The 72,089-nt window shown below is 33.1% G+C and overlaps 1 protein-coding gene across 1 annotated transcript; it reads left to right on the top strand.

Moving 5' to 3' along the window:
• The first annotated feature begins 34,767 nt into the window (after window positions 1-34,767).
• On the top strand, window positions 34,768-50,156 carry LOC149528060 (mechanosensitive ion channel protein 6-like). Its single transcript, XM_089807989.1, has 9 exons — window positions 34,768-35,196; window positions 35,372-35,928; window positions 36,552-36,675; window positions 36,905-37,198; window positions 37,340-37,542; window positions 38,243-38,336; window positions 38,523-38,703; window positions 49,781-49,853; window positions 50,006-50,156. Exons 1-9 carry the CDS (start codon window positions 34,768-34,770, stop codon window positions 50,154-50,156), a joined length of 2,106 nt encoding a protein of 701 aa, XP_089664115.1.
• The last annotated feature ends 21,933 nt before the right edge of the window (window positions 50,157-72,089 follow it).

Genomic DNA, 72,089 nt, shown 5'->3' with positions numbered 1-72,089 from the left:
TCCTAAACATAATTGAACTCAAAATATCATAAAATTGCATGTTACCATTTTATCTATTTTTCAAAACACATACATATAACTAAAATTATGAAAAATCTCATGAGCAAGGATTACTCAATCATTATTTTATTGACAACCTGATTCAAAGGCTCCATTGGGAAAGAACCAAGAAGAAAACCCGGCGTCATTGCAATTACAACAAAGGTTTTAAAATATAATTTACACATGATTTCAATCCCAAAATTTCAACCATCAAATTTAAATTTCCTTCATGGTCCTTAACAAGGGACCTATTTCATTTTCTGTAATACATTGCTGAGGTCGTGGAGGGAACGATAACTAACCAGGTGACAAACAAACATAACAAGGAGACAAAATTAGACATTCATATCCATACTAGGTTTTCACAACAAGATTCAACATTGAATCAAAACTAGGGAAAGGTGGATTTTTCCAATAGGAGATGTCAGACACAATACCAAAATAGGTGTCCAATCAGGGCTATAACTCAAGAACTTTCATTCTTCCATTTTTACATGCCAAAACTCATACGTGGTTTGTGCTGATAGGTAGGGGCCCATAACATCCTACCTTCTCTCCTTCTTCTCGTCCTAAGAAGAGACTCTACACTATTGGAGTCCAACTGAATACCTTTCCCAAAATTGGCCACTTCTGCCCTATCCAAGGGTGAGTGATGCCAAAACACCCATACAAGAAAAATTTTAGATTCAAGCAAAACATGAGAGAAAAGCATTCAAGAAAACATGGTTTCAATCCTTCCCAAGCATACCAATAAACAACACAATAACACAAGCATGAACCGAGCATGAAACAACATAAGCAACATGAACAAAGGATATGAAGAACTCCTACCTTGACAAAGAGGTTATGGTAAAATGAACAATTTGAGAAGAGTTTTTCCTTTCTTGCCTTCAATCTTCCAAGACTTCTCTCTAAAAGTAGAGATTGGGTAACAACCAAAACTACTCAAAAATGCATCCAAACAAGATCCAAACTCAACCACCTAAAAAGGAAATAACTACCCCCACTTGCCTAAAGATCTAGAGGTTTCTAACTTAACTAAACCTAAGGCTAACCTCTAAGTGGAGTTGAGGTTATTCAACCCATGATAGCAACTTTCAATTTTCGCACTAAGGCAAAAATAGACATTTTGAGTGACCATAAAAGTCAACAAAAGGGGCTAGGGGGGTGGAAAACGCCCCTGACCCATACCCATACCCCTTTGGTATTAAGATTTCATGTTTTTAGGCCTTAAGGATTAATTTGGGACCAAAAAAATGCTAGGAATTTTTGGGACTATCTAACAACTCAAAAAAGTAGACTAAGCACCAATCTGGATTAAGGGTAACTAAACTCGATTAAAAATAGATTAGCAAAGAAGGTCACTAACTTAGTCTGACTTAGGTCCATAGGTTACTTAGCTCACCCTAACTAGCATGCTGGAATGCATATACAATCCATGAGTGTCAAGCGACACTATAAAAATACTATTTACAAAACATTAACATTTACTGAATATAGAACAATACATTCATACGTCTCATGATATGAATAAAATATGAACAATTTTCCACAAATGGCACATAGGGTTTAGTTTCATTTCTCCATTAGGTTTTCTTAGCTAAAATACCCTGCACACTCATTGCACACATCAATAGCTCTAGAAAATCACATGCATATATGTATATAGCATATCAGGGAAAACTCATAAATTAAAACATTCATCTTTCAAGTAATTCAACTATTTTATCAGGCTCTACTCATATTATCAATCATTAAAATTTCATAATCGAAGTGTTAATTTTGCATTTACTTACTTTAGTACACATGTTCATAAAGCATTAAATAACTAAACCAAATATCTGAAAGCATAAAACCTTGAACATCGAGGTACCATAATCAACGTCATCATCATTGGGTGAAAACACCTCATATCATCGTTAGTGAAATTGTAAAGTTTTCAATAGTCGAGATAATGTAGTAGCTCTCGAATCACTAGGTATTAAAACATAGATATATCAACTACTCTAAATTTCATTTAGGACATTCACAACAAAAAACATTACTTCATATATGTTCTAATTTTCTACAACAGATTCAACTGATGAATTCATATTTAACAAGTACATACGAGGAGGGATCTTACAATATGTTATATAGCATAACATATTATCTATTTTTTATTTATGTCACACACTTCACCAAATGGAGACTTGTCAAGCAAGCACATATTTTTACTCATTTTTCAATTTAATTTCATTCATATTATAATACAAGATAAATGAATTTTTTTAAAATATTGAGGTTATGTGCAAGTAGACTTCCCATAAATTTATATTTTAGCTATTGGTATAAAATTTATTTTGTTCTACTATTTAGGTGTAGTATGCATGACTTTGTGTGGATTAAAAGATTTTGTGACAAATGTGTGTGTGTGTGTGTGTGCGTGTGTGTGTGTGTGTGTGTGTGTGTGTGTGTGTGTGTGTGTCTAAGACCCTCAGAGCAAGGGACTTAACTTCTTAATAATTGAACAAATGCACTATTTAACTGCCTTTGTGAGTTGTTCTATTGACTTATTAATCAGAAGACCCACCCCAACCCCTTATTATACTTTAGTCACTAGGGGTGGGTGGAGAAGGATGATTGGACCTAGGAGCGGATACCTTTCAACCTCAAGAATGGACTAGGATGAGCTACAGTCAACTTGGCAGGGTAGAACTAGTGGAGAGGAGGGCTACCCCAGTAGAGATCGGGAAACACACACATGTGTGTGTGTTTTATTTTTATAATAAGAATTTTAATCATAACTTTTCCATCACCATAATCATAACCCTAAAAATAATCATAATCATAACAAAGAATACTGGTCATGACCATATATCCAACCCTAACATTGAATTCTAACTGTACCCCAACCTTATTTAAAATTATTGTGGGTGGAAAATGAGTCTTCATAAAATCAATTCAATAGAGTTTCTTTACTCAAATTACACATAAGAAATGAGAGGCAAGAGGCCTCATTTTCTTAGGAGTTTAATTTTATTCAGTGCACAATGTGAAATGTTCCTTTATATGGGGATGTGGCACATGAACTTTATATTCTTTATGTATTCATGAGAAACTAGAATATACCAAACATGCCCATTGATTTAGGGGCATTTTTTACCGTTAGGAGGCATCACTCGTAGTTGAGAAAGAAAAACAAGATGTAGAAAAAAAAAGAAATATGGGTTTCTATAGTTCAAGAGGCCTTTAAATCAAAGCAATATCAAAATTATTACACCAGAAAAAAGGGGTAAGGAGAGTAAAGGCTTAAAATCTATTTTTGTGGTTATAAGAGATTTATGTAATTGAGCTCATTCATATGAAAAACATGATTCAACATATAGAAGCAAAGGGGAAGAGGGAACATACCAAACTAAATGAGAGTATAGAAAATAAATTCTAGAGAACATTAAGAGCTAAATCATTTAAAACAAGAATTTGAACAAGTGAAAGCATTGGGAGGGAGCAAGGAGTGGAGAAGGAAGAGTCCCAATTAGAAATTTCAACCATGAAAATAAGAGAAAATAAATTAAAAGAATATATTGAAGTCAAGTCTTGAGCACAAGCTAAAAATGAATTCCAAGTCAAACAAAAAAATTATAGAAAAATAAATAAAGAGGCAAATAAAAGGAGAAAAATGAAAACAAGGCCATAAACATCATCATCAAATATTAATAGGAATTTGGTAAGAACAAGCTTACATGGAAAGGCTATATTCTTCAAGAAAATAGAATTGGAAAGAAAATATGAGGAAAGAATAGGCATGTAAGATTTGTGCTAAGAAACATGTAAAACAAGATTGCAATCCTAAATATTAGGGGGTCCATCAAATGTACTCATATATAGTTAGATGAAGACTTGATATTTTCCCAACAACAAAGAGAAAAGGGAGTAAGAGAGATTGAAATCATCAAGTGATGCAAGAAAGTGGGTGTGGTTGAACATGGGAAATTTCAATTCGGTTACATGAGAAATAGGATTTTAGGGGCCTATAGAAGTATTTGCACATGATAAGTTGGAATTGTAGAGGTTATCAATGGGGTACTTAGTAGAGGGTGAAGGCATTTATAACTATTGTTATCGAACATGAGTGTGATAGATGCAAAGTACAAAACTTTAAAGGACATGATAGTCTCAATATAGAATGAAGATATTGAAAAAGTAAAGAATGTGGAGGGATCATAATCCTAATGAGAAAAGCATGGAGTGGAATAGTAAAAATAGAAAAAGAAAATCCAAACAAGCAATTTATATGGCCAAAAATAACATTAAAGGAGACAAAATTAGGGTAGATGCTTGTTATTTTTCTCTAAAAAGCTCAAAGTTGTACAAGAAAATAAATCTAGAAAGAAAAGATCCTTAAAATAATTTAAACAAAGTCAATATTTTTTTTATAAACACAAGAGAAAAATTTGTGATTGGTGATTTTAATGCTAGAACAACAAACAACCAATCTATTTAAATGGGCAACAAAGGAGGGATAACAATCCTATATGGCTAGAGAAAAGTGAAGACTTTGAGAAATGAGTTCACATTATGCAAATCAAATGTGTCAAACTATGCGAGGTAACTACTAGGTTTATATAGTTTGTGTGGCATGCTTATTTGTACTGGCATGCCAACTTGAACAAAATCCCCAAAGGTATTTCTTGTAAAACCTACAATGGGAAAAGTACTCACATGACAACTATATAATCTATTCTCGAAGTACTATTTCCAATTTGTCATAGTTCAATATTGGAAGCACACTAGATATAGAATACATAAATGGATAGAAAAAGAAGGGAAAAGAAGCAAAAGAGAAGAATGACGTTAGACCAAGACACACTAACACTAACCATTGACTTAGACACTTCATTGAGAAGGTTTGGTACACACAAGGTGGAGAAACCTTTTGTTCCATTGTTGATTTTAAAACTTCCTTTGATATCATTCCAAGAGTCAAGTAGAATGGACAAGTTTTGGATATCCAACGAGTATAGAGCAACAATTCATTAACTTTATGAGCGGTTATGACTAAATTCAAAATCAAAGAAAGAGGCCATGTTTGAATGCTTTAATAGAAATGTTGGAATGAAACAAGGGTGGTCCTCTTAAACACGGAGATTGGTTAAACAAAGCTATTGGGGAAGGGCTTCGACTAATATATTACGTGGTAAAGTTTATTTTATATGAAAATGATTTGAAGGCTTTAGGGCACTTTTACCAAAAGGTCAAAATCCAAGTGAATATCAACAAGCCAAAAGTCATGATGTTTTCATAGTTTAATTTTATTTTTGAGAAAATATCATTGGAGATAGTAGAGGAATACAAATACCTATGAATTCAGTTCCACAACCAACACAATTGGAATACTAATAGAGCTAAAAGACTACAAATTGGCTAAAGAGTTTGTTCTTACTTCATAATAGGCACAAGAAAGTGGAATCATGGGATGGGATTTAAGTAAACTCTTTTTGATCTGTTGGTTGTTTCGACTGTCCTATATAATTGTGAGGTTATGAAGAGTAGAATGTCAAACTGCAAGTAGAGGCAAGAAGAAGGTATCTAAAAGCATTTAATCACTAGTTGGCTTAAACTCAAATCAATGATACCATATGGGATCTTTTGGCTACAGTGGGAATGTTCCTGATGAAAGCATTACCAATAACTTTTTTGCTAAGTTACTTAAAAGAAAGTTAATAGCATAGATGAACATCGCTGGTCCAAACTGGTTGGTGAAGAGGAATTAAACCATAGGAAAAAGACTTGCAAGAAACAAAACTACTAAGAGGGAAAAAATAAGTTGGAAGTTTCAAAACTTTAGGATTACCATATGTACTAAATAAATTAGCCAAAAATGAAGATAACCACCAAAGAAGAGTGGGACCAAAGAACCTACTTTTACTGCAGGAAAGGGGCACATGAAATAGAATGCTACTTCATCTGAATACTCAGCATATGCAGATATTTGATACAATGGATTCAATGGAGAAAACATTGTAAAGGTGAACAATTTAAATGAGTTACTTGAGGCAGATCAAGATTCACAACACAAGAGTTGACATCAAAAGGAAATTGAAAATATCTCAATTTCTGTATTACTTGGTGATTCACAATATAAGAGTTGACATCAAATGGAAATTGAAAATGTCAATTTCTGTATTACTTATTTGTTCTTTAGTCATTACAATTCTTCAGTTCAATTCTTTGTTGTTCACTGGATGTTTGATTATTTTATTGTTTATGGCAGCTGGAATGGCTGTGTTCTTAAATGTTGTTAATTCTTCTCCTTTGTTGAGATGTTGTCTACCAACAAAGCTGCCAAATGCATTGGCCAAATCCATTATCAAAGCAAGGAAACAACTCTGTTTACTATGAATGTCAAGTAATCAGCTCTGGCTTGATGTAGTAAAGTTGAGCATTGAATCACTCCTAGAACTTGAAAATAAACTCCAAGTTGAGAGATTGTTATAGCAAGTCCACCTCAATTTGAGAGATTGTTATAGAAAGTCCACTCTTTTTTTTAATCAACAATAAGATGAAATGCACAACGCATTGAAAACCAAAACATACAAGATGCACTTTCAAAAGAGTTAGTTCTCTATCACAAAATGTAGTGTTGAATATAGCTTGGAAAACAGATCTAAATTTGTAGTTTCAAATCAAACTGCAATTCTTAAAATATTGAAAAGTTAAAAAAATTAAAAATTCCATCAAATGTACTTTTATAGAATTTTGATTACTGTATGTCCAAAATCCAAATGCATGGTCTTTTATGCTCTTCTTTGAATTCTTCAGAGGAAACTCGTGAAATGACTTCTTTGATACCTGCTCAAATCTTGGAAATAACTCTTGCTGAGCTTGAATTCCAAAACAACTCTTCAAAGGGAGGCACTTTTTCTTGGTCCCATTTGTACAACAACTATAGTTATGACAAAAAGAGGTTCTTTCAGCTTCACATCACAATTGGAAGGATATTGTTGTTGTATATTGCTTCTTTGTGATGTGGATAAAAGAGTGATCTTCCTCTTATAATGTATAGATGGATAGGTTGTAGCCCAAACTACAGAAGAATGAGTTATAGTTCTATTTTGATGAATGTGTAACTGTGTCTCATATTATTGCTATTGCAAAAAAACAAAAAAAAATCACATATAATAGGACCTATCTATTATCTTCTAAAGTGCAACAATCTTGTCCATAGTACTAAGTAGTATTAGCATTTACAAAGAAGTCAATATTCTCTCCCGTATCTAGACTCTTATGATAGTTTTTTTTCTTTTTGTGATGGATAAGGGGTCATGAGTAGATTGAAATCCAAGAACTCTTCAATAAGAAGTGTGTTGTAGTCTCTTGCCTAAGATAGATGTTTCAACATTGGTACTGTCCAGGCTTGAACTAGAGACCTAGAACTCTTATGATAGTTACAATCTGTAACAGTTTCTACATTTTCCCACAAATACATGAACCATGAGCTATGGATTTTCCTGATATTGTCAGGTCCTATTTATGGTGGTAGGTTCATGCTTTTTCTTTGGCACTTTGGCTTTTCCCTTAGCCTTTGCACAAAATGAGCATACAAATTGCTGCATATAATGCTTAGCAAAACCCTATTGATTTTAGATTATCGTTAGATTCCTAAACATATAAATGGGTACATAAAATAATATTTTTACTAGTAGTGAACAAGAGTGCTTTTAGATTTAGGCAAGAGCCTACAATACAAGGGTAAATTGTGAGTTTCTTATATGGAAAGTCTTGAATTAGAATCTACTTAAGATTAATAAAAATAAAAATGAAAATAATTTACACATAATAAAAATTAATCTTGACTTTACCCTTTTACCAATAAAAAAATTTGTCAATAACTATTAGAAATAGTGAAAAACCCATGCCAGTCAAATCCGCATCAGCTTCTATTATAGTCACTATAGATTTTTTTACTAAACGGATATGGATGCTGTCCTCCAAAATAGGTCATACAACTCTATAAAATCCACATCTCCTTGTGGACTAAGTCTTATAGCTCATGCAGCCATCCACTTGTCAAAAGCCTAGAATTTTCCTCTACTGGTTTTGTAGCTCCAATCCTCTATTTATAGAGGCTATGTAATTGGATTTTTGTGTGCAGCTAGATCAATATGAATATTGCAAGTTATATTTTCTTGAGATTTGTTGTCACCATTTTTTATTAATTCTTTGTTTTCAATTTTCTTCATGGTATCAGAGCTAGAGAAAAAATTAAAATTTTTGGACAATGTTAAGGAAAAAAATGATGAATTAGAAGAGAAAATGAAGAAAGTAAAAGAAGAAAATGATTTGTATTTAGTTTTGAATTGGAGGGAAAAAGTTATTTAGGGTGATGAGATTTGCTTTCTGATTCATGGTTATTTGGAGAAATTGGAACAAGTTATAAGTGATTAGTGGGATAGGGAATCCGTATTTCTTCTATTATAGAAGGACTATTTTTTTAATGGCAGAATCATAAATTTTGGGAGCTTGCATTATCGGTTGTACCCGACACTTCAAAAGTTTTTTTTTTCTTGGTTTGACATATTGATGAACCATGTATCTAAAAAGTATTCCTAGAGAACTAGCGAGCACAGTGACTGAGCACCCATGTGACTCGGTAGATGGATTATTTTTCATATGGACTCAATATTAGTGTGTATGGAAAATTCTAGAGTTGGTTTCCCTATCATTAGATCAATGGTTTTGTGAAGTTTGAAGGGTTTGTGTTAATCCAAAACCACTTGTTTGGGTGAAAAGCCCTAAAGAAGGGAAAAATAAAAGTTTCTATGTTGTGAATGGGTACCTCAAAAGGCTTAATGCTGGGACCTATCGTGTTTAAATTTCTTATTATAATTTCTCCCACTCAAAGATTCTTTAGTGGTAGAAATTAAGGGAGGGTGTTAGAAACAGTGAAAAAGCCATGCCAGTCAAATCGACATCAGCTTCTATTATAATCGCTACAGATTTTCTTGCTAAACAGATATGGATGCTGTCCTCTAGAATAGGTCATACAACTCTATAAAATCCACATCTCCTTGTGGACTAAGTCTTATAGCTCATGCAACCATCCACTTGTTAAAAGCCTAGAATTTTCCTCTACTAATTTTGTAGCTGCAATCCTCTATTTATAGAGGCTATGTAATTGGATTTTTGTGTGTAGCCAGATCAATATGAATATTGCAAGTTATATTTTCTTGAGATCTGCTGTCACCATTTTTTGTTAATTCTTTGTTTTCAATTTTTAATAATAACACTGTTCATTAGAAAATCATTGTATGACAAATCTCCCACAGAAGCATCAAAGACCACTTCCAATCTGCTTCACCTGCAGATGATCTCGAAGGAAAGATGATTCTCGAGAAGAAATATAATATGATCATATTCCTCTTCAAGATTATCTGCAAGTGAGGGAGATCTGTTCATATTTGTTCAGTTCATTCTCATAGATTTTTAAAAAAGAAATTGTATCATGACACAGTAAATAAACTATGAGATATTGAATCCACGATACAACAATTTAAATAAGCATTGAAAAACTTTTTCGTATTCCATTCCAGTCCACATTCCGTTGGAATAAAAAACCATTCGCATTCCCCACCATTCCAAAACCCAGATTACGTTCCAATGATAGCGTGAATGCACTCACAAGAAATGAGAACCAGAAAACAATTAATCGTTAATGTGGAATGGTTAGATTGTTGTAATCCAAATTAATAGTTGGATATTATATTAATACTATTTGTTGGTTGGTTAGTAGATAAACTATAACATGTTAATTCACAATTTGATTTAAAGATAGATTCCTCTAATTTTAAGATAGAAACTATTTACAATAGTATTTACAATAGGAGAAAAAATGAAAATGTGTATTAAGGTTAGATTTTAAAGACTACAATATATTATATATAATTAATAGATATATACATTATATAGTATATAATATATGTAGAAAAATTTCAACTTTAATTTTAAAATATGAATGATTTTATAAGAAATTAAAATCTTGATATATTAGAATATATATATATCGAATGTAGTATATAATGTATATATAACTAGTAGCTAAGGATAGGGATAGGATTATTTTATAAGGCTTATTAATCAAGTTGAAATGGTTTGTTCGAGTATGCTCCAGTGCCTAATTAGAAAGGTAATATTTTATGATTAGCATTTAATTTGACATGATGTTTAATTAGCCTTAAGTTTAAAGTTTACTTGAATGTTGTTTGGGTCAAGGTTCATTTTAGTTTAGTGTTCCTATTAGGGTTCCATTTGGTGTAGATTAAGAGTAAATTAAATTTGTTATTAGGGTTTGGTTTTTTCTTTTTTTCTTTTATTGATTAAGTTAGACTCCATGAATTTACATTTAGCATTCAATTTTGTTTAGTCTTAAATTCCAATATTGTTTAAGATGACATTTATTTTTATTTAATGTTGATGTAGGTTTAGTAACAAGGTTAAAATATGTTTAGGGTTACCTTTTAATATGGTTTAGGGTTTACTATTTATTATGTAAAAGTCCAAGGGTTCAATTTGATATAGATATATAATCAAGACTTAATTTTATGCAAGTTTATATATAAACTCTCCTCTGCCCTCTCTGCCTTTCGTGTCCTCCATTTCAAGATCCCATATCTTTATTTCCCTCTCTAGCCCCCTATCAATTTCTCTACATTAACCTCATCATCTCATTATCTTCCCATAAATTTATATCTCTCTCTCGAGTGCACTCATGTCATGTATCTTTGTCTCTCCCTTATTTAGGACCACTATCTCCATCTTCCCCCCTATATGTATTAATATACTTATCTTTTTTTTGTTTCACTATATATTTCACCCTCTCCCTCTCTATACATGTACTTATATGTCCCTACCACTTATTTTATTATCTAAATGGATATGTCTCTTTTCCATCTATTTGAATATTTATATCTCTCTATCTCTCTCTTTCCATATTTATCATTTATCATTTTCTCCATCTCTCTATTTATTCCTTTCTATCGTATATATACACATTTTATGCTTCTCTCTCCCTATACATATCCTCCTTTCTATTTATCTGTTAGTTGCTCTCTCTCTCTCTCTCTCTCTCTATATATATATATATATATATATATATATATATATTTGTGATTTACTATCCATTATTGAAAGGGTTAAGGGATAAATTTTGTGTACTTATATAATTACGGTTTAATTTGATTTAGGTTTATATGCACACATTCTTTTGCACATCTACCTATCTCTCTCCCTTTTTCATCCTTCATTTGCATATCCCATATCATTTTATGAGCCTCACTATTCCCCTACCCATCTTTACATATTAAACTCATTATCTCATTCTCTTCACATATATTTTTGTCTCTGTCAAGTTATCTTTATTCATATATTTGTCTCTTCCTCATTTAACCTCACTCTCTCTATCTAACCTTCTATATATATCTAATATACTTATCTTCATTTATTTCACTATCTTTTTATCCATCTCCATCTATCTTTGTTCCTATGTATACTTATATGTCTCTATCACTCTATCTCTATATCTCTTCCTCTTTGATTTGAATCTTTACATCTCTCTATCTCTATGGATCTCTGTATATTTTTTTCTTTTGATCTTCTTCATCCCTATATTTATTTATCTCTATCATACAAAAAATATACACATTCCATGTTTCTCTCCCTATATATATCCTCCTCTCCTAGATCTACCTATTAGTTATTTCCATCAATTTCTTTATGAGTTTTTTTTCTATTGAAATTATATAAAGTCTCTAGAGCTCTTTTTCCCAAGTGGTAATAATGAAAAAAAACACTAACAACACAGAAGTTATGATTTTCTCTTTAAAAAAGGAAGAAACAATAGTTCAAGAATTCATCTTTATGGAAGCTCATTTGTGATACAAATGACTATGAATTGATTTCCAATAAAAACTTAGTTGGGAGACTTGTATAATTAGGAGAATACAAGATAGATGGAGAGATCCATTCTTGTTTCAGTAAAGGTGTATGAAAGTGGAGCTATGAATTAAAAAATCAAGAAAAATATTTTTGGTTTGATGTTTGTATCGGTTGTCCTCTATGGTTATGAGATTTGGGGTAAGAGAATGAAATACCATGAGTGGAGGAAAGTAGAAATAATTCAAAAACCTTTAATCACTAGTTCTCTTGAAGTCAAACCAATGGTCTCATACAGATCCTTTTTTCTAAGGTGCAAATATTTCCAATGGTAGTATTATCAGTAATTCATTTTCTAAGATACCTAAAGAAAGTGGAAAACATGGATGAGAATCCCTCACCCAAAATGGTTGTTGAAGAAGAATTACACCATGGGAAAATGACTTGAATGAAAAAGAAAAAAGTGGACGAACAAGGGAAAATCAATTTTCATGATTTCCTTAATACTATTAATGAAAACAGGAAAAAGTTAATGTTAGAAAAAACACCATGACTACTATAAGGACTAAATAAAATTTTATATAAAAAAATACAATGTATCAAAGAGTTCAACCTCATGTTATAGCACAATGAAAAAACTTATCTTAGAGTTACAATTTTGAGAAAGGTTAAAATTATATTTACATACTTGAGGATTGAATCTCATCATTTTATATGTGAAATAAGTGGATGGATAATCCCCAATGAAGAGTGGGGAGAAAGAACTTGCACTTTCTGCTATAAAAGGGTGGTTGAAATGGAACACTACTTCATCTTTGAATGCTCAACATATGAAGACGTTCATCCAAAGGTATTTTTATATTGGTTCATTTTAATGAGTTATTTTAGAAGGCAATGATTCATTAAATAGAAAATTTTCTAGTAAAGATTCATAATAGAAGAGTTTGCATCAAGAGGAACATGAATATGTGTCAATTTTTTGATTACTTGATCGCTTAAGTTTCTTGGTCTTGTGGACATCATTAGAACTCCATTCTTTTATTATTCACTAGATTTTTTTTCCATCTAATTTATTATGGCAGCTACAATGGTTATTCTATAAATGTTATTTGTTCTTCTCCTTTATCCAAATATATTGTATACCCAAAAAAGCTACCAAATGAAATTCACAAAAAAAAAAATAGTAGAAAGGAAGAGTAAATATTTTCCAAATCTATTATCAAAGAAGGGGAACAACTCTATTTACTATTAATGTCAAGTTACTCTAGGTTGATGTAGTGGAGTTGTGTTGAGCTACACATTGAACCTCTTTGAGAACTTGGAATTAATTCCAAGTTGAGAGGCTACTCTAACAAATCCATGTGTTTTAACAATAATAAGATGAAATGCATAACATATTTAGAGCTTAAACATTATAGATGCAAATAAATTTTTTAAAATTAATTCTCTGTTGAATTTAATTGTACAGTGTTGAAAGAAGTTAAAGAAACATATCTAATATGGCTTCTATACCAAATTATAGGTTTGAGTAATTTCTTTTAAAATAAAAAAATTCATTAAATGTTGTTTTTCAAATTTTGATTGCATATGTTTCGATGTCCAAAATCCAAATATATAACCTCCTGAGTTCATCATTGGATTCAATTAAACATGAAATGATTTTTTTGATTTCTTCTTAAATCTTGATAATGAAACCTTGTTGGGCTTCAACTCCACCACAACACTTCAAAGGAAGTTAAAAAAACTAATGCTCCCTTTTATATATTAATTTTAAGTTACACACAAAAATAGGGTCATAGAAGGTTTGAGACACTAAAATAGTGCCTAATGAACAAGAATTTATATAGGGGTGTAGTTTGCAATGCTAAACACACTTAGATCATGGTTTTAGTCCATGGAATTAGAAAGTTTACAGTTTCTTGAATTAAGTTTCGCTATATATTAGAGCTTGAAGTAGGAAGAACACAATATTTTTCCAAGTTGTAGAAGTAATGAATTGCTACAAAGGTTCTTAAAGAAAAGTTGTAATGATGTAACTCCATTGAAAAATTATTTGGATTTTCATCTCTTGTTTAGTTCTTTGCATTTTAATTAATGATTTATCACTAAATCATGCACTAGGATGTTTTGAGTTTGTAACATTATTTGATTTATAAGACGTATCATGTTTCTATGATTGTTTTATTTTAATATCACTTTGGTTTTAGATCAAACTTTCTATTTATTATTGGTCTAGTATGATTCTTGAGGAGAGAGCCTGCATAGGTAACACAATCAGATTGAGGTTGTGGGTAGTTTCCCATGGTCTTTGGTTTGAAATTGATTTCAAGTTAAAGAGGTGGGATGACTAATGCATGAAGGATCTTTCCCTAGTCTCACCCTTTCTTGTACATGTTGTAGGCCGCTGGACAAGGTCACATGGATGCCTCATAAAAAAAGATTCTTGAGGAGTGATCTTGAAATAGATTTGAAATATCAATACAAAATACTATAGTGAACTGTTTAGATGCATGATACTATGTCCTCCCTAGTACATTTTCACTCTTTTTTGACAAAAATTGGTCAAATTTATGACTCATGTTGGTCAAATTTTTGACAAACTATTTTGTCACTATTTTTGTCATAAAAAATTCAACCAATTTTTGCTTTGGTCAAAATTTTGACCAAATTGACAATGATTGTTGTATGTTATAGTGATATATCCTCCTTTTCGATCACCAAAAACACTCATTGCCATTACTTATAGTGATATGTCCTCCTTTTTGATAGAAGAGATCACTATATGTTATAGCAATATCTCCTCCTTTTTAGTAGAAGAGATCATTATATCTTATAGTGATATCTCCTCCTTTCCAATCACCAAAAACACTCATTTTCATTACTTATAGTGATATCTCCTCCTTTTGGACAGAAGAGATCACTATATGTTATAGTGATATCTCCTCCTTTTTGATCATCAAAAATACTCATCGCCATGACTTATAGCAATATGTCCTCCTTTTCAATAAAAGAGATCAGTATATGTTATAGCGATATCTCCTCCTTTTCAATCACTAAAAACACTCATCATATGACTTATAGCATTACAACATCTTTATCACTCATTACTATAATGATTATATTTTTTTCCCATTTTTCGATGATTGCTATATGTTATAGCAATAAGCTTCCTTTATCACTCATCCTATATTATTTTTGTAGTTTCTTCGCACATCAATAAAGGGGATCACTATATGTCATAGTGATATGCTTTCCTCATCGATAAAATTTCCTTATTGCTATAATCTATAGCGATCCATCTTATAACCATACTTCTTTATCATTATAACACATAGTGATATACGTCTCTTCATTGCTTATCACTATGTCATGTTTACACTAAATATGATGCACGATCCTTTTGACCTATCACTATAATATATAGTGGCCTATACTACTTTTTCATCAAACCACATAGCAATACACATCACTTCACCGCTTATCACTATGTCATGTTTACTCAAAATGTGACGCACGATCATGTATTTTCTATCATTGATTGCCACAATACAATCTTCCCCTTTTAGATCACCAAAAAAACTTATCACTGAGACATATAATGATATAATATCTCTATTTTTCATTGCCAAGATGACTATATTTCAGTTCTGCTAGTGGATACTTCCTACGTGTTATAGCAATATATCTTCCTTATTGCTCATTGCTATGTCAATTTTATGCTTTCGTTGTATAATGATAGAAGAGATAACTACATGTCATACCAATATAACATCCAAGTTTTCTTATGACCATGACATCATTGCTATAGTGTATATCAATTCATTAAGCTTTATCACTATAGCTATAGCAATATATGAGAAAAGTATAAGGCAATGGTTACGATGACAACTTTTTGAGGCTTGACATGAGATGTATAAAATAGATTAACATATGAGTTTTAGAGAATGCTTATAAAATGACTATTACCTTGAATCCAACTAAGAAAATGTTGCAACAAACATTAACAGACTTGGTTGTAGCCAATATTGGCAAGAAGGCAATGATCATGAAGTTCTATGTATGTCTGAGTGTGTTTTTATGTGGCTTTCCATATTTTATAGTTCCCCTTTGCAATTGCACTATCCTGTGATGGGGAGAGATTATAAGTGGCACTTGCTTATAAAATTTGAAGTGAAATATGGAGGTGATGGAATGAAGTATTTTTCAATGGATGAAATTCAGTGGATTCCATTTCAACATAACAAACATGCGTTAACAGAGTTGCATGCAACCATTCCACTACACAGACTTGACACATTTATCGTAGGGGAATCAAAGCAGGATGATACACAATGTGGTTTCATCCATGTGACTCATAGGGAAAACAACCATGCAAACTACAAGGAAGGCAATGTAAAATTGCATTCTAGGTGAGTAGAGATGCAATTCCTGACAATGATTGCATTATTGATGAAACTAGATCAAGATACTACTTTGTGAAGAGCCAAACTAGGATTCCTTATCATAATTGCCTCAAACATCTACTAGACACTATATTTGTTGTGCACCTAAAAACTATGTTCTACTTATCCTTTTCTTGAAACCTTCATACTTATCCTACAAAATATTATTTAAAATATTAAGGAGGCATGATGATTTAATAACATAGGAACTATTGATTTCTATATTTTAATTGCATCATCATCACCTTCGTATCTTGTCATTCTCAGACAAAATCAAGATCAAATGACTTATTTTCTTTGGAGAAATACATAAAGGGTGCTCTCTTCTTTATTTTGAACTTTCTACAGAATGGTACCCATTTTTTGGCAAAGCTTAAAGTTTCTACAAGAGAGTAGAAAGTGATGGGAGATGCACCATCATCTAAGATATAACAAGAAAATCTTTCTACTGGGTAATCAAGTGCAAGAACAAAAAGAGTTGTATTGGTAGTTATCAATGTGGGCTTCTTGAATGAATCTATTGTAGTGATGAAAACATCCACAATAGGAAGCTTGGAAATAGATTCTCCACTATATCTACAAGATAAAAATGAAAATCTAGGTACATTATATTTTAGAATTCATTGGTTTTTCCAGATTTAGCAAATTTTCATTAAAAAATTTGCAAGAGGTAAATATAGGGTTGCTACAATAGGTTTTATTTTGAGTTCTAGTTTTCTTTTGGAAACTACTTAGACTATCTTAAAGAAGGAAAGCTAGGAAGTTATAGATAGAATTCTAATCCACTTAAGCATTTGGAAAGAGAGTAGTATACCTATAGTCAAGGAAATTTTTTGGATGTTGTAGATATAAAATTAAATGTGGAGTTTGAGAAGGATGAAATGGAATAATTGGTAGGGATAGGGTTGTGGTGCTCCCATCCAGATCTAGTTGCACGACCCAAAATGAGGTAAGTGGTAAAGTTGTTGAAACTTCACTTGGTTTTGAGAATACTTTGATATTCTCTACTTAACAAAGCTAACCACGCAAAGGTGGATGATCATCTAGCCTCACCCCCTCCCCCTAAAATCAATCTAAATTCCCCATTAACATATAATTACTTACTTCATTCATTCATTCATCCATTTATGAGCTATAACATTCAATCAATACAATCACATAACATTCATTAATATGATATAAAATATAGTAATACATAATAATAATCCAAACTTCATTAACAAATAACAAAATTCATTAATATGACATAAAAATCAATATTAATATGTAACATTCATAGATAATTACTTAAAACAACGTTCTTTCATTATCCAATAAAGTTTATCAAACAAGATTTATCAAAGAGTATTTTTTAAAGATCATTTCTTCTTTATGTTTTTCTTAGCTTTCTTAAGGTAAAGGATGATAGGATCATCAATATCTTCCTTATTCTCCTCCTCTCATGGCACATGTAATGTTAAATTTTGATGCCTCCTCCTATTTTGAAGAGCACGAGGCTACTGCACTAAAGGGGCCTCTATTGAAATAACAAGTAAATGGGTTAAATTGGCATACTCTTTTTCTTTTTTTTGTTGTTGCAAATATTTCATTACCTAGTAAAACATAACATGCATTTTTCTTACAATGCCACATCATATAAAATAACATTTTTGATCTGCCACCACCTCAACATGCTGAACACTTTGTACATGCTTCACTCATTCACCATGATGTTCAACATGCTCTAAAATATTCAAAAAAAGGTTACATGTCAAATTGCAATTAAAGATGTTAAATTCTATTCATAATTGCATAATTAATTTCCAATTGTAAATTAATATCTCGACCACTATGATGCACATCATGACCTTCATCATGCACTAGTTCTATGATAGGATTTAAAGGCTATAGTGTTATGTGCATTGTTATATGCAACCAATTTATGTTGGAAACTAACACCAAAAAAGAAATTTCTCAACTATTCAATTTGATTTACTTTTCATTTGACCAATTTAATTTTGTCTCATTTGGTGCACTAGATTCTTTATGGCTTTCAGATTCTTGGCATAGGTGTACAACCATGACTTTATAGCCTTCTTTCAAGGCAATTTTTTTATCTTCATCCATGGGCTCTACGTTGAATTTTGTGCCCTATATTTTTTGTTTAATATCGTCAGTTTTGCATGTATGATTTGATTAAAAAAAAATTTTGCAACATTATGTAAAAAAAAATTATATGAAATTCCATTGTTGCTACTTATAATTTGAGAGTGAAGATTCATATAGCCACCAAAGCTAAGTTTGTGTTGGCCAACCTTTTGTAGTCTCTCTTTTTTAGCTTTTGATGTGTCCTACAATCTATGAAAAGTTTGAAATATGTTAGATTATATATTTACAAATATGACTAATTAGTGCATTATTAGATTCTACTTAATACTATTATGACATACATTCTTTTTCCCTTTTTTGATTCAATTCCTTTACCGTGTAGCCTTTTCTCTTTTGCATCTTCTATTATTTCATTCCACTCCATTGTTGGAACCATAGGAGGATGCTCATACTTTGGGTTGTCCTTCAGATCCCTTCTATATTGGTCTCTCATAGTCTTTATATGTTTGGATGCTCTTTTGAGAAGTAGGGCACTATCAAAAATGCTTTTTCCAAAGAGGTTCTCAAAAGATGTAATGGGATAATTTTTTAATTTAGGACTTTGTTCATTCCACTTTTTTTTAAAAAAATTGTTAGATCAATAAATTTAATATAGTACAATAAATGGAAGGAAAAAAAATATTATAGCAATGATATGAAACTACGTACCTTGACATATGGTGGGTCCAAATAACTTCAATGTCATTTCAAAAAGAAAATCATAGAAAACATCATTTCCTACAAAAAAAACCATTGGATTATAATTCCAAAATGAGTTATGTATAAGTAAACAACTATTACACTGTAAATAATAAAAAATTTAAAGCACCTAGAAGCTTTGGTAATTTTAATGGAAACATATTTTTTTTGTTTAGCAACAATGTCCCTACAAATGAACTAGTACTAGTCATATAGGCTGCTCCAAGAAATGGTCCAACTTCACTAGTAGTGGTCTCTATTGTTCTATCGACTATAGGTGAGTCAATTAGTGCACAAATAGGTCCATGAGTATAAAATCAACCCAAAAATAATAATAATGCATGATTAACACATAACAAAATATAGCAAAACAAGGTTTTACCAGTTGTACTTGTTATACTCAAAGATGCATGCAAGCTGCTTGTTGCCAAAAATGTCATCGACAATATTGGAGTGGTGACTAAAGGAGGTGTCTGTACTTCATCACGAGCTAAAGAATACATTATTAGCAAAGACATTTGCAATGGATAAAGATCAAATGGGATACTAGCTAGAAGCATCTAAAAATCAAAATTAAGTGTTATAATTTTGATGAAATTAAACAATGTTGCACTAGTAGGGTCACAATCTTCTGTTATTGTTCATATTGTTTCACATGTAGCTAGTGAACTTCATGTACTAATTATTCCATTTGGAGCAATATATCCAACTCTCTCATCATATCAATATGGAATGATTGGTTTCTATGAGAGAAATGGATAGCTTCTTTTTATGGTTGCACATACAGATGATATGTATGGAATGATGGCAGTTGCAGTTGTGACTGGTTTCTATGGCTAGAAAGATATTGGGGTTGCATATAAAGATGATGATTAGGGGAGAAATGGAGTAGCTTCTTTGAATTATGTGCTAGAAGATGTTAATTCTAAGATTGTTAACAAATAACCTTTCCTCCTAAAGTCAGTAAAAATGATATTGGAAGTTTTTTGGTGCAATTAGCTTTGATGGCAAAGGGTATTTGTTGTGCATATGAATACAGACATAGGTATTGATCTATTCTCTGAGGTATTGTAGCTTGGAATGTTGAACAATAACTATTTCTAGATAGCCACATATTGGCTCTCTTCCCTTTTGGACTTTGATGGACTTGACTATGAAACCATGAATTCACTCCAAGGAGTCCTTGCTATATGCAGACATATTCCAATTTCACATCAAGATCATCCTTTTAGAGTTTAAGGTGGAACAATATTTACAAAACTAAGATAATTGATTTCCACTTGAATGCATTTGGACTATATGCTTATGATGCAATCTAGACAATTTCCCATTCAATTGACAATTTCTTGAGGAAAGGCTGAAATTTTCATTTTACAAGTTATCCTTAGCTCTCAAATTTAATTGGAAATGAAATAGAAGTAGGAGAGTTAAAGGTGTTTGTAGGAGGATCATAGTTACATAATATATTGCTACAAAAAAATTTCACTAGCTTAACTGGTCCTGTAGAATTTGATAAAACTAAAAAATTTCATGGTTCTACATTTTTCAGAATATCAATATAGTTGGAACACAGTTTCATGAGTTAAGTTATTGAGAAAATCAATCTAGCTTGTTCATTATTCATCCAGAAATCATAGTTGCCAAGTCACACATCCAACAAATTGTGGGTCAAAAAATGATTGATATAGTATGGCTAGGTCAAGAAAAACTAATACCATATGGATGGGTATTTCTTAATAATGGCAAGCATCTTTTGATTGTTGTGCCCAAAAAGGTTGGATTTCAAGAGCTTGAGAATACAATGGAAGGTAACACCAACATGATGAAGGGCTTCATTATTGATGTGTTTGTTGTTGTAGTGGCCTTGTTACTTATGCTCTTTTGTACAAATTTTGACCTTTTGGAAATGGAAAATCAAACCCCAATTATGATGAGCTTGTGCGATAGGTTGCCTCAAAGGTTGGTATGCAGATCTATTCTTATATTTGCTACTATACTTTAAGATAATCATCTACATGTTAGAGATCTCATGTAATTCTCACATTACATTTTTTGGTGTACCAGAGTTAATTTCCATATGCATACTAGGGTTATCTTTGTATAACTACAGTAGTGCAAAAATTTGATGCAGGAACATGGTGTACAACTACTGCATTCTTTCTTCTCATAGGAGTTGTTTTATAGACTTTGGAGCATAATCAAACTGTGATTTTCAAGGATGTCTAAAGGATCAAGCCACATTATTAGCAAAGACATTTGCAGCATTGTTTATTCTTATTTGCAATGGATAAAGATCAAAGTTAAGTGTTATTTAGATGAAGGTTGTGCACTACAACTCTCACTATATTGACCACATGGTCTCATAGGTGTCACAAAATCTTGTAAGAAGAATACATACTATTTTTGATCATGATCCATAAGATACTATAACATATAAACATCTATTGAACTTTTATTATTTTTTAAGATTAATTACTGCTTAGCTTCAAAGAATTGACTCTAAGTATCAATTCTTCTTTTAGTGCCTCTATCTCCTCGTTATGTTTTGGTCGAGGACAAGGTCAAGAATTTCATCACTATATTTTTTTACAAGTTTATGGGCGATGAAGATGGGGTCATCGCTACATGTGATGTCATCTACAAATGACGCCTAAGTTTTAGTTCACATTTGATCTACTGTCATGTTCACTTTTCCCTATCAATAAGTATCAAGTTGTGACATCAATATCAATAAGATTCCATCAAAATAACTCTAAATTCATAAAGAAAAGAACATAATAATATGAAATTTGTTTCTACATAATTTGTACAATTACACTAATTAGGTTTAGTTATGTTGAAGAAGGTGTGTGAGCTGGTACATCCCCACCTATACCTTGTGATGTATCCATGTCACCCTATGAAAAAGATTAGTAATTATTAGCAATCAATAACGTAATGAAAGTAATTGACTTACCCAAAAAATACATTAGTAAATCATGATTGCATCATACTTGACATTGATCATATGTCAACATATATTTCATTGGTCATGTCATTGATCATCATCTTCATCTATGTCATGATCATCATCACCATCATCATACTTGTCACTTTGATAATTATCATTACCACCACCATCTTCATCACCACCATCATCATCATCTTCATCACCATTATCATGACCATCATTGCCTTGATCATCACTATCTTCATCAACATGATCATGATCATCATAATCATCACCATCATTGTTGGCATCACCAAAATCATCATCTTCTTCTTCTTCTTCATTGTATAATAGTTGTTCATGATCATCATTTACTTCATCTTTTGATTCTTCAATATCTTATTCTTCCATCACATTATACTTTATCAACCTTCCTCTTGGATCATGTCTAACAAAAAATGATCAACCTAATTTATGTGGAATGCCAAAGTAAAATACTTGCTCACATTAGCTTGGGTGAACATAGGGTTCATCTCAAACTAGCTCAAATGACCTTGTATTAGTCATTATAAATCCACTATCATATTCAATAATAGTCCTATCAAGATCATTTTGATTCAACCCTAGCTTGTACCATTTGATAACAAATAGAATTAACTTGAATGAATTAAAGTCACACTCAAGTATATCATTCAAAATACCATAGTATCAATTTTCATATTATTGAGGATGTATATCATTTCTAGACAAAATATTGGTGACCTCAAATACTACACTTATCCCATAATGACAAGTTTTCTTCATTTTGTTTAACTTTTTTACATGAAATTTATGACCATCGTAGTACATAGCTTTGTGGTGTTTGATTTGCAATTATTCAAACTTGTCAAGATTATTTGCATCGATCTATGAGTTGATATTAAACTTATGAATTATGATTAGTAATCTTCTACATACCTGTCTATTTGTTAAGCCATATGCTAGATCAAATACCATTGGCATAACATTGGGATCTCCATTACAATGAGCTTTTTTAACTAATGGTGCAACACTGTCCCATGTTAATGAGTGACCATTTCCTTGAGACTGCTGAATCCATATCACCATCCAATCAAGATTGATTGCAATATACAAATGTAGTACATCCCACACATGACCAACTATAAAGAAAATAATTAAACTAGTTAGAAACAACTTATATTAACGATGGATAAGAATTAATTAACTACAATACCATCTTATCATTACCTCTCACTTTCTTCAATCTACCTTTCCCCATCAAGTACTCCCCTTCAAATCTATTAATGGAGTTGGGATCCCAAATGTGATCTACATGAATCTTTGATGCAAACTTGAGAAGATATTCACTAATGTACACTATGTTATGGTATACCATATATGATCCCTCTACCATAGGACCCTCAGGATGTTCTCTTTGCCAAACCAAGCTCTTCATAAATTTTAAGTACCTCTCAACCATCCACATTGACCTAGTTTGTATAGGTCCACACAATCCAGTCTCCTCAACTTGATGTATGAGGTAGTGTTCTTGAACATTGAAAAAAGTTGAAGATGGACCATTTTTCATTTCAAACATAAGCTATCGAATTTTTCTCTTAAAATATTTTATTTCATTTTTTATCAATTTCTTTAGATGATAATCACCTAAAAGAGATTCAATATACAAAAATATATATGAGATTTTAGATAAAAATATACAATAAATTACATAAAAAGTAAAGTGAGTCATAAATATAATATATGTACAAAAAATCTAAGAAATAACACTTCTAACCTCATGTATTTTCCAAGATCATATATAACTTGTTTAATACTATTTTCAAACTAGTATAGGAGAGATAGAGGTAAAACGTACTGCAATCATTAAAAAATGATCTTTTTAATAAATTATGAAATAAGACAATAGGTAGTATATGAAATTTTACAAATATATTATAAATAGATAACACGGCTTACCTTGATGAAAGTATGCCAATCATTTATTTTCAATCTTGGTCCAAAATCGCCTTTCTTTGATAGAAGACCACTTATATTTGTAGCAAACCCAATGGGAAATCTTGTTTTTTTAATGACTTCTTTTAATGCATCAATTTTCTGCTTCATTAATAACCAAGAAAGGGCACTCATATTTATGTGGTCTCCATTGCTATTTGATTGAATGAAAATTTTTAATGCATGATTAGATTCATGAATGTCATTACAAATTTTGACAATTTTTTCTCTGTCATACCTTCCATCCAATATTTTCCATAGTGTCTCTGTTACATTCTTTCCAATATGCATAGCATCAAATAAATACATGATTGGGAGATCCTTGTAGTCTAGTAACCTACTAAATTGAGTAGGACAAATTTTTATTGCTCTAGGAAGTTGGTCATTAATTCCTTGATGACCTTCATAAGCACCAATTACATCATTAATAAATAAAAGATAATATCAAAATATAAATTTCAAACTTTGGACCACAAACTAGACATTACCTTGGCGATTTAGTCGATCATATTCCAACCTTGATAGATGAGGTGTCAGTCTTTGTGGCTTTGATGTTGTTTCTTCTTTTCTATTAAAAAGATGTTTTTCAGTAATTCAATATGTATGATTATTATGGATAAAGTACCTAAACTCATTGAACACTTGCTTTCCAAAACTTCTTGAATGACAAGATTTCATCTTTGGATTACAAACTGGACATGCAAATTTTCCCTTTGTTTGAAGACCTAAAAGATCATGTATAGTTGGATTTTGTGCAATTATCATGCACAACTTAAAATATAACAATAATGTGTAAGCACAATAACAGACCAAAAATATGTGACCTTAACAAAATAGTATATCACAAAAATAAGTTAGCCTAGGGGAATCATGTGTTGTCCATACAAGCATTGCGTGGAATTGAAATTGTCTTTGTCCTATTGGTCTAGAGATGTCATACATAGTGACCCCATTCCATAACTTCAACAACTTGTTAATAAGGGGCTTAATATACATGTTCATATTTTTAACTTGGTACTTACTTAGTAATTGAATGAATATAAACATTACATAATTATTATGACCATTTTGATGTATTAATATAAATTAATTTAGATAACTATTAAATTAAAAAAACCTAGTATAATCATTCACAATATTATGTGATCCCTCTTTATGGACATCTAAGGAGGAATGTTATTGTTAATAACAAAAACAAGCCACACTGAATAAACATATCACATATCTCCAAATAGATTGACATTGTCCACTACTAATAAAAGCTTGAGATTATGCGGTTATTCTTTAAAGTGTGGCCATATTTTTTCTGTCTTTAAATGCAAAACCATCTACAAGCATTGGCATAATGTCATCTCAACTTCTATTGTGTGTATGGTAATCCATAAATTGTGCCAAGCTAGTAGACCTGAATAATCATTCAAGAATGTATCAAAGAACCTTGTGAGACACCTTTTTTTATTTTTTGATCTGACTGATATCTACTAATATGAAAATTATGACATTCTATTGCAAATTCATGTTGTTTATGATATATAATGTGATGATTGGGATATGCACGTATTATTGTTCGATACTTCATTCCAATTTGATTCATAATGGTAGATAATTTTCAATACGAATGAGGCAAAATGTTGATGGTGTTAACAAAAACTCACCTATCAACCTCCAAAAAAAAATATGGATTGTTAATATAATAAGTAGTAATGGTATGGTAAAATTGAAGATGACAAAAATGACATTACCTTAGCATATGTGACATTGCTACATTAGATAAACTATTCATAACCTTCAAGTTCAACAACGCTATAGTAGAGAGAAGATTTTTTTGGGAGCCTTGGTATAGGGGCTCCTATGACTTCTCAAGTATAGGTATATCAAGACCATCTTCATCATCATTATCAAATGCGCTAGTACCATCATCATGATCATCTTCATTAGTTGTGCCGATACCATCTTCTTTAATTATGTCATCTAGCACTTTATCATCTTCTTCCATGGGAGCATTATCCTCAATTAGATATTCACACTTTCATGTTCCTCCAGTTGGAAATCCACATTCACCAATTGAATAAAATCATGGCCCCCTTCAATGTGATCATGTTGCCTACAATGGCTTTGGGATGTTGTGATTAGAATTCTTCAATTCTTTAAGCCCTTACACTTTTTGCAAGGACAATTATATTTATCATCTTTTCTTTAGAACTGATACCACAATCTAACAATTGTCTCATTAGTTTTTTTTGGGTTCATATTGCCAGACGTGGTCTTCCTTCATAGGAGAATATATTTGCAAAATTATTAGACATGGTGTAGTAAATATTTATATCTTCACATATGGTTTTGAATTTTTTTTTTTGAGTGTAATTAATGTGTATATCTGCAAAAGTATTGGACATTTTCTACTTAATGTTTATATCTACACATATGGTTTTGAAAGAAAAATTTGGTCTAATTAATGTGTATATCTAGAAAAATATTGAACATTGTACTTAATATTTATATCTGCACATATGGTTTTGAAAAAAATAATTTGGTCACCTCGCTCAAATTCACCTATATTATAATCAATGAAAATTTGTCTTCTTACAATTCTCTTTGTGCTAAGTTGTCACCTTGCTCAAATTCACTCAAATCAAAGAAATTATATGACCTTGAATTTTCTTGTGTGCTAAGTGAAAGTAGTGGGCATACCTAGCTACAAGAAAACTCTTAAGAAGTCTTGATCTTTGCTCACTTTCTTACAAAGAGTGAGCATATCATTTAATTGGGCAGTCAAATAAAGTGGGTTATACATAATCATCTTATGAAGTATGTATAATAATTGTAGAGCTTAACAATATGTAAAATGAACTCCATATGTCTTTTGAACTTTATGATTTCAGAGGTTCTCAATTGAAAACACTACATCACATGAAAGAGAAACCAAGGTTTGTTGAATGTTGGAGTTTTTTGTCAAAAGAGGAGATATTTAGGCTTTATTTGAAAGCATGTAATACCTAAATTATAATTAGTCTCTAGACAAATTATTTCAAAGTCTAGATTTTGATGCAAAACTTGAGACGATGATTACATTAAATAAGGGTTTTAAGAATCAATTTGACATATTGATAAGCATTTTAAAAGATCTTACCTTCATAACTATTTCAATCCATCATGTTAATGATATGGGTAAATGTCCAATTTGCACTAATGATTTGTATTGGGAGAGGAGGTGGTTGAGATGCCTCTTCATCCAACCCATATATTCCATTCTCACTAAATTAAACTATGGTTGCTCCAACAATCCACTTGTTCGAACAAGTGTAAATGAAACATTGTAAATTGTATCCCCATATAATTTCTTTTTTATCTAGGTCCCACTAAAACCATGTGGCCTTCCACATCTATTTTTGCTTATCCCATCTTTATTCCACACATATTCATAATAGTGTATCTCTAAGTAGGATCTTTGTTCCAAATTCAGATCCATCTTGGGAAGAGAAGGATGATTAGGGAGGACAAGGGAAACTTAGGGTTGCTCTTTCCTTAAAATCTACCCCTATCCTCAATGTTTGGCATCAAATCTAAATGGGCAATATTTATTTGGTTTCAGTAGGGATTATAGGCCTATTTCACTCTTATTTGAGATTTGCATCCCAAAATGGTTGGGAGAGGTATATAACCAAGGGTGCCTAGATTATTTTGGTAAGTGTCTAATTCACTTCAAGGTAATGAATTCTAATCTTAGATCTCTCAACTATATTTTTACATCAATACTTGTGATCAAATGAAAAGAGCATCAAATCATCAAGGTATAAGGCATTATTTCTCAAATACAACCTCTATTACATATCAATGTAACCTTTTACCTATTTTTCTATGCACAGGAATAGGCAATAGATGTGCAAGAAGAGATATAAATACATGCAGAAAAGAACTGCATTTCACAACTAAATTCATTGATTGTAAACAAAAAGAAATTGACTACCATCAAATCAGAATCTAGAAAATTAATATATATAAATTATAAAGTTAAAAATTTATCATGTACTTATAAAGAAACATAACATTTATAGAAAGTCATTAGAAAAAATGAATTTTAATTGGTAGAGACTACAATGAGAGGGAGGGGGGCATGGACACGAAGGGAGATAATGCTAATGGGGAGGAAGATAATCTTAGAGAGGAGGAATGTAAGGAGAGGATGGGTGGAAATAGAAACATCACTATTAAGATGCTTGCAAATAGAGATGAGGATTTTGAGGGCAAGTCTAATAGGAGTTTGAAAAGAGGGAGAGATATCGACTCTAAGAAGGACAAGTAGGAGGAAGGGAAGGATAACATTGAGGAAGATGAGAAGTAGGGGAGTGGGTAAAAGAATGAGCAGGAAGTTGAGGAATATGGGTCCAGCTAGTACACATGTATGATTTCAGGCAAAGATGGGAGAGTAGTTTGGAGAAATTTTGATAATATTTCTACGAGGATGGAGCTTAAGAGAGAGATGATCAAAACTCTAGTTAAGGAGAATAAGGAGGGAAAAATTCAAATGGAGGAGCTAACTGACCCTGCCCTTGTTATTTTGAGTGAAATAACAAAGGAAAACCCTCAGATGAATGTGCTTAATAATGCTAAAAATAATTCTGTTGAGAGTTATTGAACCACTACATGGACTTTCCATGAAATCCAAGAGCTCAAATATAGAGTGGGTAGACTAGAAAGGGATAATTGAAGCATGTAGAATAGGAAAATAGAGGAGGAAAAGGAAATGGATAATAGAGTGGAGGAACCGAAGAGTAGAGTTTAGACTATGGAGGGAACTCTGTAGAGAATTGCTAAGAAAAGCTATAACATTCTAAGAGAATCAAATGCCAACATAAAGGTGCTCACAAAAAAACTTGAAGAACATAGGGCTAGTAAGGAGGATGGCCAATATCCCAAAAATGGAAAGGATAAGACTCTGGAGGACGGTTCGAGAAAGAGAACCATATCCAACACAAAGAAGAAGGACATCCAAGAACTTGAGAAAGATCTTTTAGATTTGAAACAGGTGGCTCAAAGAATGACTAAGCTAGAGATTCAAGCTACGAAAATCCTCAGAGAAATTTCCTGAGCCTTTCTCTTGGCATTTTGGGCTTCTCCTAGTTTTTTTGCTTTGCTTCCCTATTTATTTATGTTTTTACTTGTTTTTCTATGGGAAGCTGTTACTTCTGTCAGTGGATTTTATGCTGATAATACGTTAAGCACTTTATCTATTCTTTTATTTTACTATTGTAGGGTTTCAAGGTCCCATTAACACCTATTTTCCTTAATAAAAAATCAAGTTAATATGAATAATCTAAAAAATGTCACAATAATACTTAGTCTACCAAATGAATGCCTTCCATTAAAAAATGGACTTGTTGCCTTAACTTAACATAGTTTTACTGTAACTAAAAGTCATCTTTCACCTTTTCAATCCAACTACATCTCAGAAGCTTTTTAATTTATCAATTTTCAAACTCTTTAGCATTGGATTGCATGATCTGCCCACTTCTACAAAGATGTTTGAAAGAAGAAGATTGTTCACATAATTCTTAAGATCCAAATTAAAAAATAATGTTGATGAAACACTCATGAGCTTATTTTCATATGTAATTTAAAAGTAGTAAGAAAGAAAATGCATAGACCCACCCCAGGTTTCAACTCACATCTTGGTAATAAAAATTTATGGATATCCTCAAGATAGCTAGCACGGGCAATGAGTTTAAGACCACAAATAAAGATCAATTATATATGTAATGCATTGATCAATATATATATAGATATGATTTTACAACGTAATCTTGTCCATCTACTATTGTCAATATCATAACTTTTTTCAGCAACTAGCTAAGCCTACTTGATTTGTTTATATCATACGATATCATCATGACGATAGCTTTTTTTTTGTGGTTTATGTTCTATCAACTTTTTCTATCATGCATATTCACTGATTGCTTTAGGATTGGGAATTGGGGGATAGAAAATTAAATTAAAGTAAAAAAAAAAACTCAAAGTGTTGTGTTTCATTCAGAAAAATCTTCTTGGTTAAGATCATGGAATGGGTTTTTTGGGTTGTAGTGCTAGCTTCAGCTGGTTTAGGATTACTTCTCTTAAAGGTTACAAGAGATATATGGTGGATGCCACTGCAGTTAAAAAATTACTTTGAAGCCCAAGGGATTGGAGGTCCTTCCTATAAGCTACTCCATGGAAATACCCTTGATATTGTTAGAACGACTACAGAGGAGAGTTCTAAGCTATCAATGTCAGGGCACAATATAACTCCTTCAATTATTCTTGTGTATCATCAGTAGGGGAAAACTCATGGTTGATATATTGTATACTTAATTTTTTTTGAATTTTTGAGTTCTAAAGCTTCATAATCACCATTGATTTTAGTTTCTATGAATTTTATCACCAGACAGTGTCTCTAGTTGCAATCATAGTAGAACGGGAAAAAACACAAAAGCATCCTAAATTTAAAATAATAATTGAAGGATGTTTTGCAAATTATTTTTTGGTAATATTTTGCTTGAACTTGTTCTAATTATGACTATTGTACTACTTGAACACATTTCAATTAGCTTTCTGAACAGCTTGTATTTCATTTTTAAAAATTACTATCATTGTGATTGGAGTAGTATATAAGAAGAGGAGGATGTGAATCACCAATTCATTAGGCATTCATTTAATTGTAATATAGGTCAAGATTACGTTTACTGGTTTGGGACCAAACCCAGACTTTTATATATAATGGCCTAGAATTTTATAGCATTCAGATGAAGTCCAACATAGACATGTATGACCAATATAATGATATGAAGATTTGTTTACAATGATTTAATTGGGGTAACGGGAGATTATAATTGTTCGAATAATTTGAAAGATGAGAATGATGACACCAAAAACTAATCAAACATAGAAACAAAACCAATGGATTTTGATTTATTTGTGGATGGATAGACATGACATTTAACATAGAAGAAAAATATCAAATTGATAACACTAGACACACATTTATAAGTTAAATCAATGATACCAATTCTTACAGAGTTTTTCTTTTGCTAAATAACTCTCTTGTTGGGCAATCAACCAGGTGCTCCTAGAATAATGAATGCCAACTAGAAGAACTCCCCTGTTGGGCCTATTGTTCAGTAGGAGATCCCTTCTTGTGGCTTGCCATAAGGGGATTACCTATTGCTAATGGGGAGAAATCTTTTCTTCATTAGGGGTTTATGCTCTTGAATGGAGATCCAAATAAGAATAGCTTTATTTTGGAACCCTTTGTTTGGTACTTTCATGGGGGTATTCTTGTACGTACAACCTAGCCCTTTCCCTAGCACACTACCATTGAATTCACAATTGCTATAAAATCCGTGTTTGGAAGAAATATATAGTTTTGATGTCAATGGCACTGCATAGGAAAGTAAAAAAATAGTAAATCAAGACATCACATAAATGGTATCCGTTGGAAGCATGGAGCAAAATTTTAAAACTGAATCCTATCCAATCAACCACATACCTCTCATTAGATATGCCCAAAATCCTTAGCTCCAATAGCTTTTGCAATCCTAAAATCCTCAGCTCTAATAACCCTAATTGTGCCGCGGAGATGAAATAACAAACAAACAAACTTTTCTCTATTTTTTTATTTGAACCTAAGTTGGTCAAACTTTTGACCAACTCGGGTATAAAAACAAAAAAAGGTATTGAACAAGCCAATTAAGAGCTTGGTCAAAAATTTAGGTATAAATTTGACCTATAATGTACTAGTGCCTATCAACGAAATTCTAAAATATTAAATTATCTATATATTATATTTTTGTAAATTTATCAATTTAATTATTTCATTTTAAACATACTTTATACAATATAAAATACTCTACTTATAAAGATTACAATTGATTAAATTTGTATAGTTGCAACTTTTTTATAATATACTTTTCAATATCTTTATGATAGGTTGTATATTCATCTAGTGTATCAAATTTTCTTTCAAGATTCTACCCTTTTATAGCTTGTGATTGCATATATATACAACATGTTTGAGAATATTGGAGCATTGATCACTACATTTTTCTATAAAAACGATAATTAATTTTCCTCCAAAATAAATGTTGTGAAAGGTGTTATCTTCAATTGTTACTTATAATTTTTTTGTTTCATTTTTCTTTTTAATATATATTCTCTTTTTGTAATTTTTTTTCTTTTTAGTTCTAGTTTAAAGAATGCCCACTAGCAACAAAAAATTCCACTTGTTCATTTTTTCCTATTTGAATCAATAATTTTCATATATCATTATATAAATATGAGAAGGTTCAATTTAACAAAACAAATGTCCTTATATGTATATATGTATACATATACATATATGTAAATGCATTGAATGAATTTGAAGAGAATGTTTCAGAGAAATTTGAATAACAATATCTACATCTACATTTAAAATCACTTAATGGTTCATCATAAAGTTGGTTTAGGCAACTTAGGTTGTGAACATTATAAAACACTACTCTTCAAAATAAATCAAGGTAGGTGATAAAGAGAAGTTGATGTAAACATTTCCTTACAATTCTCTCCATAAATATTCCTACAAATTCCTTAATAAATTGGATTGTAAAAACTTATTGTTCCTTACTAACATCGAATATTTAAAACATGTTGAATTAGTTTCTCTTTATGTAGTTGGTCCTTTTGGATATGTTACTTTAAGATTCATACAAACTGGTTAATTAGACCTTTTTTTATGAAGGTCCTCTGCCTACCGCTTATCTCATTTGCCAAAATAAAATTCACATTTCTTTGAATTAGGAATTAATGGACAATCTTGAAGAAGCAAACAATAAGCTTATATAGGCTTATGAGAAAATTGCAAGACCTTTGTTTGAGAATTTTTTAAATATATGCCAAAAAATGACATTGAGAACAAGTTAAATTTTATCAAAGATGAGACCACAAAAGGACTTGAAATTTTAGTGGAACAAAAGAAGTTAATTTTTGTCACAAATGACAACTATAAAGAAAATTATATATGGAAAATTCTAGCTTTCCAATAATTTAACATAATAATAATAAATCTTTTGCAAAATATTGATGGAATAACATGTTTTCCTTTTAAGCTCTTTCAATGAGAACTATATTATATGGTTCCTAGGTTACCATCATAATATGATTTTAGTATTCATTAGATACACAAAAAAATGTTTCATAAGCATCATAAGAGACGTATAATTATTGATATGATAGATTTGTGTGATATATTTATAAAAAAATATTGATAAATAATAGATGTGTGAGATATATTTGTGAACATAATGCAGTGAAGAATTGTTACTTATGTGTATTGTATTTGATACATTAGAATCCAAGATAATAATTCTATAGTTAAATCAATTCAAAAGTAATGTATAAGTATTCCAAAAGTTATTATCACTAATATTAAGACAACCTTATAAAAGTAAGGAGATCCCCCCCCCCCCAGGCCCCCGCCATACCCCCCTCCTCCCCTCACCCGCCTCCCCACCTTAAAAGCCTCAACTTTCCTAATAATTTTTTCCAACAATGAGATGAGAAAGAAGGATAAACTCGTAAGGATTTTGTATTAAAGAAAATTAAGAAACACAAAATGATAATGATAGTAATAGTTAAAATTCCTATCTAAGGTGAAATGTTTGATAAGGATCAAAGAAAATTGTCACATGGTTTAAAGTAGATGTCAAACAAACCCAATTTGACACTCAACCAATTGTTCCCTTTGAATAAATTTAACAAGCTTTCAATGTTTGAGGTCTTTCTTTGTTAGTAGATATTCTTCCCACTTTAGCTCATCTCGGTGACTCTTTTAATGACCTTGTTAACTTTGAAGCTAATGACACTCACCTAGAGACATCTTTAGTACAACTAGATGGACAAGTTTTCATTGTGTCCGTTAAGTAACTCTAGATACAAGGCAATGCTTCCCTCACCATAAAATAGAAAAATAATGACATCCTTCTCGAAATCCTTGCAAGAGTGTAGCTTAATGTGAACATGAAATGTTCCAAAACAAATATGTATATATGACTTTTTTCAAAGTATTAATTTTTTTAATTTAATAAATTTGATATTATATTATATATAGACCTAGTATTATATATTTAAAGGAATTCAATTAATCACATATAATATACTTTGATCTTTTGAATCTAACCTTACCCATTCTCAATTGTACTAGTGAAGACAATTTTTATATTTATTATCTATACATCCATCTTTAAATCAAATTGTAAATTAATGTATCATAGTTTATCTATTAACAAACCAATAATAATAATTATTAATATAATATCAAATAAAAATTCTTATCATGCCACATTAACGACCAAATGTCATTTTGTTCTCATTATTTCTTTCGATTGCATTCGCGCTTGCATTGGACTGTAATTTGGGTTTTGGTAAGGGAGGGAAGGCGAATGGTTTTTAAGTCGAACGGATTGTGGACTGGGATGGAAAGTGAAAAGGTGTTTCATAGCTTATATAGCGTGTCATGGATACAATGTTTCATAGTTTATTTACTGTGTCATGGATACGATTTCTTTACTTCATGCAATGGAAAAATCTACAAGAATGGCTGAAAGGAATCTGAACAAATGTCCCTCAGCTGCAGATGATATCGAAGAAAAATTTGGTCCCATCAAAGAAGAGGAGGTTCTTCCAAATTACAAGCACTCCGGATTTGACAAATGGCTTTTTTTGGAATGTGCAGCTTTATTGGCTCTTATAGCAGGATTGCTTTCGAGCCTCATAGTCGGGTCTCTGAAGAAACGTTTCATTTGGGGGTTAGAGTCATGGAAGTGGTTTTTGATGGCTCTGCTTGTTTTCTCCGGGAGACTCGTTTCTGGCTGGATAATTCGTGTGGGGGTTTTCGTAATCGAGAGAAATTTCATTTTGAGAAAGAGGGTCCTCTACTTTGTCTATGGAGTGAGGAGTAGTGCGAAGAATTGCCTCTGGTTCGGCTTAGTTTTGCTCGCTTGGCATCTCATATTTGATAAAAAGGTAGTAACCGTTCCACACTCTCGTTTTTCATAATTGTTCTTCTCAATGAAAATGCATTTTCATAATTGTTATTGTTTGTTGGGGATAGGGTTTTTCTTCTTAGTCATCTGCAAATTCCTCTTTATATTTGTGATCTCTTTTACATTCTAATATTTTGGTGAATTTTTGCTATCAGTTGGAGCGAGCTATCGAGAACAAAAACCTGTTGGATTACATAGGGACATTTCTACTTTGTCTTCTGTGCGCCTCATTTCTATGGCTATTCAAAACACTATTGGTGAAGATTTTGGCTTTGAATTTTCATGTGAAAACATATTTTGACAGAATTCAGGAGTCCATATTCCATCAATATGTGCTTGAAACTATATCTCCGCCCCCAATGATGGAAATCCATCAATCCTCTGCTCTAACAGATACAAATAATACGAACAATGCAGGACACGTGGAAATTCAAATAGATCCTCCTGATAACAAGAATAATGATAGGGCAGGGCTCAAAGAGGAAGGGAGCACCAATGGGATAACTATTAAACAACTGAAGAAGCTGAATCAGAGGAATGTCTCTGCTTGGAAAATGAAGAGATGGATCCGAAATATCAGGCATTCGGGAATCGCTAACACAATTGACAGGTCTTTGAATTACCATAAACATGATCCGAAGATCGATAGTGAACGTCAAGCAGCAATTAAGGCAAAGAGGATATTTGAAACTGTTGCTAAGCGTGGAACAGAGTATGCATCCACTGACTTGTTCTTTGAAGTAATACCTTTACCTCACATAGGCTTTGTCCTACAATGAGGTGCCGTACTAAGCTTTGTTTTTGTTATTCAAGAATTAGAAAGCTAACATTTAATAGTCCATAGATAATGCCAATTCTAGTTTCTGGTGGATTGTTCCAATAAAAATTTGTAGCAGGCAATACTATTGGCAGTTTATTTATGTCTTAACAGAACGCCATTGCCATTTAAACTGGCATCCTCACACAATAAGATCCACAAGCACTCTTGATCACTACTATGGACTGGAAATTGGTATCCCAGTTCCTAACCATACTGCAGTCTGACCATGTACCCATTCATGTGTTTGGTAATTAAACCATGAACTAATACCAAAACGGCTCTGCTAAGCATCATGTGCAGCAGTTTGTAATGTATGATCACTTTGGTGCTAATGCCATTGTTCTCAAACACCTGACTTTTACAAAAGCACCAAGGAAAAAGCATGAACCCACTAGCATAAATAGGACCAGAGAATATCAGGAAAATCCACGGCTCATGGTTCATTTACTTCTAGGAAAATGAATATGTTTCAGAATATTTTTTTCTTAATTAAATTAGAGTCCCATCTTTTGCAGTTATATTGAGGAAGATGACCTGCTCAAGTTAATGAGGAAAACAGAGGTGAGCAGAGTCTTTCCCCAATTTACAGGAGCCTCAGATACAGGAAGGATCACTGAATCGTCTCTTGCAAACTGGGTGGTATGCTATTTCAAATCAGTTCCATACTGCTTTTAAGTATCACTCCCAACATATAGCTAGATGTGGTTTTGTTCGGAACGGTGTGCTTATTTCATGTTCTTTTGACCTAATTTTTCTGTTTTATTCCGACGAAAACAACACAAAATAAGTTAAACTAGGCAATACTGATTATCTAGTTCTATTAGCTCTTTCTTGGGACATACTGACTAATGTATCTTTTTTGTGGCAGATGAATGTTTTTGAAGAAAGGAAATTACTTTCCCGGTCTCTTAATGACTCCAAAACTGCAGTTAAACAACTACACAAACTCATCAATGCAGTTGTGGTTATAATCATAGTAATGTTCTCTTTGGTACTTCTGGGCATTGCCAGCACCCGTGCTATTGTTATAATATTAACTTCATTTCTGCCTGTGGCTTTCATGTTCAAAAATACCTGCAAAACAATCTTTGAAGCCGTTGTGTTTGTATTTATCACGCATCCATTTGACGTGGGTGATCGGTGTATTGTTGATGGAGTTCAGGTAAAAGTCATCCTTCTTACCTTTCACAAATGACTGAAATGAGTGAAGATTCACCTATGAACAAAAAAAGAAAAAGTAGAAAATGTTACAGATTGGTTTTTGAATACAACCGTACAACTAATTGATATTTGAATGGTACAGATGGTTGTGGAAGAAATGAACATCTTCACTACAGTGTTTCTGTTGAGTGATAACGAGAAAGTATACTACCCCAACTCAATATTATCCATGAAACCAATCATTAACTATCATAGGAGTCCAGATATGGGAGAGAGTTTTGACTTCTTCGTGGATGCTACTACTACTGTGGAAAAAATTGCTGCGCTTAAGGAGAGAATAAGCAGGTCCTTTTATTTGTGATTTTTTTTAGCAATGGTATAATATGAGGCACAGTTACAGATAAATCTGCAAACACCCTTACATACGAAATACTTGATTGGGTTAATCACATAAAGTTTCTAGAAATTTATTCTTAAATCTCAGCAACAAGAGAATCATAAACAAACTCATCTAGGTCCATTGGTCCACTTTGGCCTAAAGGCCAGTAAGGTTAGGTTAGCTTATCTTATTTATGAAAGAGGTATTTCCTTGATTTGTATGAATATTTAGGCGCTATGTTTCTTTATGCAGCTATATTGAAAGCAAACATCATCATTGGCACCCAGACTATAATTTGTTTACTAGGGAGATTGAGAACACTAATAGGATGAGAATGGGCCTTTGCCTCATACATACAATGAATTATCAAAACATAAGTGAGAGATCAAATAGAAGATCTGCATTGCTACTGAAAATGAAGGATATGCTTGAGGAACTTTAAATTGAATATCAAATTTTTCTTGAAAAAATGCTTGTTAAGTTTGTTGGGTCTACTGTAAGATGAGATCCTCATTCATTTCTAATGAGTTGAGGTAAATAAAGAATAACAATTTTTATTGGAAGTGTTTCTTTTTCTTTGTTTTGTTTTAATGACTGTTTCATTACTTATCTTGGAATCTGCATTGGTAATTATAATGACAAATTCTTTTGGATTGTGTTTTGCAGGGAACAAAGCTCCATTGCTTTGTGCATAAGATACATGTTTCTGGTTTTGCATGTTCTTTGCCAGAAAATAGAATTTCTGAGGTATGAAGTACAGGTAGAAATACATTTTATTTACTAGTATTATGGTTTCTTTGAATATAATATTTTTAAAAATTTGTATGCTATGGTAGTGAGCTAGTGAGAGTAAACTTCGCAGCAATTGTCACCCAATATCTTCAACATTTTTGGCTTAAAAAACAAGGTGAGGCCTCTGTATGTTATGATTCTTGAATGGGCACAGATTGTCGTGATAGCTTACAAAGTTTGCTGGGACAAGGGGTGCTATCATGCAGATATTTCTGCAGCCTTTAAAGGAGTTGATATGCTCTCTCTTTTTCTTGCCTGTAGTTTCCCTCTTGCAGATTATTTTGAAGATGCTATTGCTATCAAGGATTCCATGTTTTTTATTCTAGTTGCAGGGAGTATGTTCATTTGTTCATATGCAAAGTCTTCATTTACGTTCCTAACCTTTCCATTATAATATTTTGATGAATTTGTTCTATCAATTTTGGCTAACTATATCCTTTTAAGGCCATTAAATTTACCTCAGCTTATCTTATTTATGAGATAAACATTTCCATAGATTGTTTTATTATTTAAGTGTTTTGTTTGTTCATGTAGCCATATTAAAAGCAGGTCTCATCATTTACACCCAGAATATAATGTGTTTATTAGGAAGATTAAGAGCATTAATAGTGTGAGAAAAGGCCTTCACCTCAGATAGACAAGAAATTGTCAGAACATAGGTAAGAGTCAAATTGAAAAATTGTTTTGCAACTGAAAATGAAGGAAATATTTGAGGAACTTAAAATTGAATTTTAGCTTTTGCGTTAAGACGTGCATGTTTAAGTTTGTTGAGCCTTTTGCAGATAGGTATGCATTATCATTGAGTAGAGGTGGTTAGCAAAAGAAATTGGTTTTTTCAAGGTTCCGTATATTTTCATCTTTCTTTGGTACTCTCCACAATTAAGCAGAGGTGAATATTTTTTTTGTGGGGAATCTTTCCATTGTCAATTTGCATACTGTTTCTATGACTACTGTGGAATCTACACTGAAATTTACAATGATGATTTTTTGGATTGCAGGCAACAAAGTTATATTGCTTTTTACATGTAGTATGTGTTTTGTGGAATTGCCTTCTTTTGCCAGAACATATAATATCTAAGGTATGAAGTGCAGATAGAAACATACTCATTGTGGGATGTTGACATCCATTTTAGCAAGATTGCACTAGTATTTTTATATCTAATTTTTATTGCACATCTGTATTAAGTATTCTTCCTGTGCTCTTACATAATGTAATCTTGCAGTAGGATTTTCAATATTGTTTGTGGTAGAGTTGCATATTCAGAATCAGGTAATTATTTACATCTTTAGAATACTGGGAAATATGACTCCTAAGAAAGAGCACAACAATATCCTCCTCCCTGTTCACCTCTATGACTTGTGATCATACCCACATTTTCACATTTATTTTGGAGAACATTAGCATTTGTGAGTTTTGTGTCTACTAGTTACTATAGCTTGCCCTCAGACTGCTATATTTGAATTGGTTTTTCAGAAATCTTTGAGCAATAGTGTTGTTTTTGAAATCTATGCATGATTTCTTTACAATGCATTGAAGAAAAATGTTTCTCTCATCTGTACAGTAGTGAGAAAATCTTGCAACTTGCCAGTGTAGAAATAGCATAAATTGTCAGTAAGGAAAACAGGACTTGATGACTTGTAGTTGTCTTGTAGTTTCCTCAACATCTTAATTATCTAATCAAATTATGGTCTCTTTTAATTTTGTATATTTATAACCATTTGACAAATATAAGTGATAGTTTTTGAGTTGTATGCTAAAAGTGAACTAACAAGAATGAAATTTGCAGGAATTGTCACTCAATCTTCAGCATTTTTATCTTTGAAAACAAGTTGAGCTCTCTGTATGCCACATTTCCAAGCAACAAGAATGGGAGTGGATCTAATACTCTCTCCACAGAAGGTGGGAACTTTCTGGATAAGTCCAATTTTTGTGGATATGCAGAAGGAATTGCATAGGGGTATGGTATGATGCAGATATTACAACATCATATATTACATTTTTAAGGAGTGGATGTGTTCTCTCTTTCTCTAGCCTCTAATATTACAGCTGTAGGATTGAGCATCCTTGAAGCATGGTCAGAACTATTAAGAAGCAGCAGCTCCTCAGTGAGGGAGATTATTTTGATAAAAGACATGTTCCCTTCAACATAATTTCAGAGACATCTATGTCTTGTGTTTTTTGTGTTGCATCTTTACTGAAGGCAGCAATATATCCTCATTGAAGTCCTCGAGCCATAAGTTAGTAGTAATGACTGCGTACACATACAATCTTGTACAAAATAAAGAAATCATGTTCATCCTTTAATAAATATAATGCCAACAGTAAAGGCATGGAGAAGTTCATGAAAGTCATGCAAGTGCAAATTAGTTTTCTTGTCAACTTGTTATTACCACTTTGCATCTAATTTTCAGATTGGACTACAGTAGGGAGATAATTAAGTACTTGAAAAAAATAGTAGGTCCATTTGACATTATTGCAGGTCATATTGATCCAAATATGGATCAAGTATTGAACCAATTTTTGATACATCAAAATAGAACTATAACTCATTCTTCTGCAGTTTGGCTACAACCTACCCATCTATACATTTAAAGGGAAGAGAATTCTTTTATCCACACGACAGAATCAGTATACAACTTCAATGTCCTTCCCTTTATGATCTCAAGCTGAAAGAACCTCTCTTTTTAAGAACTATAATTAATGTACAACAGATACCGACAACTTTTTGAAGAAAAATTGACTCGCTTTGAAGAGTTATAGCTCATCTAATTAGATTTTCAAACTTTTAAATTTCCAATATTTTAAGAACTACAATTTAATATGAAAGTCAAATTTAAATATGTTTTTGTAGCTTCTTTCAACAGTACACTTATTCAACGACAATGAGCCAACGTTTAAAAAATACCAATCTGGCATGTTTGCACTCTCAGTATGTTATGCTTTTAACCTCATTGTTGGAAAAATAAAATAAAATGAACAAACTTGTCATAACAATCTCTGTAAGTTCTAGAAGAGGTTTCATAGTTAGGCTCCACTACAGCAATGCAAATCTGATTACTTCACATCCATGGTAAATATAGTTTTTTCCTTGCTTTGATATTGGATTTCAGAAACATTTTCTCCTCCTTATTTGTATGGCTCATTTATTTTTATTTGCCATGGATTTAGGGCGGCTTTGTTAGTATACAATATTTCAACAAAAGAGAAGAGTAAGAATATTTACACAAATATCCAGTACAATTGTCATATGCATTGAAATAACTAAAATTTTATTGAAGAGCAAATGAAAGAGTCTTAATCACCTTGAGGAGACCACGGCCTAAGGGGCTATGGAACATAACATTTAACACATTTTCAATTTTTTTCCTTATGCAAGTTTTCTATTGTGATTCTTTGATATCACCTCTCCATAAAAGTAGGATAACAATAACAACACTAGTACTCCACTCATTTGGGTTATTTCTTTATGTGGCACCATTAAAAATTCTCTTGATGTGTGGAGAAAGAATTTAGCAAGTGGTCCTTCATTGTCCTGAGTAAGTTGTCTTTAGCAACCTTGCATCCCTCATTAGACCAAGGGTAGGTTAGGAAAGTATTTGAACTTGTCTTCATAGGATGAGATCTCCTACACGTTGTCAAAGTCTTGTGCATTAAAGTGATCAGTATACTGCTGCAATATACTCACTTCTATAATCATTTTCCTTGAGGGTGTTGCTCAAGTGCAGCCACAAAAAGCTTTCAGTTTTCTTGCTTCACAAGGAATATAACTTTTGTCTGATTTTTTCTATTAATGTGTTTGGTTTCCCCTTATTAAAGTTCATTTGCATGGATTCCAAACTTAACAAAGAGATGTAATGTTCAGGTTTCATTTTTGGTAAGCCAACCCCCAATATTGAACTCCAACAACTTCTAAATATAACTTCAAGAATAAATCACATAGTAAACCATACTTTCACCCATTGTAGTTTTGCAGTGACAATGGAGTTATATGCTTCATATGTGGGTTTAAATGTGATAATATGCCAATTTTGTGACAGCATAGAATTAGAATAGGTTTCTAGGTTTATTATGTATGTTCCTTGAAAAATAAATATGTGGCTTTTAAGAGCCTTTTTTTCTTATTTTGTTATTGATTATTTATAATTAATATATTACTAGGCTCATAGTCTATTTGTTTAAAAATAAATTACTTTCTCTAAAGTAGCATAAGGAGCTTTGCTATGTAGATTTCTTTTCTTGTAGATCTTGAAGCTTTTAATGGAAAGGTAACAAGAATCCATCCTAATTGTTTCCCCCTTTATATTATTTCGAGCCAATACTTATGTAGGTCTTCTTTATCTACTTTTATTATTCAAACCCATGATTCTCTCATTGGGATTGTGATACCTCTATTCCCCTTACTTGTTTCAATGCATTTATTCCTCATTGATACTTCATTGTATCCTTCAAAATTTAGAACATTAAATATATCATGCTCATGTTCTTTCATAGGAAAAATAATGTGTTCTTTCTTTGTGAAGGGCGATGACCTTAGATTTTGCTTTTATAGGTAGCCTCTACAATTCCTACTTGTGATGCAATGTTGGTAGATGTAAAAGAATGTGATTTATACCATTTTATGGTTGTAGTATGATGTTAAGGAATGTAAAAGTATTTTAGATCTTAGGTTTGGTGTTCCCATTTGGTCTGCAAAAAAATTTGTGTTGTTTTGAGTATCAACCTATATGCAAAGATAGTGTATCAATTTATATAAATGTTTTGCATTCCTACACATTCAATGAATTTGGTGATATGACTCTGTTTATTGCTTTGTCAATGTTAGTGATGTTATGTTGAGCATTCGTAAGTGTCCTGGAGGTTTGCATCATTTTTGGAGTATTAATTTTAATGTGCATTAATAATTCTATTTTTGTGAGTTGAATTGAGTTGTTTAAATTTGTGTGGTAAAATCCTAGGTAGCTCCTAAAATTGGCAACCACATGCAAACTTCAAATGCTTGTATATATATTTTCCTTCATTTTTTTATTTGGATAAAAACCAATGATTATCTTAATTAATTCAAACCCCTTGATCATGATAGTGACCTCATAAATGCATCGCCATGGACTAATTCTGAAATGAAATATAAATCCACATAGAGGAACCAAACATAATCTACCAAAAATAAATTCAAAATGTCTCAAAACATTATCTAAAGACAGTTATCAATCTTTGATACCATGTACAATTTGGATATGGAGGTAGCTACCCAAGATATAGAGGTATGATCAAAAGTGTTATAACAAGAGATAACCAATATGAGAAGAATAAATTGTGTTCTCATCAAGAATGTATTTGGATGGAACCAATAGAATTAAGTTCACATGAGACGCCTTGGTCAAATAGGCCAAGGTGAGATATAGGAAAGTATAAGATTATGTAAAAATCTTAGTATTATGCCTTTATACATAAAGTGATAACTTATTACCCACCTAATGTAGAAAAGTGCTAATATGATAAGTCCACCAAAGGTGAAAGTGACACTTAAGGTGGAAAAGTGAAAATGTAATAATACCACTAAAAGGGGAATATTCATATGTAGACCTAAGTAAGCTTAAGTACATGTGTATTTATGGTCTAGAAGAAGTACTAGGTACAACACATAAAACATACCAATGAAATGTGTTGCTTTCTCATCTAATCCTTAGTAAGATGAAGAATGCAAGGCTAATTAAAGACATTTCAAATAATATAAGAAAACAAAAAAACAAACATAAGGAAACATGAATGATTGATAAAAATTTAAAAGCTAAGATATGTGATTTTAAAAGGAAAGAATTAATAAGTTTCAAAAATTACAACCCCACAGTCTTTTTAAGGGAGCTACAAAATAATGAAACAAAGAGAAAATAATATCATTAATGCTCACTTGTTGGATTGTGTGAAGTTCCTCTTTTAATGCCCAAAGATAAAAGTAGATACAACTTGTTTTATGGTAGAGACACATTATACATGTACGGAGGCAGTTGAACCTAGATTTCAATGGACAACTCTTATGGGTTATGAAGTAGATCCATTTGTTGTAACATAACATGTGTATGCCATACTTGCTTCTGAGAAGGATCCCAATTCAAAAAGATGGGGAACTTATCAAGAGAAATCTCAGAAGGTATGGGAGGAGTTGAGAAGAAGTTCAAGAAAGACGAAGGTGCATAAAATAGTTGATAGCATTGTAGAGAAAGAAGGAATTTCTAAAGAGAATATGGAAGAACATAGAAACAAAGTGAATCTATGCAATCTAAAGAAAAGATTTCTACCCCTATGATGGTCCAAGGTGAAGCTATTATTGAGCATAAACCTTTAGACATACTAGACTCACTTACTCTAGTGGCCTCATCTATAAATATTTCTCCTACATTGTAGAGAGTAACAAGAAGATTCTCAAAGAGAACACCACCTGCAAAGGTTGTGAAGGGTGAAGTCTCGAAGGTATATTTAATTGGTGAACAAATTGTGAGGCCTACAAGAACACCTAGACCTAAGGCTATGTTGGAAATTTGGCTAAGGATAGTTGATAGGGTTGTCCTTAATGGAAACATAACACAAATTTTGAGGTAACTAAGTCAAAAGACAAGTTTAGCTATAGGATACTTAGAAAGTTGTCTAAGTATAATAGTGGTAAAAAAGAAACAATCATACAATTTTTTTTAGTGAGCTTCACATAAGGCATATGAAATTAGACAATCTTAGAAGAAGGTAGTATGGACATCATAGATGATGTGTTTAAGGCTGCTAAAGTTTAAGATAAGTTTTGAATAAGTCAAAAGAATGGTGCCCTAACTGAAGAGGTCAAAAATCTTCAGATAGAACAAGAAGTCCAATTTGTATTTCTACGTGAGGTAACCATGTAGAAGAAGAAATCCGAGGAGGAAAAAGTCATTATTGAAGATGACAAAAGAACACCAACCAATAGATTGTATGAGAAGACATCAAATGTGTAAAAGATTCCTAACATGCAATTGGATACAATGAATCAATTGATGATTTCCAATCATGAATTGAATGGAAAAGATATTGAGATCACAAACCCTGAAGTTACAGCATAAACAACCGAGGAATGAATTGAGAAATGAAAAGGAATTTGCTAAAATTTTCAACAAACCTAGTGAAGCCATCAAATATTTTGAGAAACTGATGAGATTTCATAGATCTAATAATGATACTGTTGGATTGGGATACACCAAAACGGAGGAAGGAGAATCATCTAAAAGTGGTGAACAATGAAACAACAAAGGTAAGAACTATGAACCCACTTATCATAATTGTGGAAAGTTAGGTCATACAATAAATGTTTGCAGGAGCAATAATGCAAATTAGAACCCTAAGTAGAAATTCAAGGGTTATTGTCATAAGTACAATAAGCAAGGACATTAGACACATGAATGAAGAACCAAGACCTTAAGCACACAGATATTTGAAGGATATTGTCATAATTGTCAGAAGTATGGACATAAAACATATGAATGTAGATCTAATGCCAAGTGGGCATCTAACAAGTAGACAAAGGTACAACAAAATGAAATATCCTACAATTAGGTTTACAATACAAGGTACACTTGTCACTATTGTCAAGAATATGGACATGTTCCTAAGAAATGCATTAGAACACATTTCTAAGGCAACTACAATAGGTGGTTGAGTGAGACTACATGCTTTAGTTGTTTTAAGACTGGTCATATCAGTAGAAACTGTCCAACTAGATCACCAACACCAAGTAATGGAAACAATAAAGGCAATGAAAAGGTCAATGTTGAGAAGGTCAAAGTCCAAATGAACAAGACATGGAAGAAGGAAGATTTCAGCACATCAATTTTAGATGAGGTCACTTCATCCAATGGATTAGGTGATCTCATCACCTCCAACTAGGCAATCAAAAGTATGTGTGGGACTGATATTTTAATAATATATTTTAAATCAATTCTGAGAATCTAAGTTCTGAAAAGATTATATATGCATGAATTAAGATGCAATGTATTGGTTAGAACCTAGAAGAAATCTATAGCTTTGTTAGTTTTCATGTTGTTGCCAAGGATTAAATGTTTAACAATTACTACTAAGCATAAATGCAATTTCAGTTGTTGTTGAGTAATGAAGGTATGGTAGTATTGGCCGAGTTTTCTATGTAAACTGAGAAAAGTGGAAATAATGCATATATCGAGTGAGTTGGAAACCCTATGTTGACCGAGATTATAGCTGTGTAAGTATTAAGAATTTATAATAGAATTTTAAGGGTTATATAATTTTTTCTCAACTCATTTGCATTCACCAGTGATCAAAGAGAGCATGAAGGTGAATTACAATAGGAGATTCTTGCATTTGTGAACTGAATTCAACTAAAACTTGACATATTCATAACATTGGAAAAGTATTTTACTAGTGTCGAGTTTCATTGTTTAAATATTCGTGAACCCTAAGTATCAAATATGGCAACTAGCTCTTCTGCAAGTGTTAGGAAGGAAGGAAGGAAAGGAAGTGTTTAATGTGAAATCAATTAGTAATGATGTAAGACAACCACCTTTTTGAGCAATACCTAAAATTTCTTATAAAGGAGACTCGTCTAGTGCATTGTTGATGATACCACCAAAGGTTCTTATGATTTAGGATGTCAGGTGTTGTTATACATGCAAAGTTGGAAGTATAAGAGACATGGAGATAAGGGATTTGTACAGTCAACTTTGTGTAGATGAAGTCTTAAGGGAAGAGAATAAAATTGTAGAAAAGAAAGGGTTGACCTATGCCCTAGATTTCCCTAATGTATTCAAAATTGAATGGACAAAGATTGTGCTCGGTAGATACATGATCACTTTGTATGGTTGGAAAATGGACCAATTAAGATCACTAAAAGGATCATCAACCGAGTGACATGGTATCCTACCCTAGATAGACCCAAGAGAATGTGAAATGATTCAAAGGAGATAATTTAGAAGAACATAGGTGTAATATGGAACAAGAGGGGAATTTCTATATTTTTTATCTTAGACCCCTTAATTGACTTTTTTGTGAGAGTGATAGCTCACAAGTTCTTCCAATCTAGCAAACCAAATAGTGCATCTTGCATGGATGTAGGTTTGGGATACAAAATAGTGAAGAGAGACCACACCTATGACCTTGTTGAGTTGGAGCTTCAAAAATGATTTGAAAATTTGGAGGCAATAAGGAAAGCAAAGAGTGTATCTTGCAAATTTGGTTCTTTACTAGTTTGTATATTCTTTTATATGTAGAACACATTTCCTCCATTTGGAAAAGTTTCTTGGAATACAATAGGTCTATTACAGTACATATTGTAGAATTCATAGAGTAACTTGGAGATAACTTTGAGTTAGTGATGACTAGTTATTTTGAGGATTTTAAAAAATCCATGAAACAGAGACTAAGGATTCCTATGTCACTAGTGGAGAAACATTATAATGATGTTTGCTTCTTAGTGGATGTAGATTATACATATGTGAAAGCAACTATTCCTAGGGTTAGATGACTTAATCCTTTGCCATATGTGATCAATGGTGATGAGGCATCTGCAACTATCACATCTCTACTGGCAAAAGAAATAGATAAAAGTGCCACCTCATTTGGAAACTCTGAGGAAGGCAAGTCCATAATTACAATTGACTTGAAGATAAATTCTATGTTAAGGAAGAAGAATAAACTTGTGAAGAAGCTGGCGAAGGGGGAGAAGAAGATGAAGATGAAGAAGAGGATGAATATGTCCAAGTGCCTTTGGCACTCACTCAAGGAAAAGGAGAAGATGATGAAGTAAATGAAGAAGGTGTCAAGGGAGAAGAAGTTGATGAAACACCCAAACCTACTAAGAAGAAGAAGATAAAGGATAAGGAATCTGAAGTGGAGAATCCTAAGAAGAAGCTTGTGAAAATTACACGATAGAAGCCATCAATACCTACTACTAGGCCTAACACAAGGGCAACCACCGAGAAAGTTAAGGTTGTTGAGAAACCTAAAGGAAAGAGGACTATTGCCTTAGCAGAGCTGAGCCAACTATCCAAGAAGACATATGTGAGGAGAAAATACACTCTAGTGGTTGAGTATATGAGGAGAAGACATAATATAATGACATGAGTCAATTCAAGGTGGTAAGCCATAGTCCCTCCTCCGACTTAGATAATTTGTGTGACAATATTAATCTGGTTTTGTACACATAGATTTTGATAAGTTAGGAAAGTTTGACCAAAATACTGCTAAAGAAGCCATATATGTGATGATGGCTACATTCAAATCAACTCCTATTGAGATTGCCAACTCCCTACCTAAGAGTCCATATGACCGACTTGAGCAAAAATGACAATATTGTTTACAAATTGAGAGACAGATGAGAGAATCCACTCTAGCCCAAGTAATGCTAAAATTGGATAAGAGGAAGATTACCAAAGCTATGGAAAAGCACAAGTCAAAATTTGCCCCAAAATATAGAGCTTTCCATATATTGAACAAGAATATTGAGGATGTGGTGACCAAGAGTACACAAATCTAGAAAAAAATCTATGGGTTATCCACTCCTACAATAAAAGACAAAGGTGAGCAAGAAATGAAAGATCTTAAGAAAGATGAAAAAGCTACAATAGAAACAACACAAGAAGAATCAATAAAGGATGGTAGTATGGGAGGAACTGAGGAAGCAACAACAACAAAAGAAGCCACAACTAAAGAAGATCAACAAGAGGAACAAAGTGCCAAATGACAATCCTCCACATGTAGACCAAGTGAGTCAACATGACTAAATACAAATCAAGGATGTTCCTAATAATTTTTCTCAGAACATCAATCTTTGGATTGATGATTACTTGAAGAAGATATTGAAGGATTCCACCATGGCAAAAAAATTATGCTCAAACTATATTGGTGAGAACTGATGAAATTGAAATGGTAGAAGTGGAAGCAACAGGGGAGAAACAAATTGATGCATTTAGTGTTTCCCCTACAACTATAGAGACAAAAGATCAAAGTGTAAGAACTAAACAACTAAGTGTTATTATTGAAACACTAGTAGCATTGTCTCTAGTGCACTCATTTCAACTAAGCAAGCCTTAGTTACAGTTGAGAAAGATGGAGCATAAGTCAAATTAGGTCAAGAATCCAATCCTATACTTACTCCACAAATTCAAGGAGAAGCTCAATAGGAAGTGAGACAAGTTGAAAAATCTGAAGAAGTGAAGGTGACTACTGCTCTAGAGGAACAAATTTTCATCTAGACTCTGGTTACATTACTAGTTTTTGTGACTCCTACCAGTACTCAAGTTCTTCAAAGCCTGAGACCCAACAACAATTTCTCATCTTTTATACTATTTTAATGCTCGAGAATTTAAAATGCAAAAAAATAAAAAATAAAATGATCAAATAGACCTTCTTCTTTTGTGCAGCTTTTCGCACCATCAAATCTCTGGCGATCTACGGTGGGTGCATTCCCACATTCTCCAAATGCACGACCTTTAGGTAATGTGGGGAAGACCCTTTATGACATGTGGATCAGTGGGTCCATGTTCTTTCTATGGGTTGCAAAGGGAGGAAGTCTCAATCTAGTTGGTGATTCTATTGGTGCCTACTTACCTGCATTTTGAGTTCTATCAGATTTCTTGACAATGCAGGGAAGCACATTTTGGCCATGTGGTAGGTGGGTCCACCTTCTTTAGGTTGCCACAAATAGGGTGGAAGGGTAGTTACGCAGGTTTAGAAGTGTGTGTTATGAGCACCGTCAGATCTCTCAAGATCAGCGGCTGGTGCATGCCCACAAGATGAAGTTGCAAGGAAGTTAAACAATGCAGGCATGCCCCTTTGTGACACATGGCTGGTGTGACATCATGGGCCCACCCTTCTCAAGGAGGTATTGATAGCTCGTCCTCAATGGCAGTTGTTAGGAAAGTTAGAGTACAAAAAAGGTATCTCATTGGCCCTTCCAGCTAACCAAATATGCAGTTCTGTAGAGTTTTGATCACCATAGATTCAAATGAAATCAGTGGTTGGTGCATGTTTGCAATATAAAGATACAGGGATGTTAAGGAACGCAGACATGTGCCTTGCTACCATGTGTCCTTGTGGGGTCAATTTTATTTAAGTTGGCACCATTTGTATGCCAAGGTAATGCTGAGTCAGGCTAGGTCAGATGCTGAGTGTTTTCGTGGGCCCAGGTTTTCATGGACAAGCACAGTGAATGGAGAGTCTTTCTCGAGCATTGATCTTGTGTAGATTGACGATCAGTGCTTGCTTGCAATATAGAAGTACGAGGGAGTTAAACATTGTGGGGAAGCGCCTAAATTCCATGTGTCCTCGCAGGCCCGAGGAGATACATTGTGGCTAGGTAGTGTGGTTAAGGCTGGAAATTGGTAGTTGCATCACAGTTAGGATTTGAGGAGGTGGAGCAGTTAGTAAAGAAGGTATTGGTCAATCACATGGAGAATTGTAGAGTGGGAAAATAAAATGAAGTTATTGGCCCACATGGCCTAACTTGGGTGCAATATTCAGTCGACCTACTAATCATGTTGATTCGCGAGCTAGAAACAGGGGAATTTGAGTTTTATTGCACGATTTGATCCTTGTGATCAATGCCAACCACCCTCAAATGAGCGCTGAACTCAATGAACATGAGAACACCCCACCATCTCTGATCCGATCCATATACCTAGTCAGAACTATTTAATGGCATCGTTTCTATCTTCTCAGGGCCCTGTTCCAACAAGATCAGATATCATTACATTTGGATCTGTACTCAGATTAAATTTTCTTCAGATTTCCATGATTATTCTCTGAAGGGCTTAATGGTAGTGGTTGTGGAGTAAATTCAGTAAGAGGACATCTTAGTTATGCTTGAACTATAAAGGCAATTTTTGTAAAATATTGTAAAGATTGACCCTTCTCTAACTTCTCTGATATTGCTTTGCAATTTCATGGTAAATTCCCTTTGCCTCTAAGCTTTATGACATTCTGCCTCATCTCCTTTAGCCATTGATGTAAAGTACAAAAACTATTTTCCTCTCATTGGTGTATTGTGGATATCTACAATCTTCCATGACTATATTTCTTTTGGCCTGTGAATGATATATAAGTGAATCTTCTCTTTCCTTGTGTCATTCATTTAGGTTTTCTGATCTGAATGTGATTGTTAGATTAAAACAAGCCTGAATGTGTATATATTTTGGTGTCATGATGGTTCAATAGTGCATTTATGGGTAGAGATAAGTTTGAATGCTCTATTTTGGTGCATCACCCCCTTAGGTTAGAGTAGGTAGATTTGTTTTCATGCATTCCTTCTCCCCTTTCCTCTCCAAGAATATTTAGGTGCACCCTAATAGTAAAGGAAGCTGGCCTTCTCTAGAGACTCAACCTCATAGTTCAAGTCCCATAGCTTGGAGGTTGTTTCCATGTTTCACAAGGTTGTCCTTAGGTAAAAACTTTGGACAAGGGTGGAAACCTTTGTGACAACAAACGTCAAGGAGCTCAGAAGAAATATCTTATGGAGATGTAAGCCTAGATGAGCTGATTGAACTACCCAAGTTTGATCTTAACAAAATCACCATTGAGCATATGAACATTCTACAGGAAGCTCTATAGAGGAAGAAACAACAAGAGTTGCTAAGAAGGGAGCATATTTCTCGATGCTTTCAATCTTCTAGATACAAATGAAGACAAACCAATTATTAAACAACTGGTACACATTCTTGATAAGATCAATGATGAAGACCTAGATGCAAATACTAAACTGTTAGAATGGTCTAAAAGAAAATTTGATACTAAGGTACTTGAAAAGATATCTAGTGCCCTTGCACTATTTTAGGTTGATTTAGCAACCAAGATGGAGAGTGCGAAGGAGGTGTTGGAGAACATTTTTTCTCTTTACACCAAGTTAAGTGATGTGAATCTTTTCACACATGAGATTCAAAGGCATGTTGACTAGCTGGAAGGAGATCTAAAGACTACAGGTGATACATTAAAACTATCTCTTGGTCGAATTCAGTCACATTTTCAGAGACTACTATCCACTCAAGGTAGTCTTGCTGAGTTGAAAGCACAAGATAGTAACATTCCAACTACTTTGATCAGCATTCAATCTATGTTGACCCCACACATGGAAGTCTTGTACAAGGAACTAAACTATGCTAAAACATTGATGAAGAAAGATTCTCATCTTTCCACTCATGATGGCCTAGTTAACCTTGTTACTGAACTAGATATCCAATATCAATATCTAGAGGTAGCATGCAACAATTGGGATGCAACATTGAAAATAATAATGGAGATCCATAAATCATTTTTGGATAAACATACTATCAGTATACCATCCATGAAAATAAGTGTCAAAAAGGGAGACAATGAATATGAAGGGGATACAATACAAAAAGGGATATAGTGAAGTGAGCAATGCAAAAATAGTGTACAACTAATATACTCAATAGGAGTATCAGATTCAAATACAAAAAAGAAACATTTACTCAGGGTGAGCAATGGAGTAATTGAGGAATGAGGTATGATAGTTTGACATCCATTTTGCAAAATTTTGAAGTTTTGAAATTTTGTATAACAACTAAGTCATAGATATATATTGTCTGATTTGTGCTCATAATAAGGATTGTATATGCATGAAAACATGCTTTTTCCACTCTATCAAAGTGGGGAATTGTTAATCTCAGATTGGTTTTGATAAGGCAGTGAAAAAACACTTAGCCATTATTCAACAGAATTATAGTGCAAGCTGAGTGATCAGAGCAAGTCAAGCAATCAGTGTGAGCCGAGTGATCAAGGCATATTGAGCATCAATTGCTATACAATACATGTTAAGTAATATACATAGTTAGTGCCGACCACCAGTATGTGCCAAGTAGATAGTTAATACTGAGTCACTCATAAGTTGAGTAAATAGAGTATGTCGAGTCATTCAGAAGATGAGTTACAACATTGAAGATACAATGAATGTCTAGCATCAGAAACTTTAATTGCTGAGTGAACAATTTTGAGCATAGTTGTTTGTACTAGCACAAACTTCTATGTATACCATTTTTGTGCCAACTTAATGATTGTTTTGTGATTCTAGAAGATGTATACAGATGTATATTATGAATGCCTATGTAGTGCATGCAACTGGTCAAATTGAGGGATGTTCTAAGTGAAAAAATGGATCAACCTAAGCTATTGATTCTAACCTAACCATAGCCAACTTGTGTTTACTTAAGGAAACAAACCCTAAACATTTTGTATTGCATGAAGGAAGAGAAGGAGACACAAGAGAGATGAATGCTAAGTACAAAGAGAACTCATGATGGCTATGGAGGTTGTGACTATTATGAATTGTAGAATCAATTAGAGAGATAAGAGAAAAGCAAAGAGAGGATAGAGGAGATGTATCTAATCAGAAGGATTCAGTACACACCAGTAAAGAGAAGATTTGACATCTAGCAATAGAGTGCTAACCAAAGTATCATGGTGCTGAATCATTCTAACAAGTGATGTAGAGAAAATATCTTAATAGAGTGGTCTTAACAGGCTTGTGTAATCTCTTAACTGAGTGCTTGTTTTATTGCAAGTTTAAGTCATCTAACAAGGCACACTTTTAGCAAGGTGTTTAAATCCTTTAATAGGGTGAGATCTAACTATCTGTGTAGAAGACCTTTCACAGGGTAGATCATAATTTATGGTTAAACTTCTATTAACATTAATTGGCTATACTTTAGAGTTGCAACAGTGAAGATTTGTGGGTGTCATCCCCACCCTAGTTTTACCTTCTCATTGGAGGGTTTCTAGGTAACAAATTTATTGTGTAGTTAGCTATTTCATTTTACATGCTAAATTATAAGATGGATGTGTGGCAAATATTTTATGATTAAAGTTTTGAAGTACCGACTCATGCCCCCCCTCAAAGCTTACTTTCCCATTGTTATTTCCAACAAAGTTTTGGGAAGTTTTCCAATAATAGGTATAACATCACAAAATAGAGTACTAGAATACTAAGTTTTTGGTTAAGGAAATTTTTGACTTGTCAAAATAATTGCTTGGCAATGTTGGGCTGACATGCTAAAAGTTAAATCTCACATAGAAGAACTTAATATGAGATTTTGGTAGCATGTGAAGAAGGATAAGGATGACAGTTTAAAGTTTCTAGTATAAAAGAATATCTTTTTGTTTAGTCAACTCACAAGTTGTATTGTAATGATATGATTTCTATAAGTACACTTTGTATGTACTATATAGATACAAATTTGATGAGCAAAGAAGGGAAGATTTTTCTATGAATTTTTGTATATGTGGGACTACAAGGACATATTATACATTCAAGATATAAACATAGTTAAGGTTTTGTATCTATTCATATAACTTGTAAAGTTGTATATACAAAATTGGGAAGTGGGATTGACTTGCATTTTGTATTGTAATTACAAATCCTAATAGTGTTGAGGCATCTGAGAAGGCCTAGTCCTATCATAAGGACATGTGCACTATATAAATCTAATAGACTCATAATAGTGTCAATATCTTTCACAAGATACTTTTGATTAGTTGATCATTTTGTGGGTACTATCCCCACCGAGGATTTTTACTTGGCTATAGGGTTTCCCTAGATAACAAAATATGGTGTTATGAGTTTTTTTATGTTGTACATGGTTTCAATTTTTAGTTTATTGATGTACATGTAAGCTTATAATTTATAAATCATATCCATAGTTGGGCAGAAAATTGTTAAAAATACATAACTAATTCACACCCCACCCCCACCTTTCAGTTATATTAGTATACTTTACTTTGTAAAAATTGGTATAAGAGCATAGTTACTTAGAAGAAGTTTAGTAACTTGAGGGAGATCACTTTAGATTTAATACATTTGTTGAAGAATCTTGAAGAAACACTTGAGGAATTAGATTTGGTTAATGATGAAAGAAACATGTTAAAAATCAAGCTTAAGGATGCACAAGACTTTATTCAAAAGATGAAAGATCAGATTGAGAGTATAATATCAAAGAAAAAAGACTCACCAAAAACAAAAGGATTATAAGTCAGAATTAATAATGTCAAAGGTGAATTACTTGTTTTGTAGAAAAATGAATAATAATGGTCTTGGCTAATCTTCAGTGGTAAACTGAAAAATTGTTTAATCTGAAAGCGAAATTTGCACATGTATTGGTTAGTGACTGTACTGATTGTTGAGTAGTGAAATATCTCTTTTCTAATTTTATATGATATTTCAAGCCTCTAATTAGATCTTTAAGATCAAACAACCAATATTTCAAAGATCCACCAATTTCTCAATAAACCCCAAATCGAGTATGCCGAAAATAGTGCCAAAAACTTCACAACTTCACATATTATTAATAAATCTGAAAATGGACATCTTTTATAGAAATTTCAGTAGCATAACAGCCTACAAAATTACATTTCCAGATTTGTAGCTCCCAAACGGAGGACTAAAACAATACTCATTGAGCTCCCGAAAATAACACAAAATAGCTGGAAACACCACAAAAGCACTGATAATCTATCATAGAAGTATAATCTAATAAAGTACATATATTCAGCTCTATTTTAAAATCTAAAAGTCTAAAATACAATAGCAACCCAAACTGATATGAAATACTCAACTGAAAACACCAAACTCTTACAAAAAAACACCCGAAAATCCACAAATCTGCACTGTTCAGCACAAAGGAAAACTCTGCATGAGCATGCACATGGAATGAATTCAAAATCCCATCCTTAGCCTTCTTGGAAACCTACAAACTCCCATTCTTGGGTCTCCTTCTTGATAGGTTTGGCAGCCTCTGAAGAACAACAAAGTAATGCGCAATAATCAAGTTCTGGAATGAGCCCAAAATGCCTCCAAACCCCTTAAAAGAGGGCATAACCCTAACTCACATCCAAGAGGGGTTAATAAAACATATTTTAAAAATAATTTTCATTTATTAGTCCATTAGCTTCCAAAGATTATCCCCTTTTTTCGAAACTTCACCTTTTTGGGCCTGCCTGCCTTAGCAAAGATTATTATTTTTAATTATTTGAAAAGGGGACATGACAAGTAGTCACTTTCAAGTTTCAACTTGTGTCCTATATTAGGTGTGTTATTAATAATGTCGTAACATCGTTACATCAGTGCCACAATTACCAAGTCAACTATCATCACTTTTGGTATGTTAATAGTAAATACAATAGTTTTATTGACTGTTGATTAGTTAAAGATCAACAACAGTAGATGCATCTCAGGGCCACTCGCTTGAAAAGACTTGGAGTTGCATGGAATTTTTTGGAATGGAGACACGTGGAAAAGTTTACATGGAAATCATTAATCATGTCAGGCACTATTGACTATCCGACATTAATGTCAGCACATTTTGGCATTTCACATACTTGAAAATTAATAGGAATATGAAAAGATAAGATATGGAAGATCATGAGCGCCAAAGAATTAGATGCAACTGCAGTCTGCCAATAAATAGGCTCTTCAATTCCTCTTTCAATATCATTTCTTATATTCTAATTTCTTTAATTTGAATTTGGTTTGTAGTTGTACTTTGCAGAGTTTTCAGTTTCTTGAATCGTAGTCATGGATACGTCAATTCGCCTGAAATGCATTGATATGGCTCTGCAAAAACCCTTTCTGGGCAAAATGCCTGATGATGTCCTTGCCATGGTTTGCAAGGTAGATGGCCAAAGTCCTTTTATCCGCTATGCTATATGCATGGTACTCGGCCATGAATTCTTGAGAAATGATAAGAGGTACCGTGTGTCCACGGATATTACCTCCCGCTTCTTTGTGTCTCTTCTCGACCTTGGAGGTAGGCAAATAGACATGTTGATGCTTTTGCGTAACATTTTTTAAGGAAACATTTTTAGAAGATGATGTCAAAATTATTGTATTGGCCAAGCAGGTACTGGGGCCAGGTATTGGCATCCCTTTTGTAGATGTAGCAGACAAGTGCTGGGAGGAAGGCATAGGGTGCATTATACATAAGCATCCTTCCTTGCTCGACATGAACAAATGGCAACTGACTCACCATCGAAAGTGGGCGCAGATTAGAAGGGACTTTCTACGAAAATGGTTGTTGTTGGACGATGATCTCAGCGAGGCAAACTTCACATGGCTAGACGAGTTCAGTGACATCATCTTCTCCAATAGATTCCTCGCAGACAGAAATGAAGACCTTTTTGATGAAAGGCTTCAATCCTTCGGCCCCTCAGCCCACTCATGCTTCTAGCCTCCCTGGTTCCCTAGTTCCCTGTTCAATGTTCCCTGTTCCCTTGGCCCTTTGGGGCAAACAAACATTTTGATAAGGGCAAAAGTTTGCCAAATTTTTTTTTCAAGATTTCTATATTTTTCTTTGGATTGGGCCCTGCCCTTTTTTGTAAATTACGAAATAGTAAAATCAGGCTGATTAGTGATTTAATCAGCTATTTTGAATATGTATGCTATGAATCAGTATTATGTACATTGTACAGTCTAAAATATTATCAATGAAAACAATAGTTTTTAGCTTCTCGAATCTCAAATCGTTGTTCTTCTTAGTCTATGACTTTGTAAGTTTGTTTCAAATTTATGTGTCAAATTTTTATAATTTGTGTCAAATTTTTATAACATACCTATCTTGTCACCTATTCCTAACTTTTTTTCCATTATGAAATATTTTAAACGATGAAGAATAGTTTATAAACAATTATCAAAATTTTTGATATATGTTAAATTTTAATAATTTATGGATATTATAACTATATTATATTTTAATTTTGAAACTAAATAATAAATATGAATAAAAATAGAGCATTTGCAATTATATTTTTAAATTGTAATTATAACCATATCATATACATATAATATAATTAATTATACTATACTGTAATATAATATAATATAATTATAATTTATAACCATATAATATTTATATAATATAATAATAATAATAACAATGAGTATGACCATTTTAGATAATTGTGGATTATGTGACACGTGTCATGATTTCGAATGAATCTGGGCAAATGGGAAAAGATTCCCCAAATCGGCCCGAAATTCATCTTGGGCCATCGATCTATCAGATTGAGTCTACTATCTGAGATGGTCATTATATATTTTATTAAATTTATTATTATTATATTATATTTACATGGTTATATTTATATTTTATTATATGGTTAAGATTATATCATATGACTATAATTATATTATATTATATTATAGTATATGTTCTATTATATAATAAATAACTATAACATATAATATTTATATAATATAATAATAATAATAATGACTCGAGTCATCAACGAAATTATTATTATTATTATTATTTATATAATATAATAATATTATTATTAATATTTATATAATAATAATATTTATAATAATAATAATAATAATGACTCGATTCATCGATGAAATTATTATTATTATTATTTATATAATAACAATATTTACTATAATAATAATAATAATGACTTGAGTCATTGACAGAATTATTATTATTATTATTTATATAATATAAATATTATATTATTATATAAATGATAATAATAATAATAATAATTTCGTCGATGACTTGAGTCATTAATATTATTATTATTACATTATATAAATATTATATGGTATAATAATATTATTATAATTATAATTATAATAATAAATATTATAATAATAATAATAATAATAATAATAATAATAATAATAATAATAATAATAATAAATATTATTATTATATAAATATTATTATTATATTATATAAATAATAATAATAATAATAAGAAGTTAGAACCATCGAGTCATCGACGGCCCAGGAGGAATTTTGGGCCGATTTGGAGAATCATTTCCCATCTGCCTAGATTCATCCAGAATCGTGACACATGTCATGATTTCAGATGAATCTGTGCAGATGAGAAAAGATTCCCCAAATCGGCCCAAAATTCCTCCCAAGTTGTTGATAACTCGAGTCAATAATTATTATATAAATAATAATAATAATAATAATTCTTGTGATGTGAATATCAGGATTTAACTGTGTGATTTTGAGTCAAACTCGATGACCCATGTTTCATGAGTAGTGATTCAACATGAATCTGTCTCTCATGAGAATAAATGGAACACTTAGCACTCATTGGATCTAGGTGATGCTCATAGGGGTGAAGCACCGGGACTTCCCAAGAGGTCACCCATCCCAGTACTACTCCAGCCTGAGCGCGCTTAACTACAGAGTTTCCTCCACAATTAAACCCAAAGCTTGCAACCCCATTTGCAAAACCTTCACCAAGTGTTTTTCCTTATGAACCATTCATTAGAAAGCCCCTTAAGCTCATCAATTGATAAGTACGAGATGATTTCCACAACTAGTCAAATTGTGATGTGAATATCAGGATTTAACTGTGTGATTTTGAGTCAAACTTGATGACCCATGTTTCATGAGTAGTGATTCAACATGAATCCGTCTCTCATGAGAATAAATGGAACACTTAGCACTCATTGGATCTAGGTGATGCTCACAGGGGTGAAGCACCAGGACTTCCCGGGAGGTCACCCATCCCAGTACTACTCCAGCCTGAGCGCGCTTAACTACGGAGTTTCCTCCACAGTTAAACCCAAAGCTTGCAACCCCATTTGCAAAACCTTCACCAAGTGTTGTGCCTTATGAACCATTCATTAGAAAGCCCCTTAAGCTCATCAATTGATAAGTAGGAGATGATTTCCACAGCTAGTCAAATTGTGATGTGAATATCAGGATTTAACTGTGTGATTTTGAGTCAAACTCGATGACCCATGTTTCATGAGTAGTGATTCAACATGAATCTGTCTCTCATGAGAATAAATGGAACACTTAGCACTCATTGGATCTAGGTGATGCTCACAGAGGTGAAGCACCGGGACTTCCCGGGAGGTCACCCATCCCAGTACTACTCCAGCCTGAGCACGCTTAACTACGGAGTTTCCTCCACAGTTAAACCCAAAGCTTGCAACCCCATTTGCAAAACCTTCACCAAGTGTTGTGCCTTATGAACCATTCATTAGAAAGCCCCTTAAGCTCATCAATTGATAAGTAGGAGATGATTTCCACAGCTAGTCAAATTGTGATGTGAATATTAGGATTTAACTGTGTGATTTTGAATCAAACTCGATGACCCATGTTTCATGAGTAGTGATTCAACATGAATCCGTCTCTCATGAGAATAAATGGAACACTTAGCACTCATTGGATCTAGGTGATGTTCATAGGGGTGAAGCACCGGGACTTCCCGGGAGGTCACCCATCCCAGTACTACTCCAGCTTGACCGCGCTTAACTACGGAGTTTCCTCCACAGTTAAACCCAAAGCTTGCAACCCCATTTGCAAAACCTTCACCAAGTTTTGTGTCTTATGAACCTCCTGGGAAGTCCCGGTGCTCCACCCTTGTGAGCATCACCTAGATCCAATGAGTGCTAAGTGTTCCATTTATTCTCATGAGAGAGGGATTCATGTTGAATCACTACTCATGAAACATGGGTCATCGAGTTTGACTCAAAATCACATAGTTAAATCCTGATATTCACATCACAATTTGACTAGCTGTGGAAATCATCTCCTACTTATCAATTGATGAGCTTAAGGGGCTTTCTAATGAATGGTTCATAAGGCACAACACTTGGTGAAGGTTTTGCAAATGGGGTTGCAAGCTTTGGGTTTAACTGTGGAGGAAACTTTGTAGTTAAGCGCGCTCAGGCTAGAGTAGTACTGGGATGGGTGACCTCCCGGGAAGTCTCGGTGCTTCACCCCTGTGAGCATCACCTAGATCCAATGAGTGCTAAGTGTTCCATTTATTCTCATGAGAGACGGATTCATGTTGAATCACTACTCATGAAACATGGGTCATCGAGTTTGACTCAAAATCACACAGTTAAATCTTGATATTCACATCACAATTTGACTAGCTGTGGAAATCATCTCCTACTTATCAAATAATAATTTTTTCGATGGCTCAAGTCATTATTATTATTATTATATTATATAATAATAATAATATTATAATATTATATTATATAAATATTATATGGTATAATATAATAATAATAATAATTCTAGAGTCATCGAACGCCCGGGATGAATCTCGATCAATCAGATTGAGATGGTCATTATTATTATCATTATATTATATTATTTAATATAATATTATATATTAATATAGTAACAATAATAAATTTAATAATAACCATTTGATAGTCTATAGATTGACGGCCCGAGATGAATTTCGGGCCGATTTGGGGAATGCTTTCCCATCTGCCAAGATGCATCCGAAATCGTGAAACGTGTAACTTATGTACATCACTACATTATTTAATATTGATTTTGAGTCTTGATAATTTATTACGGACCACAGTTAGATGTATATTGTACATAAAAGTTATAACCATTAATTTCTTATTACTTTCATTTCAACTATTAAACTTCAAGTATTACCTTTTTAGAGTATGAAGTTGAGAGTTCTGGAATGTAAGAAGACTTAGATGAGAGTCCGATAGAATAGTCATAGGGTTTTCAAATTTTAAATTTTCAAAGACTGGCAGTTGTGTTTTGTTTCCTAAAGACTGAAAGTGTGAAACTTGGGTATCAGACAACAACACCAATTATCCAATCTCAATTCCAGGTATTTTATTTTTTTCAAAAAAAATCCATTGTGATTTGTAGCAATAGAAATCTTGATTTTAATTGTCTTAAGTTTACACTTTACAATTATTTTGAATAGGGTCTGAAGTCTAATAACCAGTAGCCTCCAGGCATGGGCAAAACAAAGTCAAAAACCTCCCAAACGAGTGCACCCATAAAGGAAAAGAACACCATTATACAACTCAGACAAGTGTTACAAACCCCAGGTTTCATCGATGAATTTCATGATATTTTTTATCCTGTTATCCATGGATATTCTAGAATCATGGCAATTAGACATTCATTTTTTAGTAAGTGGAAAGATCCCCAGAAGGGGAGAATTTATTACAAATATAACAACAACATTGGTGCATATACAAATAAACTAGCTACTCTGGTTACTGGATTAGCAAACCTCGCTGCACCTGAAGTATTCCCTTGCCCTAAAATTGTAATGCTATGTGCTTAGAATTATGATGAAAATAGAAAGGCAATTGTAAACCAAAACACTCAGGAGGAAATTTTATCAATAACTAAGACTGAATTTTTTACTTTGTTAGACCTAGGGTTAGGGTTTAGAATAGAAATCTCTAATGAGTGCATTGACTTGGATAAACTAGCTCAGGCTTATGAAAAGCTGAAAATAAGTTTTCAAGATTCATATATTAAGGGTTTAATACCCTCAGCGTCCACTAGTAGTGTTACTGTCACAGGGGACAAAGACCATAAGCCTCCTTATCAATATGATATTTTTGTGCCGTGGGTTCAGAATACTATTTCTTTGTTATCATTTTGCCTAGGATTGAACAGTAAGAAGGAAGTGGGGGCCAGTGTTCTTGAAATGATTTATAATATCCATTGTCGAGGTCAATCAGTTGACAATGTAGCAGTAAGATATGATTTTGTTCGGTACATTGTTGAATTTATGCAACAACAATTACTAATGATTAAACAAAGTACAACTACAAGCAAGACAAAGACATTTAGGTTCACAAGTTACTTGTGCTACCTTCTTTTAGCAAAGCATCGCCCAATATTTGAGACAGAGAACAACAAGCTTGATATTAAGGTCTATAAGTTTGATGAGAAAACCCAGAAGAAATCAAAGACACCAAGTCCATTATATGAGTGGACACATAAGATGAGGATGATTGCTAAAAATAAAAACTACAACCATTTTGTAGACTTCTTTTTGGTACCTATTTACCAAAAAATCATAGGCACTACAATGCCTAGATTGCATTCAATTGGTTGACTGGTTCTTCATGGAAGAGTACACTGTCTTAAGGTTTTACGGTTCAACGGTTGAACCCTGCAAACTTCCAATGCATGCTACAAAAAGGGTTTTTGCATTGGAATATGTAAGGCAGATGGAGAGTGCAGATGAACTTTTGAGTGGATAACAAAAGAAAATGATATTTCCTTCCTTGCCTTTCGCAATTGGAGGCCTCACATTTGAGAGAAAGGCTTTCAAAGTGGCAAATGATTTGGTAAATTTTTTTGGCTTTCATTTTGCTAGTCACTGGAATTATGATCCACTGAACATAATAAAAACAAGACTTATTGCCAATGGGAACTCTGCGAGAAAATATCAACACCAGGAGATGCCATTGATAGAAAAGTTAAAAAATAAGGATTCGTGGGATGAGGTTAAGAAAGAGATGGAGAAACATGCAGTAGAGAATAATATTTCAATGCAATAGCTGTCATCCCAAATTACGACATTGCACATATCAGAGTCACACAAATTAGAGCCTCTGACATACTTAAATTTCTATGAGAAAGTACTTGAACCATCTAAGAAGTCTATGCCGAAAGAAATTAAAGAGGCATGCGCATCTGAAATGTGGTGTCAAACCAAGACAACTGAGTTTTGGAAAATGAGGAAAAATTTGGGTGAACCAAAGACATCATCAAATTCTAAGAAAATTGACGAGGATGACCTTTTCAACACTTATTGGGATAAAGAGCATCCAACTATACTATATCAACTTGAGACTTGTAGTGACAGTGATATTCAAAGACAGGAGGATCTCCAGTCTAATGCTGACATTCAAGGTATTGAGGATTTTGGGTCAACCAGGGGTAGAGATATTATTAAAATTCAAATGAGTGATTCTATTAAACAAACGTATGGTAAAGGAGCAACTATGATACAAAAAATGGGTTATGCAGGTATAGGGCCCATTGGTGCAAGTGGTGATGGGATTTGGAATCCAGTTGCAGTACCAGGCCCACCCAAAAATAGAAGTAAACCAATCATTGGAAGCTTCAAGATTGAAGATGATTCATCTAAAAAGGGCAAAAAACATTATACTTCTACTTCTAAAGGTCATCCCAACACATTATTTATTAAATCTTGAAATCCAGTTGTAGTTGATCCCACTGGCACTGGCATTGACAATGGCACTAGCATGGATGAACCTTGTGCAAAAAAGCAAAAGCTGATGACAATTACACCGCAAGAAATGTCAGTGGTTACTTCAACAATGTATGGACTAGTGGCTTCTGTAGAAAACCCTGAAAATAGTCCTAAAACACCAAGATTTGGAATGGGTCATCTTCAGTATCTTGGCAATCCTCAAAATACAGTTGTAGGTGGAGAAAGTTTAGCTAGAGATGGAGGAGCATCAACATTCAATGATATAGTTGATAATTCACCTTTCAAACACTCAATTGTGTCAGAAAACCCAGATTTTAGTTTGAACGAGTTTGCATCAAAGTTTGAATAGACAAGCGAAAGAAATAGGCAAATTATGAAGACTTTAAAAAGTGATGCAGTTGCCGAATGTCAGGGATCTACTAATAGAATATTTCCAACATATGATCCAAACAATGAAATGATGAACTTCATGGCTATTATGCCCCTGGGCAGAGATAATAATCCACCACAAAATGTAATAAATCGTAACAATATACAAGTTACCAGTCTTCAAATGGATTTGTCAAAAGTGAAAAATATTGACAAAATCAATATATCAAAAGAGAGCAAAAAAATGGTCTACTCTACACTTCTGAAAGCAGAGAGGGGAAAAAAAAGGCTTACAAAGCAAATAGAAAAGTTATAGGCAGACCTTGATAATGTGAAGGCGAAGGAGAAAGCAACAGATAATAGGTTCAAAGAATTGAAAAACACGATAAAAAAATCTTCTCCTATAGAGGCAATTGTCCAGCAAGAAAAGATGAATGAACAAGTGCAACATTTGACTAAAGAATTAGATGAGTGCCAAAAAAGACTTAAGAATGAACAAGTGTCTACTGCACAGTTGTTCAAGTCTATAGAGAGTAGTGCATAGGTCATGAATCAATTGAAAACTGAGCTGGAATCTGCTGCCAAGGAAAATAAAATTTTGAAGGATGAATGGGAGAAGGAAAAGAACAAAGTGGAGTCGAGGGAAAGTATGATTTTTAATTTGCAAAAGGAATTGGGCAATGAGAAGAAAAAAGAGGAGTCTACTACAGACACAATCCACAATTTGAATAACCAATTGGAGAATATGAAACAAAAAGAGTTGTCAACTGCAAAAACTATCAGTGATTTGAATGAGGAATTGGAGAATGCAAAGAAAACGAAGTCTAGTGTTACTGCAAGCACTAACACAATCCACAAATTAAGGAGAGAATTGGAGAATGCAAAGAAAAAAGAGGAGTCAGCTGCAAAGCAAAACCTTGATTTGAGAAAGGAATTGGAGAACACGAAGAAAGAGGAGTCTACTCAAAGTCTCTATGATTTGAAGAAGGAATTGGATAGTGTGATGAAAAAGGAGGAGTCCACTTCAAAGACAATCCATGATTTAAAAAGGGAACTCAAGGTAAATAAGAAAAAAGAGGTAACTAATGCAAATAAAATCCAATATTTGAAGAATAAATTGGAGGATGAGAGGAAGAGAGCAACTGATTTCCAAAGGCAACTAGAGGAAATTGAGAAAAAGAGTGAAAAAGAGATGTCTGAAATGAAGAAAAAGGTGGAGAATGTAATGGCAAAAAATAGAACGGTCTCTTCCAAAGACCATCATGTGAAAGATACTATAATAAACACAGTTAAGCTTATGAAACAAGAAATTTGGGACAAAATAACGACGATTAGTGATGGTTTGGTTGAATGGCTTGATTTAAATAGAAATCTCAAAGTTGTCTTTGAAAATGTAAAAATTGATTTTCAGGGTAAAAGAAAAATCTTCACCAATTCCTTAAAAGATCTTTCTGACCAAGTTCTCAATAAAGTAAAGAGATATAGTGACAAGGATTTGGCAAACCATGGAATAAACAACCACTTGGATGCCTATGTAATGGCCATTAATGTCTCTCAACATTGTGAAGAAGCAACACAAATTGGTGAATCACTCAATTATGCTTCCAAAGAGTTGATGAAGATGAATAACACCATAGTGAACTTGGTAAATGTTGGATTACCAAATCCTGCTAACTCAGAAAGCACATTCATTGGAAACAAAAATTACATGAAAAAGTTGTAGGGGAGGATGAATTCTCATTTAGGGGAATTGCTTGAGGAATTCACTCCGGAGGGAATTGCAGGTTGCATCAAACCATTGTCAACAATGAGTGATGCTATAGATAGATTCCTCCTATCATTTGATTCTATCTCTTAGAATTATTTTTTGTTGACAAGACTACAACTAATTAGCTACAACCTCAAAAAAATGGGGCGTCCAAATGATGTAGAATGGAGTGCCCTAAAGAAATTCAATGAAGCTGGGTCATCTTCTCAAACTGTTATTGTTGCTATCAATGGCGGTCATAGCTGATAGCACTGAGTAGTAACACTGTAACAACTTAGTAAGTGATAGAACTATAATTATTTTGTTACTTGTTGCTCTTTAATTTCAAATTTTGGATTTAATTTCAACTTTGTTTAATGTTAATTGTTACAAGAATCAAGAGCCAGCATATCAGGATAGTTGGGCAGCCAGGCACTAGCATAGTAGCATACTATGGCATATCAGGAATCAAGAGCCAGCATAATAATATCTGATCATATATACAATTACAAACCGACGAACAGCTATTGTTGCTCCCTTGTATTTGCAAAAGGGAATTCACGGTCATTACAATTTGACATTGAGTCATTTGCAAAGGGTTTTAATTGTTTGTAATTGACAATCATAACTTAAATGTATTATGTTACAGGCTGATTTGTAATTATAAATTATAATACAATTTTTTTAAAATGGAGCTTATTCTTTTAAATGCATTATGTTACAATTTCTTAAAGAAAAAACTAGAATCAATGAAAATCTCAACATTTTAAAAAAATACAATCAATGAAAATCTCCACATGTAAGTACTAAGTTTGTAACATCAACATGTTCAAAAATAAATAAATAAAATTAAGCATCTATAAAGGGACAGTGAATGAAGGCTATAAATTAACTTCTACAAACATGTTACATAATTAATTAGTAGGTAGAGTCTTAGATCAGAGCTACTAGCCTACTACTTGACTCACACACAAGGTTGAGAAGCTACTATAGTTGCCATTCTGCCTGGACCAGCTCAGCATCACTATCATCAGAATCCTCCTCATTTATTGCATATAAAATTTCATTATTTGTTTTGTTTTCTTCATATTCACTATCAATGTCAGACTCACTATGCATGCCAAATTCAACATCATCTTCATTACTTTGATTTTCAATATCATGATATGAACCACTGCCACCACCACTACCACTACCACTTGTGTTTGAAATGTTGGCAATCCCTCTTCTTTGACATCACTTTCTCCAAATGATGATAGCCCTGTCATAAGGGAAACTTTCTACCTCATACCTAGAATTATAGAGCCTTAGACAATTATCCAAATTTTTGTCTAATTTGTTTCTAACCTTTGACTTAAGGAAGCCCAAAGTACTAAAAACTCTCTCATCCTCCACTGAGCCCCATATCATTGTCAAACATAAATTGGTACTCTTGAAATATCTGGTATTACCTCTCTCAACTAATTTCTCTCACCAAGGTTTTTCCAAAGCTTTGTTACTACTCCCTCTTCATTTGGGTTCTCCATAACAACATATTGTTCCCTCATAATGTTTGTAAAAGAGTATGATTAATCTCTCAGTCGAGTTTCATCTAAAATTTTATTTATGCTGACTCCATTGATTAATTTAGGTGTGCAAAAATGCTGAATCAAAGTCATCATCCTTCTTCAAAAATTAGTTGGACTGTTTAGAGACCAATATTGTGGAAAAACAATTGATATTGCTTCCAGCAGTTCCTCTGGAGGGAATCTGAATCTGATTTCTGACAACAGATTGTAGCAAACTCGCTTGACAAAGTCAAGCACAGAGTCTTTGATCTTCTTGAAGGCTTCACTTGTAACACGTGAAAGTACCTTCTCTAGTTCTGATTCAACTTCACTTCCTGCTTTGTTGGGGTTGACGTGGGCATAGTACTGCATTGGTATGTCAACTCCATGTACCCTGGCATATACCTCATCGTTTGCACCAATATGTAAAAAGTTCCCAGGATTGTTCAAATCTGAGACTTCTAACCATTTTGCAAACTTTGTTTCGTCTAATTGTAATAATCGGTACAGAGTATCCAGGCTACTACATGTCATTTTATGCAGCTTATTATATTCTGTAATGTACATAGCTCTTTGTTGAACCTTTTTTATAATATTTCTCATGCCTTGTAGCATGGGGAGAATAGCTGCTAAAGTTAAGAGTACCTTAACATTAGTTAGGCTTGAATATAGCTGAGGGAATTTGTCTCGCACAGAGTGGATTAGTCCAAACAATAATGGGTATTCAGACATTACTCGATGCAGTGGTCCATCGAAAGAGATCCATCTGGTATCATTGTCTTTAAGAAGCTTCCTCCCATCAGTAAGTCCTACAGCAAAGTGTTGAAATTCTCGGACTCGTTTTGGACTTCGACCGAAGTATTGGTAAATCTCTTTGATTAGAGATTCCACTTTACTTACACAACCAAAATTGCTGACAATTCCAAAAGCTAGATTCATTCGAAAGGCCATGCAATGAATGGGAATAGCGTAGGGTGCCAAATCATTCTTGATCTTTTCGCAAAGACCACCATTATGACCTTGCATAACCGAAGCACCATCCGCTCCAACACACACCAAATTTTTAGAAATCTCCATGCTATCCAAACCTCTAGATTTAATTAGAGTAGTCTTTAATAATTCATATAAGTTTTTAGCTGTCGCACTACGATTCAATTTAGCAATAGATAGTAGAAATGGTTGATGACAAAGATTGTTTACAGTATAAACATGCATGCAAACCTAAGAAGTATTATCAATTGCTATAACTTCATCTAGAGACAATGTAATGAAATCTAAGTTTTTAATAGATTCCTTCATATCTTCTATTTCAACCTGTGCAAGACATTTAGCCCATTCCCACCTGCTGTTTACTGACCAGTGACTGTTAGGATAGTTTTGAGTTTTCAAAAGATGCAATAATGCAGTCATTGTAGGGTAGTCCATCATAGGGCGTCCTCTACTCAATATATAAAAGACCACACCTAATTGAACTACTTTTCCCATATTTTGCACTTCTATTGATTTCCCAATGAAATGTTCAATAGAACCTTTTACTGCAGAATGGTTCTCCCATATTTGCTGGTGTATCTCATATATTTCAGCATTACTAATATGCAGATAGTTCTCCTTTGTTTTCCAAGTTAGCACAGATTTTTTGACTCCATCTATAATTTCCTTCTTGTAAACTTTATCGACACGGTTTTCTATGGTATCAATTTTAAGTTGCAGTGTCTTCTCCTTCTTTGTTATCTTTGTGCAAATCTTACATCTGCATTCTGCAGGAGGCTCACCATCATTTGGATTGGGCACTGGTTTAATGAACCAGTACTTTCCCACCCATTCTAACTGAAAGTTCCTTTTGGATAGATCCCAGAGAGATCGATCTTTCTTCGATTCCAGTTTTCTTTTTTTCCCCTTTGTGCATGACCCTGATTTATGGAATCATTTTTGGTTTTCCCAACCGACTGGTCCGGGACTGACTCCAACTCTATAATCTTAGTTTGTGACTCCCTACTCGAGGGAAGTTCCTCCAGATCTTGTTCAAGTTCATCCTCGACTGAGATATCAGGTTCACCAACTTGAACTTCAATACTATCTGAGGGTCCAACTTGTGATGAATCTCCTTTTTCAGTAACCACTGTAGATCTAACTTGTGAATCTTGTAGGTTGCCAACATTTCCACCACCAAAATATACTGCTATGGTTCTACATTTTGGTAATGGTGGCCTCTCTTGGATTTTAGGGATCGGACCCCTCTTTTTTGACATGGCAAACCGATAAAGGCTGCAAAAAAATATCAACTTAGTTGTTGAACAAAAGACTTAACTACTCAGACTACATATAATAAAAATAATATGATTCATTCTCAAAAAAAGGGTACTACTACTCTAGTACTACCTATAGGCTACTAGTCTACTATAGTACTACAGTCTATGGTACTACCCAATATAATTCACAAACCTAATACCTATAGGCTATCTTAGCATGTGAGATGTCCAGTCACCAGCGGACACTGGATAGTGAAACTTAAAAAATAACCAATAGCAATTAAAAAATAATTTAAAAATCACTTTCCTTTTACAAAAACCAGGTCTACGAGTCAATGACCAATGCACTCAGCACTCTGAAAGTTTGGCAGCAATAAGAAATGCCAGTCTCTAGACCAGAAAATAGCAAATTGTGTAGAATAATAATTTCTTATAGTCCAATCTAGGTTGGTGAATTAGGCAGGATTAACAAGCAGGAATGTCAAATGCAGGTGAAATGTACCTTCTGATGCAAGCCTATAGTCGAAAACAATTGGCTAAATGGGGCGGGTGATCGACACATGTCAGTAAATGGTTGGCGACACCCAACCCAAGGGAAAATTTATATGGTTGTAGCAATGGCAAAATAACATTGGCCAATATGAAATAACATGCAAAGGCTGGTGATATGTTTAAAATAAATGTATCCAAACTGTATATTGCATTGGCGATTGCACCAATATTTTTGAGCAATCATGTGATAACTAATGGGCGACCACCTCAGGCGTTAGACCCAAATATGATAAATATCCGGCGATGTGGTTAGACCCAAATATGATAAATATTCACCAAATGACGATTGACCCATCAAACGGGATCGCCAAAAGGAAAAGATTCATTGCTAAAGTAATTGCTGCAGCCATGTTGGAAAAAGTACAAGGAATAAAACTTATGAGGAACATCTGGTCAAATGGAAAAGGAGGCCAATAGAGGATTCATCATGGCTAGAAAGGGAGGAGGTTAACCATCTTGGTTTTCCTTTCAACACCCGAGACATGATGGAGTCACTTATCAAATTACCTCAGGTGTCTGATGTAGGAGCATCATGGGTGTAAGAGCAATCTTGTATCACCCAAAAATATTTTTATTTTAGTCTTTTATATTTTAATAAGGACTAGTAGATAGGGTTGTTACTATTAATGGGAACTTGCTATTTTTAGCAAGTTTTTCATACAAGCTTGGAATGTTCTCATTTTCTACAAGAAGGTTAATTTTATAGTTGTAAGCCTACCATAAAAATTGCATTTCTCAAACATAAGTATCAAAGAAGTTATTATAGAATTTCAATGGAAAAATTTGTAGAAAAATCTTGAGGCTTACTGTTGGAGGCCTTAGAGTGCCCAAATGAGGTCTAAAAACTTGATAGAAGGGCACTTATGTGGTTTTCAACCTGTAGATCAGGAGCTCACATTTGTGAAAACTGGTTATAATAGCCAATTTAAGCAACGGTTTGAGAGTTATGGCCTTCCAAAGTTGGGCTACCTCAAATATCTAATATAATTGTCAAAGATGTATTTGGCCAACTCTATATGTATTGTCAGGGTCTGTCACCCTAGGTATTAAGTTTCATTGTCTAGAACCTTCATGGGTGGCATAAAATTGCTTATTCTAGAAAGGCCTGAACATTATCTAGGATAGCTCTGGGTGATAATTGGTAGCTTGTCTTGTAGATTACTATAATGAAGGTGCCCATGTGGGTTAGCATATTGTACTTATGAATTTTGTAATTCCCCATTTGTGGTGCAAATAAGAAGTCCATATTTTGTTCTCT

This window comes from Cupressus sempervirens, chromosome 11 (genome assembly GCF_028749045.1).
Source record: "Cupressus sempervirens isolate cs-2001-9-10 chromosome 11, ASM2874904v1, whole genome shotgun sequence".
NCBI classification, from domain to species: Eukaryota; Viridiplantae; Streptophyta; class Pinopsida; order Cupressales; family Cupressaceae; genus Cupressus; species Cupressus sempervirens.
This window is presented reverse-complemented; position numbering and strand designations above follow the sequence as displayed.

What these genes read in the sequence shown, in the direction of transcription:
- LOC149528060 (XM_089807989.1), top strand. Translation starts at nt 34,768, where the DNA reads ATGGCTGAAAGGAATCTGAACAAATGTCCCTCAGCTGCAGATGATATC. An exon ending in CTTAAGGAGAGAATAAGCAG is followed by an intron (nt 37,543 to 38,242) that starts GTCCTTTTATTT and finishes TGTGTTTTGCAG; the next exon opens with GGAACAAAGCTCCATTGCTT. An exon ending in TCCAAATGCACGACCTTTAG is followed by an intron (nt 49,854 to 50,005) that starts GTAATGTGGGGA and finishes TTGACAATGCAG; the next exon opens with GGAAGCACATTTTGGCCATG.